Here is a 72,089-nt window from a genome sequence, read left to right as displayed (position 1 = left end):
CCTACTGAAACTACCCAGGAGTCTGAAACCACCCATTCAAGGACTTGGTAACCAACTGGATGAAGTCAGATCTGAGCTTATGAATGCTGAAATTATTGTTATTGATGAGATTTCGATGGTTTCAAAACCCCTTTTGCTTATGTGGATGCAAGACTGAAACAAATCAAAGGCACTCAGAGACCTTTTGGTGGAATGTCAGTTTTAGCTGTTGGAGATTTTTACCAGCTGCCACCAGTGCGACAGTCTAAGCCTCTCTGTGTTTATGATCCAGAACAGATTGACCTGTGGCAGGAACATTTTCAGATGATCACTCTAACCGAGAGATCATGCGTCAGAAAGATGATGTGGCCTTTGCAGAGATGTTGAACAGGATTAGAATCAAAGAAAAGACAGATGAGCTTTCTCAGTGCGACAGAGATTTGTTGTCACAGGCTGTGACTGCACCAGAAGAATGTCCAATCGAGGTCTTACACATTTATGCCACCAACAAGAATGTGGAATCCCACAACACAGATACGCTCAAGAAGCTTCATTCAAACATTATAATCATCAATGCAGACGATTTCCAGAAGGATAAATGTACAGGCAGAATGGCACGAAGAGACAGACCATTTACAGGTGGGCGAAATGATTTACCCGACACCCTGAATGTTGCTGAAGGAGCTCGAGTGATGCTGACCAGAAACTTGGACACACTAAACGGTTTGGTCAATGGTGCTTTTGGTATACTGATAAAGGTGGTGAGATCTGAAAATGATGGACAAATAATTAAACTGGGGCTCAGAATGGACAACCGGCAGTCTGTAAGAAACAACCGCAGTGCTAATGCAGCATCTGATGATCTGGTTTATATTGAGAGAGCAGAGGAGAGTCTGAAGTTTAAAGGAGCGGCACGCAGACAGTTTCCTGTAAAGCTAGCATTTGCCTGCACAATCCACAAAACCCAGGGTCTTACAACACAGACAGCTGTAGTTTCAATGAAGAACATTTTTGAACCAGGTATGGCTTATGTTGCTCTCAGCAGGGTGACGCCTCTCAGTGGACTCTATTTACAGGACTTGGATGAGAAAAAGATTTACGCCAATCCCGAGGTAACTGCAGCGCCCAAACCATGAGACAAGCCAGCGTTGAGGAAATGATGCCTCTTCTTCAGGTCAGAGAAACAGCCAGCAGACCTGACACTCTTACACTGATCCATCACAATACGGAGGGTTTGCCATCTCACATCAGTGACATCAAGAGTCATCATGAAATGTGTTTAGCAGATGTTTTGTGTCTCACTGAGTCTCACCTTCAAGGCTCCTTTGTTGCAGACAGTCTTCATTTGGACGGCTACACCATGTTCAAACGCAACAGACATGTGTCCTACACAAACTTTCTCACATGGCCAGCAGAAGTGGTGGTGGAGTTGTTGTGTATTTGAGGAATCATTTTCAGGTTCAGGTAAAACAGTATCTGCATAATGTCACTGATCTTGAGTTCTTAGTGTTAAAGGTTCAGGCTCCATTCCCTGCGCTCATTGCTGTTGTGTACAGACCTCCAGACTACAGTTTGACACCATTCATGCAAAACCTGGTAAGTCTTTTAGATTCACTTGAAATAATGGACTGTCACCCAATAATTGTGTGTGGAGATTTTAATGAGAACCAGTTACAGAGTGGAAGAAAACAGATTCTGGAGCAGTTTCAGTCGAGAGGGTATTCACAGCTGATCACTTCTGCCACTACAGACAAGAACACCCTGCTTGACCTCATTTTTATTTCTCAGCCACAGCACAGTCTCCATTCAGGTGTCCTGAGGACATATTACAGTTACCACAACCCTGTGTTTTGTGTCCTGTCCTCCAGCCAATCATGAAGTCGTCTGGTGAGTTTTGAAACAATTACAGATCATGTTTGTTACAGAGTTTACTGATTGTAGAGCATTAAAAGATTTTTCATTGAAAATCTTATTTCTTCATATTGTCTTCCTACTTTGTCTGTAAGAAGACCCTTTCTTATTGCAATGTTATTAATCATTTCACCAAATCATGGCTGTACTTCATGCAGAGCTGGGAGATCTGCTTTCTGTTATCATGCACCTCAGATCTGAAATATGCTGCAAAAAGTATTAAACAGACATAATTTATTTTTATTCTCATGTTTTAAATGACTAAATCTACTAATGCATTTTTTCATGGATGTTAATTGTCATCTCCTTTTTGATACTTTTTTACTCTGATGTATGTATCTCAACAAACGAGAGCTTCCCTCAAAGGGCTTTCAAATATGAAATAGTAAATAAATAAATCCCAGATAAATGCAGGTATTTATTATGGGTCACATGAATAATAACAGAAAATTATATTTTCTTGATTATAGTAGATTTTGTAGAATCAAACGTTTTGGGAATGAATGAGTTTTTGCTTATCATGTTTTACAGGTAAAAAATGTTAAAAGTTTTAAACTATCTTTAGGCTACTAGAGATGTCTATAATGATACATTATGTAGAGAAAACATTTTTACAGCTTACAGAATATATATTAAATCTGATTTAGAAGTACATGGAAAGTTTCTGCATCCATTTTTCTGACTTGGCCTTTATCCGGGTGGGTTTGGGTTTGGGTGGATAAAGGCCAAGTCAGAATTCTCTGAGCAGCTGGAAAAAGCTGCTAATAAACAAAGACATCAGAAAGCGGGGCTTTAGGTGTAGCCCCGCTTTCTGACGCACTAATTAGATTTAGTAACTGACACCCCATACCAGCATTACATAGACACTTGGGGGCTGAGATGGGTGGGTGGGGAGGGTGGGTGGTGTTAAAAGCACTTTATGTTTTGTAGATGTATTTTTTCAGACAGGGCACACACAGTCCTGTTTCCTTTGTGGGAAAACCTTCAAACTTCACCATCCTCAGCTGAAACAACAACATCTTAACACCATCTTCATGAACTGTTGAGCCAAACCTGATCCATCAGTGCTGGACTGCACAGATAACTACATGCCACAAGGAGACTGCTGTGTTATGAACTGCCATACCAGTGTGTCTTCAATGGAGAAGATGACACACCCATCACCTGACCTCCTGCCTGATCTGGAGACCATCATCATGCTGCCACACTACACACCTCTGAGACCCTCAATGATGACTGATACTGAGGAAACTGTATTTCCTGTCAGAGATGCTCAGTGATCCTCAGAGCAGAGAGAGGTATGATTCTTTATCTTTGATTAAAAAAAAATGTCATTGCTTTTAATTCATTTAATTAATTTAAATCCTGTTTATTGCATAAAGAATTCCACACTCAAATGATTATACTTGTTGACACTTTTTGAGTTTTAATTCACAATATGGATTACAAATCTATGCTTTTTCTACTCTGTCTCTCTGTGCAGGTACTGCTGTCTCCTGAGTTCTTCAGTGTCCCAACTGAGACATTCAAACCTCATTGCAGAGCTCATGCCTTTCCTCACCATCATGTGAGTGTGAGATTGCTCTGGATTCTGGTTATGTGGCCTGCAGCACCTATAAGGTATTTCAACATTGTCCATTTTATAACTTATTTCTAGTTTTTAGGCCTTAACACAAATAAAATGTTCCTTTTTCTGTATTTTTTAGAACAAGCTCGTACAGTGTGCCTGCATTCCAGCTTCTTAGACTCTACGTAAGTGGACAGTATCAGTGTTTGGCCGCTCTTACAGACACCGACTTCTGTCAACTCACTGCTACTGATCAGGCACCTCACTTCAGGAAGACAGAGGGCTGCAAGCCTGTCATCGCTTTCCAGTGTGGCTTTGAATTCTTGGGGTAGTATCAGATTTTTCCCACAAATATTCAAAGGTAACACTTATTTTAAGCTTAGTTATTAAATCAAAAGTCTTCCCTTGTGTTAATTTTTTTTATTATTTTATTTTATTTATTTATTTATTTTTCTTTTAGATTTATATGCAGTGATCGGATGTGGTGGAGCTTTGTTAACTGTGTGTAAAACATCTGTTTGTGATGATATTTACAATGAGGCTTTAAGGTGACAGTTTCCATGTAATTTCAGTCCTTTTACTAAGCAAAAACATGTTTGCAATTAACATATTTTTTTTCAGTTTTGTCTTTTGGATTTATGGTTAACATTCCTCTGTGACAGCAAATACTAAACTGGTCCAAGTAACCAGCATATCATTGGTTAAAGGCAAAAGGACCACATGTCACACTAGCAATGAATTTTTGACTGTGTTTGTGTCACCAGATTTAACAAACAATATCAGACATATGAAACTGAACTCTGGATTAATGTCTAGATGTTTTTGTGTTTTTTTTTTTTATTGTTGAATAATTATTTTGTAGGATTAAACCCAATCTATTTACCCAAACAATGTAACTTGTTTGGGTAAATAGTGGATTAATATATCTAAGTCTATAAGTATAGCAAGCTGAATTCATACAAACACACAGCTCTAAATCTTGAATTGTAGGATGTACAAAATGATCATGTCATTATTATGGACATTTAAATAACTATATCTATTGCACTATTAGACATATTCTTTATAGAAATTACACAATCTCAAAATGTGAAAAAGAAAATGTTTAAGAGAATAAATAATGTGTGTTTGTATGAATCCTGCCTTAGTATGGGGTGTCAGTAACTACATTAGTATAGACTAGGTCTAACAGTGGTTTTCGACATCTGCTCTAATATATATAGATAATGGGTCAGACATATAAAGTCATTTTGAAAAGTTCATAAAGGTCACATCAATTTATATGTGTTCCTCTTTTATATTTTATATCAGGTCACACAGCTGACTTGAGTTTTGATCAGAGTAGAACCATAACATTCATGCTAATGGTTCTACTGTTTACAGTTACTTTATGATGGATTTCATCCTGGTCACAGCACTATGTGAAAAGCTGTTAGAGGTAAAGTTAACCCAATTAATACCTCATCATAAGTCACTCTTTAACGCAAAGCAGTGATTATTTTCACTGTAATTTATTTCACAATAATGTTCTTTATTTGATCCCTGTTTCTTTAAATATGCACATCGATTGTTCAGCTGTGTGACTCTCTACACCTCAAATATATCAAAATGTGGACTTCATTTCGACAGTATTTTGTAGATTGGTACCATATTTATCATAAAATCAGGAAACTGTAAACTAACTGAAAAAATGAAGCTTATGAAAATTTTAACGTGGCATTGGAACATGTTGTTTATCCTTGCCAAATGGTATTTACACAAAGCTCCAAATCAGAGCATATATTTTTCTCTCACTTGCTGTTTATATATGTGTATATTTTTGCAGTTAATAGCCTATCATGTGTCTGCGCATCTTAGGGCCATAAACATAAACATGGCAAACAAGGATATGTTCACAATTCCAACAGATGCTTCAGTTGTTTGTATAGATGTTAGATTCATTTGATTTGCATTTTCTATTAATATTTTTCTGTTTGTCCCAAATGGGATTTTTATTTCTGTATGCCATTATTGTAATCATTGGAAACAACTGAGTAAATATTTTGTATCATATGTTTCTAAATATATTTGAATGTTCTACTTTTCTACTACTGGTTTTCTACTTTCTAAACTTTCTGTCACTCTTTGGCATTTCAATAACATTATTTTTGGGTGTTTTTATCTCTGACCGCAGCATCTTGTGCATTTATTACCTAAATGTTGTTTGTGTGGGTTTTGTTTTGTTTTGGGTTTTTTTTGTTTGTTTTGTTGTTTTTGTTTTTTTGCCATTTTTAGATTTCACCAGCTGTGTAAACTCTGTTATTTTCCCTTGGTTTTGTTCCACATCAGTTTATCTGCTGGCTGATTTTCTTCCTTTTCTAATGTTTCTGGTAATTTTAACAGATAAACAAGTAACTTTGAGGTTACTTTAGCCTTTTCAGCTGTTATCTGTTGACAGTTTTGCCTAATTATTACATTTCTGCAAAATTATAGCAGTTCTGGTAACTTGTAATATTTCTGCCAAGTTTTTAATTTTCTACTAAATTATATTATTTTTGCTAGGTTACACTACTTTTATTTATTATGTGATGTTATGTTAAGTTATGTTATTCTAAATTATTTCATTTCTGCTAAGTTGTAGCTTCTGGTAAACTACAAACATTTCTGCTGAATTGTTATGTTTCTTCTAAGTTATTGCATTTCTGCTAAGTTATTACATTTTTGTTAACTTGATGTTGTTCTGCAACGTAATTAAAATTCAACAACTTGTTAATCACTGACTTTGATTTCTTCAGCTATTTTCAACTATTTTCACCAGACAGCTTCAGCTTTAAAGCATCCACACTGCATTTTCGCAGGAAATGCAAATTTTTCTAGTTATTATTCTAGTTGCCACTTTTTTGCACTTTTTTTTTTTTTTCACTTTTCTACTTCCACAATTTTCAGCCGATTTTCACCGCTCAAATTTTAAACTATTCTGCTATTTCTGCTAATGATGGCTATGACTTTTGGTATTTTTAACTGTTATACTTTTTAAAATATTAAGCTTTTTCCTTTAATTTGTCCCATTGAAATGAATGGGAAACTTCCATAATTCTGCTAAAACTTGCTTGTTTTTGAAACTTAACTACTTTTTCCTACTTTCACCTAGAACAACCATTCAAACTTTAAAATGTTCACAAATTATTGGGCTATTCATGAATGATTCAGCTTTTTCATATCTGTTACAGTTTTATTTTATCCCTCTTAAAGTTTTGAGTTGCAAAATTGTGATTTTTCAGAAAATACATGCGTTGTTATGGTTGCTATGCACTTGGCTTCCAGTGTGCCACTGTAGGTTTCGCAGTCTTCTCTTCATGTCCGAACAACTTCTTGCTACTTGCTCAATTTTCACTCAACTTCCACAAATTATACATCAAAACGTAGGTATTTTTGCTGGCTTTCAGAAAATGTCACCATCATTGTTGTGGGATTTATAGAATTTTGGCAAATCTCCTCAGACCAACACAAAGTCTGAAAACTCTCAATAGAAAGTCAATGGAGAGTTTGTTCAAAATCACCGCTTGATTTCTGTAATGAGAGGCATATTCGAATCGTCATATCTCCTTAACGAAGCGAAGTTAAAACATGAGGCTTGTCCCAGTATATCTTCAGACACTCCTGACGCTCACAATTCAAGAATTTTTTTTCTCACCTATTACCATTTGGCCATGAGTTACACTTTGTTTGAGGGTAGGAAATTTGTCCTTTCGCTCAGATTTCTTCAGATTTCAAACTCTGGAAATGAGGCACTTTTTTCTCTCGTCATATCTTTTGATGGATTTCCACAGAGACCTGAAAATTTCCATGACTGTTCACCAAAGCCTGCTGTCTCTTACGGTCAAAGAATGATATCGATACTCCAAATAGATTTAGAGTTAGAAAGCGTTGTTTGAGGGCAAGTCAAGGCAGTTTTCGCTTGCCTCTACTCAGTTATGGTGCATTACAAGTCAAATATCTTTAATAATTCATATTTTAATGATAAATTGTAAACACACTTGAAGATTCCCCATCTCTTCTGAACAAAACGGTGTAAGAATGACCGTTCTAGCCCCTACGGTTAGGAAATTATGGCCATTTGTTTGAGAGGAATCCTCACTATGAGAAATACACTGCAGAAATCCTGTCTCTCTGCTGTGTGTGTGTAAAACGGCTGCACCTGTTTTGGCGGGAAAAAGTACACAGCCTCTCTGATTGGTGGATTCAAATTTAGCAGCTCCCAGGCTGCTTGACTGACCTAGAAACTTGCTTGTCTCTCCTGTGTGTGTGTGTGTGTGTGTGTGTGTGTGTGTGTGACAGAGAGAGAGAGAAAGGGAGGCGAGAGAGAGAGAGTTTTTATGGGAGCATCTTATTATATGATTTAAATTCAATATATTTAGACTGGTTGACTGAATTTGATCCTGTGTGTGTCTCTCTGTGCATGTGTGTTTCCATATGTGTCCATATTTGTGATTGTGTCACTGTTATACTTTTTTTTGCTGATTTTTTTCATTTAACAATTACATTTGAGGGACCCTTAGCATGTTCAGGATTCTTTCAGCTGTCCATTTTGCTTTTCCAATTTTTCTATTTAAGTTATTACTATTGTGTTGAGTCATAGCATTTCTGCTGCTTTTCAGTATTTGTGCTAAATACAGCATTTCTGCTAAATCATACTATGTCTGCTATTTTATCAGATTTGTGCTAAATACAGCATTTCTGCTAAATCATACTCTTTCTGCTATTTCATAAGATTTGTGCTAAATATAGTGTTTCTGCTATTTCTGCCAAATTTAGTATTTTTGATTAATTAGGGTTTTTCTACCAAATCATAGTACAGTTTTACTGCTTTTTATATAGGATTTTAGAGGATATTTATATTGCTTAATATAGTATTTCTGCTTTTATAGGATTTGTGCTTAATATAGTTTTTCTAAAAATGTAGTATTTATGCTTAATCATACTATTTCTATATATTTCTGCCAGGTCCCCAGGCAGCTAATCCTCTGTGAGGACTGATACATACAAATACATATCAGGGCCTGCACGGCTTCCCAGCCAGCCAATCATATCTGGGGTCTGCCCTTTCTTCTCTCGTCATATCTCAGCGACAGATGTACAAAGAGCAATGCAAATCACAGTCAAAGTACACCAAAGTCCGCTGATTCACCCAGTACAAGAATTATGCTTCTAGTCCACCTAGTTTTTGAGTTACACGACGTTTTGTAACTGCAAAAACGGCGTTTTTTTGCCTCTCACCGCAATCTGATTCTGACTGCTCATCACCCTGTTTTCCAGGCGCTCGCTCTCTTTCCCAGTGGCGCAGCTGGTAATGACACAGGTCTGCAACCCAAAGGTCGTGGGTTCAATTACACCTTGGGCAACATGTGTTTTTTCCTACAAATTAATACACTATCACACACCACTAATTCATATTCATTATTTATTACAATTCTGCAACCTTTTATGATTTTAGCAGCTTTTGTAATATGGACCTCAGATTCTTGTTAACACTCCATGGCACAAATACTGTTCCCTTTAGGCTCTGTGTGTGTGTGTGTGTGTGTGTGTGTGTGTGTGTGTGTGTGTGTGTGTGTGTGTGTGTGTGAGAGAGAGAGAGAGAGAGAGAGAGCCTTTTGATGGGAGCATCTTATTATATCACTTAAATTCAATATATTTAGACTGGTTGACTGAATTTGATCCTGTGTGTGTCTCTCTGTGCATGTGTGTTTCCATATGTGCCCATATTTGTGATTGTGTGACTGTTATACTTTTTTGCTGATTTTTTTTTTTTTTCAATTAACAATTAGATTTGAGGGACCCTTAGCATGTTCAGGATTTTTCCAGCTGTCCATTTTGCTTTTCCAATTTTTTTCTATAAGTTATTACTGTTGTGCTAAGTCATAGCATTTCTGCTGCTTTTCAGTAGTTGTGCTAAATACAGCATTTCTGCTAAATCATACTATTTCTGCTATTTTATGAGATTTGTGCCAAATACAGCATTTCTGCTAAATCATACTATTTCTGCTATTTCATAAGATTTGTACTAAATATAGTGTTTCTGCCAAATATAGTATTTCTGCTTAATTATAGTATTTCTGCCATTTTATAGTATTTGTGCTAAAACATAGTATTTCTACTAAATGTAGTATTTATGCTTAATCATACTATTTGTATATATTTCTGCCAGGTCCCCAGGCAGCTAATCCTCTGTGAGGACTGATACATATAAAATTTACATATCAGGGCCTGCACGGCTTCCCAGCCAGCCAATCATATCTGAGGTCTGCCCTTTCTTCTCTCGTCATATCTCAGCGACAGATGTACAAAGAGCAATGCAAATCACAGCCAAAGTACACACAAGTACGCGCTGTCACCCAGTACAAGTATTATGCTTCTAGTCCACCTAGTTTTTGAGTTACACGACGTTTTGTAACTCCAAAACAGCGTTTTTCGCCTCTCACCGCAATCTAATTCTGACTGCTCATCACCCTGTTTTCCAGGCGCTCGCTCTCTTTCCAGGTGGCGCAGTTGGTAATGACACAGGTCTGCAACCCAAAGGTCGTGGGTTCAATTACACCTTGGGCAACATGTGTTTTTTCCCTACAAATTAATACACTATCACAGACCACTAATTCATATTCATCATTTATTACAATTCTGCAAACTTTTATGATTTTAGCAGCTTTTCTAATATGGACCTCAGATTCTTCTTAACACTCCATGGCACAAATACTGTTCCCTTTAGGCTCTGTGTATGTGTGTGTGTGTATCAATATTTCTCCCATTTTAAAGTATTACTCCTCCATAATTGTATTTCTGTTAAATCAGAGTACTTTTACTACATCTTAGTACTTCTGCTCAATCATAGTATTTCTGCTAAATCATAGTATTTTGCCAAATTATGGTTTTGTGCCAAATCATAACATTTGTTTTATGTTATAGTATTACTACTAAGTGGAGGAATTTCTGTCATGTTACAGTATATGTGCTGATTACAGTATTTCTGCTAAATCATAGTATTTCTACTATATTATATTTTTTCTTTCTAAATATAGCATTTCTGCTATATAATTGTATTACTGCTATGTTATAATATTTGTGCTAAACCAGAGTATTTCTGCTGAAACATAGTATTTCTGCCGAATGATAGTATTTCTGTCAAATTACAGTATTTGTGCTAAAACATAGTATTTTTTTTTTAAATTTCAATATTAATAGTAAATTACAGTGTCTCTGGTAAATCGCAGCATTTCTGCTATGTTGTACTGTTTTTCTAAATCATAGTATTTCTGTAATGTTTAAGAATGTTTGGCTAAATATATTCTTTCTGTTATCTTATACTATTTCTCCTAAATTCTTGTATTTTTGAGAAGTTATCATGTTTCTGGTAAGTTACAATATTTCTGCTAAGTTCTGCTATGCTATTGTATTTCTGCCAAGTATTATGTTTCCTCTAAGATATTACAGTTCTGCTAAGTTACTACATTTTAGCAAAGTTCCTTTGCTTCTGCAAAGTTTTTACAATTTCTGCAACTTTTCAGCTTTTTCAGCTATTTTCAGCAGATAGGTTCAGCTTTAAGCATCCACACTGCATTTTCGCAGGAAATGCAAATTGTGTGGATGCCCTAAAGGGCTTCCACACTATTGAGTTCCTGTTTCTCTTTATTCTTTATTATTATTATTCTTCTAGTTGCTTCCGTACACTTTTTGGCACTTAACTACTTCCTCAGTTTTCAGCCGATTTTCTCAGTTCAAACTCTATACTGTTCTGCTCTTTCTGCTCTTTCCGGCAATGACTTTTGGTGTTTATTACTCTTATACTTTTTAAAATATTACACTTTTTTCCTTTAATTTGTCCCATTGAAATGAATGGAAAACTTCCACAATTCTGCTAAAACTTGCTTGTTTTTGAAACTTAACTACTTTGTCATACTTTCACCTAGAAACTCCATTCAAACTTTAAAATGTTCTCAGATTATTGGGCTATTCCTGTCTGATTCAGCTTTTTCAGATCTTCTACCGTTTTAATCTTATACCTCTTTAAGTTTTCAGTTGCAAAATTGTGATTTTTCAGAAAATACATGCGTTGTTATGGTTGCTATGCAATTAACTCAGAGTGGACACTCATCCATTCTGAATTTTCTCTTCATGTTCCAACAACTTCTTGCTACTCGCCCAATTTCCACTCAACCCCCACAAATTATACATCAAAACGTAGGTATTTTTGCTGGCTTTCAAAAAATGTCACTATCATTGTTGTGGGAGTTATAGATTTTTTGCAAATCTCCTCAGAGTAACACAAAGTCTGAAAATTGTCCATAGAAAGTCAATGGAGAGTTTGTTCAAAATCACCGCTGTATTTCTCTAATGAGAGGCAATTTTAAACCGTCATATCTCCTTAACGAAACAAAGTTGAGACATGAGGCTTGTGCCAATATATCTTCAGACACTCCTGATGCTGACAATTCAAAAGTTTTTATCACCTATTGCCGTTTGGCCATGAATTACACTTGTTTGAGAGTAGGAAATTCATGCCTTGCTCAGATCTCTTCAGATTTAAAACTCTGGAAATTAGCCACTTTTTTCACTCGTCATATCTTTTTGATGGATTTCCACAGAGACCTGAAAATTCCCATGACTGTTCACCAAAGCCTGCTGTTTCTTACGGTGAAAGAATGATTTTGATGCTCCATATAGATTTAGAGTTACAAAACATTGTTTGAGGGCAAGTCAAGGCAGTTTTGCTTCGCCTCTACTCAGTTACAGTGTATTACAAGTCATATATCTTCAATAATTTATATTTTATCTCTGAATTAAGAAGACCTGCAGATTCCCCCATCTCTTCTGAACAAAATGGTGTCAGAACGACCATTCTAGCCCCTACGGTTAGGAAATTATGGCCATTTGTTCGAGGGGAATCCTGAATGTCAGAAATACACTGAAGAAAACTCATAGCTGTCTCTGTGTCTGTGTGTGTAAGTGCTGATTACAGCAGGTGCAGCCAATTTAGCTGACCTAGATATACCAAGCACAGACTCTTAACAGCCCCTGTACACTTTGCTCTATGTGTATGTGTGTGTGTATATCAATATTTCTCCCATGTTAAAGTATTACTCCTCCATAATAGTATTTGTGCTAAATCAAAGTACTTCTACTACATCTTAGTACTTCTGCTCAATCATAGTATTTCTGCTAAATCATAGTATTTTTGAAAAATCATGGTATTTGTCCCAAATCATGGTTTTGGGGCAGAACCATAATATTTATTTTATGTTATGAGATTACTACTAAGTGGAGGAATGTCTGTTATGTTATAGTTTATGTGCTGAACATAGTATATCTGCCAAATCATAGTATTTATCCCAAATCATAGTATTTATGCAAAATTACAGTATTTCTGCTAAAAAGCAGAAATAGTACCTTTTAGCAGAAATTTCTGTGAAAAGATATTATTTATGTTAAAACATAGTATTTCTGCTAAATCATAGTATTTCTGCCAAATCATAGTATTTGTACTTATTCATAGTACTTGTGCCAAATCATAGTATTTGTACCCAATCATAGTATTTCTGCAATATGATCGTATTTGTGCCAAATCATGGTATCTTTTGCCAAATCATGGTATTTGTGCCAAATCATGTTATTTGTGGCCAGTTAAAATTTCTGTTATATTAGTGTTACTACTAAGTCATAGAATTTCTGTTATGTTATAGTATATCTGCTGATTATGGTATATGTGCCAAATAATAGTATTTATAGCAAATAATAGTATTACTGCCCAAACATAGTATTTCTTGTAGTATTTGTAGTAGTAGTTGTTGTAGTATTTGTGCAAAAACATAGAATTTCTGCAAAATCATAGTATATCTGTTATGTTATAGTATTACTACTAAGGCATAGTATTCCTACCAAATCATAGCATTCCAAATCATAGTATTACTGCAATTCCATAGTATTTGAGCGAAATCGTAGTATTTGTGCAAAACATACTATGCCTGCAAAATCACATTATATCTGCTATGTTATAGTATTACTACTAAGGCATAGTATTTCTACCAAATCATAGTATTCCTTCAAAATCATAGTATCACTGCAATTTCATAGTATTTGAGCGAAATTGTAGTATTTGTACTAAATCATGGTACTTGTACCAAATCATAGTATTTTTGCAAATCATATTATTTGAACCAAAACATTGTATTTGTAACGAAGTCATAGTATTTCTTCTAAATCATAGTATTTCACCCAAATCTCAGTAGTTGTGCTAAAACCCAGTATTATTGCCAAATCGTAGTATTTGTACTGAAACATAGTATTTGTGCCAATAAGAGTATTTGTACTAAATCATAGTACTTGTGCCAAATCATAGTATTTCTGCCATATTGTGCTAGTTGTGCAAAAACATAGACTGTCTGCAAAATCATAGTATATCTGTTATGTTATAGTATTACTACTAAGTCACAGTATTTCTGCCAATTCGTAGTATTTGTACTAAATCATACTACTCGTGCCAAATCATAGTATTGAAATCAAAATATAGTATTTGTACCAAAGCATTGTATTTGTACGAAGTACAGTATTTCTGCCAAATCATAGAATTACTGCAATTTCATAGTATTTTGAGGAATCCCTTTTGTTATAGTATTACTTCTAAGTCATAGTATTTCTGCTTTGTCATAGTATTTGTACTAAAACGTGGTATTTCTGCCAAATCATAGTATTACTGCTATCTCATAGTATTTGAGTGAAATTACAGTGTTTCTGCAAAAACATTGTATTTCTGCTAAATCATAGTATTTCTGTTATCTTAGAGTACTTGTACTCAATTATAGTATTTGTGCCAAAGTTTAGCATTTCTGCCAAATCATATTTATGTGAATTTGGACACTGTAATATTGCTGTATTATGTAGTGGCTAAGTAGGAGGCTGACTGTTACTAAGTGCATCAGTGTACATAGGTCATCTCTTGTGTTGGAGTGCCCTCTTGTGACGCCTTTTTTGGGTAGTGCCTTAGTAAATGTGAACACTGCAAGAAGTGGTATCAGACTGGTTTGTAGTGGAGGAATTTGTTGCCAGTTTCTTTAATCTTTAATCCGTATTCATGTTGTAATGTATACCCTGTTCTTAATCATAGAAACCACACCATATCACCCCTCCACATCCTCCTACTGTATGCCATATCTCCCTGTAACATCCATCTGACTGCCAATAAACTCCACCTGTGGTAATCTAATCCCTGGATGCCAGCCTCTCCTTCTGACCGAGGATAGCTACTATTGCAGCACCACCCAGCATTAAACTGACGTACACCATTCTGTACAGTGCTAAATCATAGTGTTTGTGCCAAACAATAGCATTCACCCAAATAATAGTATTTCTGCTATGTTATATTATTACTGCTCATAGTATTTGAGCCAAATCATAGTATATGTCCTAAAACATAGTATTTCTGCCAAATCATAGTATTTGTCCTAAAGCATAGTATTTCAACAAAATCACAGTATTTCTGCTATGTTATAGTATCTGTGCTTGTAGAAAAACCTGTGTTATTGTGAGCTACATTACCCAGCAGCCTCTGAGCAGTGAGGGAATTCATGGGACTTCTGAGCTAGATGGTCTTCCTTCGTTCCTGGGCTAACGATTGAGGAGAGAGCTGCTGGGAAGGGGAGCAAATAGCCCATCCTGTATTTGTTGGGGATGGTGTGTGTCACATAAACGTGAGTTAATGTTCCATGCTTAAGATGTTTACACTGCTACTTGTGTGTATTGGTTTTACTTACCTTTAGCGTATGTGCTAGTTAGTTAGCGATAGCTATGGCAGCACAGTTATTTGATTGTTTTGGGCTTGTTCCTGCTTTGTTTGTTCCCCTGCAAATTTATGTGAATTTGTACACTGTAATATCGCTGTATTACGTAGTGGCTAAGTAGGAGGCTGACTGTTACTAGGTGCATCAGTGTACATAGGTCATCTGTTGTGTTGGAGTGCCCTCTTGTGGCGCCTTTTGGGTAGTGCCTTAGTAAACGTGAACACTGCAAAGAAGCGGTATCAGACTGGTTTGTAGTGGAGGAATTTGTTGCCAGTTTCTTTCATCTTTAATCCGTATTCATGTTGTAATGTAGTAACTTTTGTGGCACAAGTACCACAATATGGCAGAAATACCATGTTTTGGCACAAACACTTTGATTTGGTATACTTTAGCTTCTTCACCCCTTGTCAGCAACATTTTCATTTTTTCACCACTTTTCAGCACAAATTCCAGCTTTTTGGCCGTTTTCAGAAAAAAAACTCTTTTCAGCAGAAACTCTGCTGATTCACCTCTTTTCAGCGCAACGTTCTGCTTCTTTGCCTCTTTTCTACAGAAATTCTGCTGATTCACCTCTTTTCTGCAAAATTTTCATCCTTTTGCCTCTTATCAGCACAGTTCTCAGCAGCTTCTGATAATTTCAGCCCAATTGTCAGTCTATCTACCTCTTCTTTGTGAGAATGAGTTTGGCTCAGTGAGATGAGTAGCTGCCTTGAGACCAGGAGGTTCGAGGGAATCCTGAATGTGAATGTGAGAAATACACTGCAGAAAACTTATACCTCTCTGTGTCTGTGTGTGTGTAAGGGCTGATTACAGCAGGTGCAGCTAATTTAACTGACCTAGATATACCAAGCCCAGACTCTTAACAGCCACTGTTCCCTTTAGGCTCTGTGTATGTGTATGTTTGTGTGTCTGTATCAATATTTCTCCCATGTTAAAGTATTACTCCTCCATAATAGTATTTCTGTTAAATCAAAGTACTTCTACTACATCTTAGTACTTCTGCTAAATCATAGTATTTCTGTTAAATCAGTGTTTTTGCCAAATCATGGTATTTGTGCCAAAGCATACTATTTCCACAAAATAACAGTATTTCTGCTATGTTATATTATTACTGCTCATAGTATTTCTGCCAAATCTTTGTACTTGTTCCAAAGCACAGCATTTCTGCCAAATCACAATATAACTGCAAAATAAAGGTTTTTTTTAGACAAATCATAGTGTTTGTGCTAAATCCTAGTAATTCTGCTCAATCATAGAATTTCTGCTATGCTGAAGTGCTTTTTGCTAGATTACAGAATTTCTGCTAAGTCAAAGTATTTCATGTAAATCATAGTATTTATACCAAGTCCCAGTGTTTCTGCCAAATCATAAATCATAAATAATGTGGCGTGTTGGTGGAACAGCTAGTTCTCTCCCATCATGCCTTGGGACATGTGCTGCTGTTTAGATGTTCTTGTTTCATTGTTTATGGTTACGTTACTTTTAACTGTTGTCTTGAATGTTGTGTTTATACTACGGTACAAAGTCACTGACAGTTATTGTTTTATAGGAAGAATGCAGTACCATAAGTGAGTTCTGTTATGCTGTTAATGAGCCTTGAAGCACATTGTAGCACAAGCAAGTGTTTAATAAAGAGCATCCCCTACCAGTTTGGGGTGGAAATACAAGCTCAGTCTCTCCCTCTGAGCTTCTTTGTAAGATTCATCTGCATGCTGCCAATTTATCTTCAGACACTACTGACAGTCATGGTGTGAGCAGTTTTTACTGTCATCTTACTGTTGAGCCATAAATTACGTTTCTTTGAGGGTGGAAATATGTCCTCGTCTCAGTTTTCAAACTCCGAAAATGAAGCCGTTTCTTCTCTCGTCATATCTCCGCGATGGAGGTAGAAAGAGCTATGAAAATCGCAGTCAAAGTACACCAATGTCCGCTGATTCACCCAGTACAAGAATTATGCTGCTAGCCCTCCTAGTTTTTGAGTTACACGACGTTTTGTAACTCCAAAAAACGGCGTTTTTCACCTCTCACCGCGATCTATTTCTGACTGGTTATCAATCTGGTTTTCAGGTACCGCCGCCCCTTTCCAGGTGGCGCAATTGGTAATGACACGGGTCTGCGGCCCAAAGGTCGTGGGTTCAAATCCACCTTGGTCAATATTTTTTTTTTTCACTTCAAATTTATACACTATCACAGACCTGTAATTTATATTGCTAATTTATTACAATTCTGCAAACTTTTATGATTTTAGCAGCTTTTCTAATATGGACCTCAGATTCTTGTCAACACCACATGGCAGAAATACATACAAGTAAACAGCCTGATGAAGCAGACAGAAGCAGTACCTCTGATTGGTGAATTTGAGCAGAACCAGGTTGTTCTGCCTCTTTTCAGCAGAAATTCTGCTCATTCACCTCTTTTCAGCGCAATGTTCTGCTTCTTTCCTCTTTTCTGCAGAAATTCTGTTGATTTACCTCTTTTCTGCAAAATTTTCAGCCCTTTTACCTCTTATGAGCAAAATTCTCAGCAGCTTCTGCTCATTTCACCATAATTGTCAGTCTCTCCATCTCCTTCCTTGTGAGAGTCAGTTTGGCACAGTGAGATGAGTAGCCGCCTTGAGCCCAGGAGGGGGGGCCAGGTTCGAAACATAGACTGTCTGCAACATAACAGTATATCTGTTATGTTATAGTATTACTACTAAGTCACAGTATTTCTGCCAATTCGTATTATTTGTACTAAATCATACTACTCGTGCCAAATCATAGTATTTGTTGCAAATCATAGTATTCAAACCAAAATATAGTATTTGTACCAAAGCATTGTATTTGTAATACCCGTATTTCTGCCAAATCATAGAATTACTGCAATTTCACAGTATTTTGAGGAATCCCTTTTGTGATAGTATTACTTCTAAGTCATAGTATTTCTGCTTTGTCATAGTATTTGTACTAAAACGTAGCATTTCTGCCAAATCATAGTATTACTGCTATCTCATAGTATTTGAGTGAAATTACAGTGTTTCTGCAAAAACATTGTATTTCTGCTAAATCATAGTATTTCTGTTATCTTAGAGTACTTGTACTCAATTATAGTATTTGTGCCAAAGTTTAGTATTTCTGCCAAATCATATTTATGTGAATTTGTACACTGTAATATCGCTGTATTACGTGTGTGTCTAAGTAGGAGGCTGACTGTTACTAAGTGCATCAGTGTACATAGGTCATCTCTTGTGTTGGAGTGCCCTCTTGTGACGCCTTTTTTGGTAGTGCCTTAGTAAATGTGAACACTGCAAAGAAGTGGTATCAGACTGGTTTGTAGTGGAGGAATTTGTTGCCAGTTTCTTTCATCTTTAATCCGTATTCATGTTGTAATGTAGTAACTTTTGTGGCACAAATACCACAATATGGCAGAAACACTATGTTTTGGCACAAATACTTTGATTTGGTATACTTTACCTTCTTCACCCCTTTTCAGCAAAATTTTCATTTTTTCACCCCTTTTCAGCACAAATTCCATTTTTGGGGCTGTTTTCAGAAAAAAAAAACTCTTTTCAGCAGAAATTCTGCTGATTTACCTCTTTTCAGTGCAATGTTCTTCTTCTTTCCATCTTTTCTGCAGAAATTCTGCTGATTCACCTCTTTTCTGCAAATTTTTCAGCTTTTCACATCTTCTCAGCACAAAACTCAGCAGCTTCTGCTCATTTAGCAAAATTGTCAGTTTCTCCATCTCTTGTGTTTGTCGGAACAAGTTTAGTTCAGTGAGATGAGTAGCTTCCTTGAGACCAGAAGGGCCAGGTTTAAATCCTGGTCATGGGATTTGAACACCTGTTTTCAGCACAAATCTCAACTTATTAGCTGTTTTAAGCAGAAACCTGTTTTACGCAGAGAAACTTTTTAACTCAATTTCAGCTTTTCACCCCTTTTCAGCAAAATTTTCAGTTTCCCAGCTTTTTCAGCTATTTTCAGCAAAAACATCTTTTCAGCAGAATTCTGAAAAGAGTTCTGCAGAACACTTTTCAGCAGAACTTCTGCTGACTGAACTGTTTTCAGCAGAATTTTCACCTCTTTTCAGCCCAAATTCTGCTTGTTCACCTCTTCTGCAAAATTTTCAGCCTTTTCACCTCTTATTAGCACAAATCTCAGCTGTTTTCAGGAAAAACTCTTTTAAGCAGAAATTCTGCTGATTCACCTCTTTTCTGCAAAATTTTCAGCCTTTTCTCCTCTTACCAGCACAATTCTCAGCAGCTTCTGCTCATTTCAGCAAAATTGTCAGTCTCTCCACCTCTTCTTTGTGAAAATGAGTTTGCGTAATTGAGAGTGACTTTGGCACAGTGAGATGAGTTACCGCCTTGAGACTAAGAGGGCCAGGTTGAAATCCTGCTCAAGGCAACATTTTTTTTTCACCACCATACAACTTTTTGCAACTTTTCATCTTTTTCAGTTTTTGAACAGACAGCTTCAGCATTAAGGCATCCACACAGCATTTTCGCAGGAAATGCAAATTTTTCTAGTTTTTCTAGTTATTCTAGTTGCCACTTTTGCACTTTTTTTGGCACTTAACTACTTCCACAATTTTCAGCCGATTTTCACCGTTCAAATTTTAAACTATTCTGCTATTTCTGCTAATGATGGCAATGACTTTTGGTATTTTTTGCTGTTATACTTTTTAAAATATTACGCTTTTTTCCTTTAATTTGTCCCATTGAAATGAATGGGAAACTTCCACAATTCTGCTAAAACTTGCTTGTTTTTGAAACTTAACTACTTTCTCATACTTTCGCCTAGAACAACCATTCAAATTTTAAAATATTCACAAATTATTGGGCTATTCATGAATGATTCAGCTTTTTCATATCTGTTACCGTTTTCATCTTATCCCTCTTTAAGTTTTGAGTTGCAAAATTGTGATTTTTCACAAAATACATGCGTTGTTATGGTTGCTATGCACTTGGCTTTCAGTGTGCCACTGAAAGTTTTGCAGTCTTCTCTTCATGTCCGAACAACTTCTTGCTACTTGCTCAATCTTCACTACACTTCCACAATTTATACATCAAAACGTAGGTATTTTTGCTGGCTTTCAGAAAATGTTACTATCATTGTTGTGGGACTTATAGAATTTTGGCAAATCTCCTCAGACCAACACAAAGTCTGGAAACTCTCCATAGAAAGTCAATGGAGAGTTTGTTCAAAATCACCGCTGGATTTCTGTAATGAGAGGCATATTCGAATCGTCATATCTCCCTAACAAAGCGACGTTAAGACATGAGGCTTGTGCCAATATATCTTCAGACACTCCTGACGCTCACAGTGTACGATTTTTTTTCACACCTATTACCATTTGGCCATGAATTGGGTTTGTTTGAGGGTAGGAAATTTGTCCCTCGCTCAGATTTCTTCAGCTTTCAAACTCTGGAAATGAACCACTTGTTTCTCTCGTCATATCTTTTTGATAGATTTCCACAAAGACCTGAAAATTACCATGACTGTTCACCAAAGCCTGCTGTCTCTTACGGTGAAAGAATTATATCGATACTCCAAATAGATTTAGAGTTAGAAAGCGTTGTTTGAGGGCAGGTCAAGGCAGTTTTTGCTTCGCCTCTACTCAGTTATGGTGCATTACAAGTCAAATATCTTTAATAATTCATATTTTAATGATAAATTGTTAACACCTGAAGATTCCCCCATCTCTTCTGAACAAAACGGTGTAAGAATGACCGTTCTAGCCCCTACGGTTAGGAAATTATGGCCATTTGTTTGAGAGGAATCCTCACTATGAGAAATACACTGCAGAAATCCTGTCTCTGTGCTCTGTGTGTGTAAAAACGGCTGCACCTGTTTTGGCGGGAAAAAGTGCACAGGCTCTCTGATTGGTGGATTCAAATTCAGCAGCTCCCAGGCTGCTTGACTGAGCTAGAAACTTGCTTCTCTCTCCCTGTGTGTGTGTGTGTGTGTGTGTGTGTGTGTGTGTGTGTGTGACAGAGAGAGAGAGAGGGAGAGAGAGAAAGCCTTTTTATGGGATGATCTCATTGTAAGATTCAAATTCAATATATTTAGACTGGTTGACTGAATTGGATCTTGTGTGTGTGTGTGTGTGTGTGTGTGTGTGTGTGTGTGTGACAGAGAGAGAGAGAGAGAGAGAAAGCCTTTTTATGGGATGATCTCATTGTAAGATTCAAATTCAATATATTTAGACTGGTTGACTGAATTGGATCTTGTGTGTGTGTGTGTGTGTGTGTGTGTGTGACAGAGGGAGAGAGAGAGAGAGAGAGAGAAAGCCTTTTCATGGGATGATCTCATTGTAACATTTAAATTCAATATATTTACACTGGTTGACTGAATTGGATCTTGTGTGTGTGTGTGTGACAGAGAGAGAGAGAGAGAGAGAGAGAGAGAAAGCCTTTTTATGGGATGATCTCATTGAAAGATTCAAATTCAATATATTTAGACTGGTTGACTGAATTGGATCTTGTGTGTGTGTGTGTGTGTGTGTGTGTGTGTGTGTATGTGTGACAGAGAGAGAGAGAGAGAGCGAGCCTTTTTATGGGATGATCTCATTGTAAGATTTAAATTCAATATATTTAGACTGGTTGACTGAATTGGATCTTGTGTGTGTGTGTGTGTGTGTGTGTGAGACAGAGAGAGAGAGAGCCTTTTTATGGGATGATCTCATTGTAAGATTCAAACTCAATATATTTAGACTGGTTGACTGAATTGGATCATGTGTGTGTGTGTGTGTGTGTGTGTGTGTGTGTGTGTGAGACAGAGAGAGGGAGAGAGAGAGAGAGAGAGCGCCTTTTTTTGGGATGATCTCATTGTAAGAGTTAAATTCAATATATTTAGACTGGTTGACTGAATTGGATCTTGTGTGTGTGTGTGTGTGTGTGTGTGTGTGTGTGTGTGTGTGTGATTTAAATTCAATATAGTTAGACTGGTTGACTGAATTTGGTCCTGTGTGTGTCTCTCTGTGCATGTGTGTTTCCATATGTGCCCATATTTGTGATTGTGTGACTGTTATACTTTTTTTTTTTGCTGATTTTTTTTTTCAATTAACAATTAGATTTGAGGGACCCTTAGCATGTTCAGGATTTTTCCAGCTGTCCATTTTGCTTTTCCAATTTTTCTATAAGTTATTACTGTTGTGCTAAGTCATAGCATTTCTGCTGCTTTTCAGTATTTGTGCTAAATACAGCATTTCTGCTAAATCATACTATTTCTGCTATTTTATGAGATTTGTGCCAAATACAGCATTTCTGCTAAATCATACTATTTCTGCTATTTCATAAGATTTGTACTAAATATAGTGTTTCTGCCAAATATAGTATTTCTGCTTAATTATAGTATTTCTGCCATTTTATAGTATTTGTGCTAAAACATAGTATTCCTACTAAATGTAGTATTTATGCTTAATCATACTATTTGTATATATTTCTGCCAGGTCCCCAGGCAGCTAATCCTCTGTGAGGACTGATACATATAAAATTTACATATCAGGGCCTGCACGGCTTCCCAGCCAGCCAATCATATCTGAGGTCTGCCCTTTCTTCTCTCGTCATATCTCAGCGACAGATGTACAAAGAGCAATGCAAATCACAGTCAAAGTACACGAAAGTACGCTGATTCACCCAGTACAAGAATTATGCTTCTAGTCCACCTAGTTTTTGAGTTACACGGCGTTTTGTAACTGCAAAAAACAGCGTTTTTCGCCTCTCACCGCAATCTGATTCTGACTGCTCATCACCCTGTTTTCCAGGCGCTCGCTCTCTTTCCCAGTGGCGCAGTTGGTAATGACACAGGTCTGCAACCCAAAGGTCGTGGGTTCAATTACACCTTGGGCGACATGTTTTTTTTACCTACAAATTAATACACTATCACAGACCACTAATTCATATTCATCATTTATTACAATTCTGCAAACTTTTATGATTTTAGCAGCTTTTCTAATATGGACCTCAGATTCTTGTTAACACTCCATGGCACAAATACTGTTCCCTTTAGGCTCTGTGTATGTGTGTGTGTATCAATATTTCTCCCATTTTAAAGTATTACTCCTCCATAATTGTATTTCTGTTAAATCAAAGTACTTTTACTACATCTTAGTACTTCTGCTCAATCATAGTATTTCTGCTAAATCATAGTATTTTGCCAAATTATGGTTTTGTGCCAAATCATAACATTTGTTTTATGTTATAGTATTACTACTAAGTGGAGGAATTTCTGTCATGTTACAGTATATGTGCTGATTACAGTATTTCTGCTAAATCATAGTATTTCTACTATATTATATTTTTCTTTCTAAATATAGCATTTCTGCTATATAATTGTATTACTGCTATGATATAATATTTGTGCTAAACCAGAGTATTTCTGCTGAAACATAGTATTTCTGCCGAATGATAGTATTTCTGTCAAATTACAGTATTTGTGCTAAAACATAGAATTTTTTTTAAAAAAATTCAATGTTAATAGTAAATTACAGTGTCTCTGGTAAATCGCAGCATTTCTGCTATGTTGTACTGTTTTTCTAAATCATAGTATTTCTGTAATGTTTAAGAATGTTTGGCTAAATATATTCTTTCTGTTATCTTATACTATTTCTCCTAAATTCTTGTATTTTTGAGAAGTTATCGTGTTTCTGCTAAGTTACAATATTTCTGCTAAGTTCTGCTATGCTATTGTATTTCTGCCAAGTATTATGTTTCCTCTAAGATATTGCAGTTCTGCTAAGTTACTACATTTTAGCAAAGTTCCTTTGCTTCTGCAAAGTTTTTACAAATTCTGCAACTTTTCAGCTTTTTCTGCTAGTTTCAGCAGACAGCTTCAGCATTACAGCATCCACACTGCATTTTCGCAGGAAATGCAAATTTTTCTAGTTCTTTATACTTTATTCTAGTTGCCACTTTTTGTACGTTTTTTGGCACTTAACTACTTTAACAATTTTCAGCCGATTTTCACCGTTCAAATTTTAAACTATTCTGCTATTTCTGCTAATGATGGCTATGACTTTTGGTATTTTATGCTATTATACTTTTTAAAATATTAAGCTTTTTTCCTTTAATTTGTCCCATTGAAATGAATGGGAAACTTCCGCAATTCTGCTAAAACTTGCTTGTTTTTGAAACTTAACTACTTTTTCCTACTTTCACGTAGAACAACCATTCAAACTTTAAAATGTTCACAAATTATTGGGCTATTCATGAATGATTCAGCTTTTTCATATCTGTTACCGTTTTCATCTTATCCCTCTTTAAGTTTTGAGTTTCGTCTTTGTGATTTTTCACAAAATACATGCGTTGTTATGGTTGCTATGCAGTTGGTTCTAAGTGAGCCACTGTACCTTTGGCAATTTTCTCTTCATGTCCGAACAAGTTCTTGCTACTCACTCAATTTTCACTCAACCCACACAAATTATACATCAAAACGTAGGCATTTTTGCTGGCTTTCAGAAAATGTCACCATCATTGTTGTGAGATTTATAGAATTTTGGCAAATCTCCTCAGACCAACACAAAGTCGCAAAACTCTCCATAGAAAGTCAATGGAGAGTTTGCTCAAAATCACCGCTTGATTTCTGTAATGAGAGGCATATTCGAATCGTCACATCTCCTTAATGAAGCGAAGTTAAAACATGAGGCTTGTCCCAGTATATCTTCAGACACTCCTGACGCTCACAATTCAAGAATTATTTTCTCATCTATTACCGTTCTGAAATGAGTTAGACTTGTTTGAGGGTAGGAAACTCGTCCTTCGCTCAGATTTCTTCAGATTTCAAACTCTGGAAATGAACCACTTTTTTCTCTCGTCATAACTTTTTTTTTGGATTCCCACAGAGACCTGAAAAGTTCCAAGACTGTTCACCAAAGCCTGCTGTCTCTTACAGTGAAAGAATGATGTCGATACTCCAAATAGATTTAGAGTTACAAAGCTTTGTTCGAGGGCAAGTCAAGGCAGTTTTCCCTTCGCCTCTACTAAGTTATGGTGCATTAGAAGTCAAATATCTACAATAGTTCATATTTTAATGATAAATTGTCAAAACTTGAAGATTCCCCCATCTCTTCTGAACAAAACGGTGTAAGAATTACAATTCTAGGCCCTACGGTTAGGAAATTATGGCCATTTGTTTGAGGGGAGTCCTCAATACGAAAAGTTACGGAGCCCCGCAGGGGACATGGGAGAAAAAAAAAATTAAGACGGACTTTTGCGGGATCTCGCAAAACATTGCGAGATCTCGCAAAACTTTTGCGAGATCTCGCAAAACAAACTCGGGATCTCGCAAAACTTTTGCGAGATCTCGCAAAACAAACTCGGGATCTCGCAAAACTTTTGCGAGATCTCGCAAAACTAACTCGGGATCTCGCAAAACTTTTGCGAGATCTCGCAAAACTAACTCGGGATCTCGCAAAAGTTTTGCGAGATCTCGCAAAAGATCCCGCTCCTTTTTGATAGCAGTTCAGCTGAAGGGTGCTCCGTAGTGCGGACATGGAGGAGGATTTAGAAAATTTTTTGCGGTCAAGAGAGGTCCCACACGACGACATCGTGCACATGCAACAAGACAAAGTACGTATAAACAACAAAGCATTAAACACCGTGGTTCAAGAGGCGAGTAACTTGTTGAAAAACCGAGGTCGTATATGCATGCCTTTAATGTTAACTCTTGTAAATATGTTCAGGTTCATTAAACATAACTCGTTAAGTCCACATATGTTTTGAAATTTCAAATCGTGTCCAAATTCATTGGCTGCATCCTACTGAGGACCCGGGCTTCGTTGTGTACGTGGGCCGGGTCCTCAGAAGGTCGGGTATGCCGGAAGTTGGACGGTCTAGCCTTTTGATTAGCGTCACCGCTGTCTCGGTGGAGTTTAAGAAACTCGGCCGTCTGCTCCTTGCTATCTAAAATATAACAGGACACTGGAGTAAATTCTCGACCATCTCACGCTTCTGTTTAATCAGTTTTCTGTTTGACGTTTATTCAGCGGTGTAAAAACCAAGGAGGAACCCACCCGGGGATTAATAAAGTTTTATTTGATCTAATTTAATCTAATAACTTTAATCTCAGCCAAACCGTTTACTCACGAACAAATAAAACGCTGAAAAATGCCAAACAATAACATTTTTAGGTTGTCTAAATGTTTTATATATTACGTTTAACCTGAGTAGCAAAAGTCCGTGGTGATCTGAAAATGATGTGCCGGGAGTTGTGCCGTTCTCGGCGGCTTCAGTGACCCTCGAGCTCTCGGATAGCTATCGAGCTGGTGGGTAACAGACGTCAACGAAAACGTCGAAGCACCTGCAAATATGCGATACCTTGATAAACCAAGCACATATTTCAAGTGTACACACCCACGTTCTCGCCTGAAAATATGTGAAAAGTTTATTTTGTGACCCAGAAAGATTAATAACAGTAATTTTAAAACTTATTAGCGGCCGCCATTACCGGAAACTGGAGTTTGGCTGGGCCGCGCTATGAATTCTGGGATATGGTGGGCCACGAAGCACACACCCGACCCATCCTTCAAATTTGAATTCGGTGAAAAGGAGGACGCATTTGTCCGCTGCATTCGGACTGCCATCGGCGCATCGCTGTGACGTAATCGGTCTACAAAAGCGTCCTCAGGAGGATGCAGCCCATGAATTTGGACACAGCTTGTATGTCTAAAATGTGATAAATAAATAAAAAAAAATAAAAGGTTGCAGCCCATGAATTTGGATGTTGTGTGGATTAAGAACTCTATTTGTAATACAGTTAGGATTCCATGTGTGCTAGTGTGGCATTAATAGCATTTCTCTAATGTTTTATGTCTGCAGGTGGATAAGGCAGTGCTGTCCGTCATGACTGATGGAGAAATGGCGAAATACATAAGGACATATGGTGACAGAGTAGCTGTCAAGTCTTTCTGTCAACAAACTAAGTACAGCACAGATAAAGAGACTCTTCTGCAGAACCTAAGAGATAAAATTGCGGCACGGAAAGTAAGATCAAAAACCAAAGGAGTGCTGTGTGGTTCATCAGGCGTGTTCCACAAGCAAGGTGAAGGGATGGCAAGACAGAGAAATACTGCAGGAGAGAAGACCTGCAGAAAAATAGAAATCGGATGGCTTCATTTTAGCAGTAATGAATACCGTCAAGTGAGAACCAGAAATGGTGGAGGAACAAGACATGCAACTGTGGAAAAAACTACAACTGTAGCTAAGATTTTGGAAATGGGAAAGGACCTGTTTTTTCCAGATGGGAACTCGCCAAAAGGGAGAGTTGAAGACTTTAACATAGATGTCTGTGATTTTAAAAGAAATTCGATTCCTTTAGATGACACCGTTGGCAAACTTTATGAACAAACCAAATTGAAGATCCTGAGATTTTACATTTGCACGAAAGATGAAACACCGTCAACAGTTCAGTCCTCATCTGTAGAGGATTTTTCTGTCAGCATAACTGAAGAAGATTCACCGGTGACATTACTTGGATCTGACAGTGAGACAGATGATTTTGTCCCAGATCTACTTGACCATGGGGATTCATCTGACAGTGACACTGGCAAACAGGTTTGTTAAAATAAGAAAGTTATTATTAAAAATAATGATCACTTTAAAGTTACTGTATTTTGTTGTGTTTAGTAGTGCTTGTTGGTAACGTGTGACATTTTCTAATTTCGTTGTACTATTGTACTAGGTATGACTGTGCAACGGCAATAAAGAGTTGTCTTATTCAAGTGCTCTATGTACATCTACGAATACTTTCACTTCTGTTGGATGAAATTATTCCAGGAATTTTTTGTTGACTTGTGTGGTAAGGTACATTTAATACATCTGTGAAAGAATTACAGCTTTGTATTCATTAAGATGTAGTAAATGATTGGCTGCTGAAAAAATAATTGAATTATGTTCGTTTGTTTCTTGTGTTTGTTTTCTGGTTCACAGATTCACAATTTCCAGATGGAACCCAATCCAAAAAAACTGAAATCACTCTGTGAGGCAGTCACAACACAAAGACAAGGAAAATCACATCATATGCATTCAACCCCAACAGACATTAAAAACACTGTCGTGGGACAGCGGCAGAAGAATGACTCAAGTGATCATGATTTCCCTGACCACTGCTCTGAAATTATTGATCTGACCAGTATAGTTCCTTATAAATCCTTCAAACTAGAGTCCCGGGACAAACTTCCAGAAGATTTGGAATTTCGTTTTCCAGACATAGACGAAGCGGATACGGTTCTATGGAATCCTGAAGAGGATCTTGTCAGAGCAGATGGTGATGACACAGTTGTGATAACCCTGAATTGTGTCAACAGTGACGATCTCACACAGGTAAGACCATGGAAAGTTGTGTTTGATGTGGTTTATGTAAGTGTTACAAAATATGGAAATTTATTTATACTCAAATTCAATGACTTGCATACTTCTGATTTTAAAAAAGCTGATCATGCATTTCTGCTTGGACAAAATTTAAGCATGTATGTTATTTTCTGTAATATTATTCTTTTGGATCTTAAAAGAAATAACCTACACTACTGTGAAACACTTGCTCGATTTCTATTAATCAGAATTCATCTCTTGTTTGTTTAAAACTTGATTTTGTTGCAGCAATAATACAACATTTTAAGTAGTAAGAAGTACATCAAGATCTGATAAAAACCTGTGGAATTCCACTGTAATATGTCTTTTTACTCTTGTAAGTGAAACATGTAGGCTGAAAATAAAGAGGTGTATCTTTTTCTTAAGACCTATTGACATATTTTGCAGACTTTTTAAGAACATTAATGATTTAGAATAGGCCAAGGTAGAAGATTGAAGAAGAGTCTTATAATCTTGAAGGGTTTAGGTGTCTGTTGTCAGTTAATGCAATACTTCCTTCTCAGAATGCCGACACAAATGGATTACCTATGGATGGTTTCCTGCTCCCATTGTCTTCAGCTAATGGCTTGCCCACATCCCATATGCAGTCAATACAGGGGGAAGCAACCCAGATTGCACAGGTAAGATGGATCAATTCAGGCAACCATAAACACCTATCTTTACATAATGTAGAGATGGCAAAATTGCATGCTATTTTCCGAGGATATAGCAGTTTGTGGGTCCATTTGAATTAAAAGGATATTGTCAGTTGAGAGACAATTCCAGTGATTCACATTAAGATAAGATTAAACAGGAAATTTAGTCTTGAAATCAAATTATTTACATAACACAGGAGCAACACATTGTTTTGGTGTCACTATTGTGATCTCTACCTTCTTTGCACAGAAGTGAGTCTTCTCATACATGTATGAGCATGTATAGAACACTTGTATAATTTTCTGAGGCATACGAGGAGATCCATCAGGCCGAAATGTTAATGTTATATATAAATTATCAGTGCAAACATGGTTTGGGAATGTACAGCCCACTAAAATTAGACAAAGAAATTTCAAACTTTATCAGAAGATTGATATTGTGTAATCTGTACAATTTATTTACATTTCTTATGGACTGTGCATATTTTGTCTTTTACTCAGGACCATGGACTGAATTTCATCGCACAAGGTTTGCCTTTAGATTCAAGCAGCCAACTTTCCCCATCAAATTCAGGAGACCCACAGAGCCCCCTACATGTATCAGTCCGCAGGATAAAAGTTGTTGATGATCTTTTGGCTGTATTTATGGACAGTAGCATTATGAATGAGACTTTAAAGATGAACTTTGTAAATGAAAATGCTGTTGATGATGCTGGGGTGTCAAGGGAGGTTTACACTGCATTTTGGGAGCAATTTTTGGAACAGTGTGAAGGTGAAACTGAACGAGTTCCAAGGCTGAGGCCAGACTTTAGTGAGGCTGAATGGCAAGCAGTTGGGCAGATATGGGTGAAAGGCTTACTAGACCATGGTGTCTTTCCAGTGAGGCTGTCAAAGGCTTTCATTTTAGCCTGCATCCACGGAATGGACTCAGTTGATGTCGACATTCTGATTGCATCGTTTCTCAACTATCTCCCTCCTGTTGAGAGATCTGCTGTCAACAAGGCTCTCCAAGGCACAATGGATGAAAATGATGAAGAGGACCTGCTTGATCTTTTTACAAGGATGGGTTCCCACTTCCTACCACCTAAGAACAACATGCAGCCTGCCATTGAAACAATGGCTCATAAGGCCATTCTCCAAGAGCCAAAGTATATAATGGATTGCTTCTCCACACCCATGGCGGCACGTCTGCAGCTGAAACTGTCAGGCAAGGAAAGTGTGTTGTCTCTGTATGAGACAAAGAAGGCCACAGGCAAAAGACTAGTGCAGCTGTTTGAAACAACAAAATTGATGCTGTCTCACGGAGAACAGACAACCTTTAACCATCTTCAGCGTTATGTTAAAAACGCTGATGAAACCAAAGCTGAGAAAATCCTGCGCTTCTGCACAGGATCTTCTGTGATATGTGTTGACAAAATTTTGGTGTGCTTTAATGCTGAAACTGGGCTCAACAGAAGGCCTGTTGCTCACACCTGTGGAGCTACCCTTGAAGTGCCATGCACTTACAGTTCTTATCCTGAATTTCGCACCGAGTTCGACAATATCCTTTTCAGCAATTACTTTGAAATGGACATCATTTGAATCTGATGAGTGTACTAATGGTTACAGCTGTAATTGTTATATGTATGATTATCCTTGAGTTCATGAATTCTGTCTTTTCTCATTTGTCATTGAAGCATTTGATATATTCAGCCGTATAGTAAGCTGTCACACGTTTAACTTTCTGATGGCTTAGTTGTATGTTAGCTCCGATTTCACAAGGACTCTTTATTGTTTAAAATTCTTTGAAAATGACTGGATCTTTAACTTCTGTTGAAAACAAGGTTTGAGTTTATTGTTAGAGGGACAGATCACATCAAAATGTGCTGTACACATTATCATTGTTTTCATTTACTCCTGCCATCAGCCAGAATAAAGGCTCGCTTTTGTTTTAAGTTCAGTGTCCTCTCTCTCTCTCATTGTCTGCTTTTGGGTACGTTCTGTCAACACACCTGCATAGCCCGCAGTGACACACATTGGCCTGCTGTTTATCCATCTAGAATATTTTGTTGTGAGTTGCCTAGTTTTGTGAGATATTAGCTGTAGAGATCTCTTCCTTGTTGAAAAACTACATGAAGCTACATAAAGTCTACATAAAGACATTGCTACTAAGCATTAGGTACCATGTGAAACAAGAGAAAGGTAGGCTTGTACAGTCAATATCTCTAAAATTGGGTAACTCACACTACAGCTAGCAAACAGAAAAATGTGTAAATTTGATTTTAGGGTGAAAGGTCCATTAATATTAGCAAATAATGTCACTATGGTTGCAAAAAAGTTATTGAAAGTTAATGATAAGATCCTGTTTACAAATTCTTAAAGCTGATGTAGCCTATAAACATCATCTTGTAACAATAAGTCCTATTCCCCTTGATTAGCTTCCAAAATGTTTACTAGTTGTTTTGTTAAAAAGCATATTGCCATCACAAGTTCTTTTTTGAAAGGAGTTTGCCCATAATGTGACATACAGATGATCCACAATTCTTTATACTGTCTTATATAAATACAAATTAACAAGTAATGATTATCAGATTTAACATTTTCTTGGATAAACAAGTTTGTATGCCAGGATTTCAAATTAGATTAAATAGTATATATGGTTAATTATAAAATATTGCTACATTTTTGACAGATTATGCACTTCTGTCTACCCTTCTCTGAAATTTAAGTGCCTGGGAACACAGGCAGTCACTACACAGATGTTGTCGATATGCTTTTGTCATTTGCAGTTTTTTAGTTGTCAGTACTACATGGTCCCCCCCAAAAAATTAGAAATTGATTAGATTTCAGTTTATTTGTCCGATAGTTCAACAACACATATCATCCTTTCAGAAGTGGCGAGTTTTTCAAAAATAGCATTCGAATGAAATTGCTGTTCATCAACAGTATAGGTGGGTGCAGAGAATTTATTATTCAGCTGATAAAATAAGCTTAAGATTAAATTCAGTAGCCAAAAAAGAATGTTTATATCTATTTGAAATTCTAAGAGTTCAAAATGTCTTGATTTAGTTCTTTATTTTTTCAGTTTTGTTTAACCAACATTAAAAAACTAAAGCTCGTCTGGAATCACAGTAAATAGTTTAAAAAAAATAGCAAAAATTACATCAAATAATTATATTTTTAGACAGAGAAACTTGAGTTCAGAAAAATGCTAAAGGTGTCCCCCCTCAGATTATAATGCCCCTTAGTACCATTTCATGTAGCCTGCCAGTGTGACAGTGGGCGTTATAATATATATAGAGCAACAAGGCATAATAGAATATCTCTTCGATTTTAAACTGTATTCTAGCCAACATCAACAAGTAAACATTCCCGTCATTAACAAATAGAGATGGTGTAAATACCAACTCACCATTTAAAAATTATTACAAAATACTCAACATAAACCACCATTATCCTAGTAAACACTGTACATTAAAACTCCTAACACATTAAATTAATACTTCTCTTATGTTTTGATCCATGTATCAAGCCAAATAGACAGGTAAAGTAATCCGAAGTAATACACATAGACATAGAACTTGATAACATTTGACAGAAAATTACAATGTTTTTGTGCTAAAGAACACTCAGAATATCATTAACAGGCAGAGACTTCCCTTTATACTTTAGTTCACTGACCCTCCTGGAACACAATTATAAATATTTCTATATAAGATATTCTCATAAATGACTGTGTACTAGAAAGCTTACAGTTTAAAGTCTGTTAAATATCCAGAAGTTAGCTTTCTCACATATAGCACAGGTCAATTTTGAGAAACGTTCTCAGCTGCAGTGTATGGAATTTACACTAATGCCACGATGTTCTCTCTTAGATGCATGTACAAGTTCACAGCCTGATATGGGTCTGTTGGTGGAGTCAGATGGGACTCGGTCATGAGGATATTGCATAGTTCATACACATCGGGGTCACATGGTTTGGTCAGTCGGAAAAAACACTCAGTTTTACACATTTCAACATGTTCTTCTTCAGTGGGGCAAAGGAAGTCTCTTGTCCCGTAGAGCTCAGGTAATGTATACATTACATTAGGTCGCCCACTGGGGATATTGATGTTTGTTGATGGCCTGATGGAGTGTGCATTCCAAACCTGTGCAGTGTCATCCAGCTCATCCTGTTGACAAGAATACAGAAATTAAAGAAATGCGATCGCATGTATGTATATACATATATACATATACGCAGATCACGATGAACTCACTCACTTAGAGGAAGGTTTCTTATATTTATGCAATTTATTATTTTTAAACAATCATGTGAATTTTTGTAATCATGTACTTTACCTAATGTCATCTGTACAAGTGTTTCACACACTAACTCCTGTTACTGTTATGCTGTGATATTTTACATTAGTACTATTGGTCTTATTACTACCTGCTTGGCTCATCTACTCCCCTTATAATAATCAATTTGTTTTATGTCACTGATCATTGTATTTTGTATTTGAAAGTTATTTGGATATTCCAATCAAAATAATTCCAAATTGTAAATAGTTAATATTATAGATGAGAAATTTTCATATGCCATGTCAACATCTTCAACATAGATGTTACTGTAGTCTTGGTTGTTGAGCTCTGCCTTAAGGTGGCCAATTGCTTAAGCCTAAATTATAGTATTTACACAATTTTCATTTACTCCTGCTCCTGTCAACCTCTTCTCCCTGTCTTGTCTCTTTCTTCCTGCAAGTCTCTCCATTCCCTAAACCTGGCACAGATCTCATCTCTCACAATACTTCGTATTACCTCTCTATCACTTCTTCGGTTTCCTTTATCTCTCACTCACACACGCATGCATCCATACACGCAACAAAACATATTTTATTAACTCACCTGGATGAGTCCCATGCAACAAAACTGAAGGAGGTTTTTGTCCAGAAACCCACCATCAAAGTACCCGTTGTCTCTGATGTCTGCAAATAAGGATAACCAGAACTCCAGACACTGGCTGCGAAGAAAACGCCACCAGTATTCAATCCTTTGATTGGCGGTACTTGCTCCCTCCAAGTAACTCTGAAGGGTGTCGTTAGGAGCCACGGACACAAGGAAACGCTGAAAGCCTCTAACATGGCCATTTTCAGTTCCAAGATCGCCTCTCACAACTCTAGGGCAGCCCTTTAAACGCTGCACCGCTTCTATGTAATACCCCCCGATCACTTTCGGATTACTATTTGTTGTGTATGCATTAAGCCAGATTATTTTTCTCGAGAAACCGTCAATACTACCATTGATACAGATGCCATATGGCTTCAGTTTGTCGTATGAGTCCATGTGCCAGATGAAGTTCGGCCCTTTTGAAAAATAGTTCCTTCGCCTGAAACGTCTTGCTTGCCTCAGTGCGACGCCTCGGGGATCCAGCTCCTTCAACACCAAGCGCACATCCTCTTTCCTCACGCGTAGTCCATGTTCCCTGCATTTAGTGTACATCCATCGGTATCCGTGAAGCTGCCCAGAGTACTGCAGTTGGTTGTCAATAAATTCAACCAAGACGGCCAGGTCAGAGTACGCTTTGTGACGAGTGTGTCCCCTTGTGCTAAGAACTCTCTTCAGATGTCTTTCGCTTATATGAAAACTGTGTCTACTGCAAAGCACAGTTTTAATGTCTTTATAGTTTTCCAAGCTCAAAGTAAAAATCTATGAATCGCTCAAATGGGTGTGTGTCCTCCATCGCTGTGGTTGTTTCTGAGGTTTCAGTGCTGATTTGGAGGTGTATGGTACAGACTTTTGCGAGATCTCGCAAAAGTTTTGCGAGATCCCGAGTTAGTTTTGCGAGATCTCGCAAAAGTTTTGCGAGATCCCGAAGTTTGTTTATGCGAGATCTCGCAAAAGTTTTGCGAGATCCCGAAGTTTGTTTTGCGAGATCTCGCAAAGTTTTGCGAGATCCCGAGTTTGTTTTATGAGATCTCGCAAAGTTTTGCGAGATCTCGCAAAAGTTTTGCGAGATCCCGAGTTTGTTTTGCGAGATCCCGAGTTAGTTTTGCGAGATCTCGCAATGTTTTGCGAGATCCCGCAAAAGTCCGTCTTAATTTTTTTTTTCTCCCATGTCCCCTGCGGGGCTCCGTAAAAAGTAGACAGCACAGATCCTGTCTCTGTGCTGCGTGTGTGTAAAAACAGGTGCACCTGTTTTGGCGGGAAAAAGCACAGAGCCTCTCTGATTGGTGGATTCAAATTTAGCAGCTCCCAGGCTGCTTGACTGACCTAGAAACTTGATTTTCTCTCCCTGAGTGTGTGTGTGTGTGTGTGTGTGTGTGTGTGTGTGTGTGTGTGTGTGTGTGTGACACACACACACAGAGAGAGAGAGAGAGAGAGAGAGAGAGAGCCTTTTTATGGGAGGATCTTATTGTATGATTTAAATTCAATATATTTAGACTGGTTGACTGAATTTGATCCTGTGTGTGTCTCTCTGTGCTTGTGTGTTTCCATATGTGTACATATTTGTGATTGTGTGACTGTTATACTTCTTTTTTTTGCTGATTTTTTTTCATTTAACAATTACATTTGAGAGACCCTTAGCATGTTCAGGATTTTTTCAGCTGTCCATTTTGCTTTTCCAATTTTTGTATTTAACTTATTAGTATTGTGCTAAGTCATAGCATTTCTGCTGATTTACAGTATTTGTGCTAAATACAGCATTTGTGCTAAATCATACTATTTCTGCTATTTTACAGGATTTGTACTTAATATAGTATTTCTGCTTGATCATAGTATTTCTGCCATTTTATAGTATTTGTGCTAAAACATAGTATTTCTACTAAATGCAGTATTTCTGGGTCATCATTGTATTTCTATATATTTCTGCCAGGTCCCCAGGGAGTCAGTCCTCTGTAAGGACTGTAATATTCAAACTTACCTATCAGGACCTGGACGGCTTCCCAGCCAGCCAATCATATCTGAGCCCTGGCACATTCAAATTTGCATATTGGGGCCTTCATGGCTTCTAAGACAACCAATCATATCTGAGCCCTGGCACATTCAAATTTGCATATTGGGTCATTCATGGCTTCTAAGCCAACCAATCATCTATGTCATATATCTTTAATATTTCATATTTGTATTTTAAATGGTCAACATTTCAAGATTCCCCCATGTCTTCTGAGCAAAACGGTCTAAGAATGACTGTTTTAGCCCCTACGGTTAGGAATTTATGGCTGTTTGTTTGAGGGGAGTCCTGACTATGAGAAATAGACTGCAAAAATCCTTTCTCTCTCTGTGCTGCATGTGTAAAAGCCTGCACTTGGTGCACCAATTTTGGCGGAAAAAAGCACACAGCCTCTCTGATTGGTGGATTCAAATTGAGAAGCTCACAGCTGTTTGACTGACCTAGAAACACACTGTTCACTTGCTGCTGCTGCTGCTGTGTGTGTGTGTGTGTGTGTGTGTGTGTGTGTGTGTGTGTGTGTGTGTGAGAGAGACAGGGAGGGAGGGAGAGAGAGAGAGACAGAGAGAGAGAGAGAGAGAGAGAAAGAAAGACACACACAAAGACCTTTTTTAGGGCAGCATCTCATTGGTGGATAGAAATTTAATATATTCAGACTGGTTGACTGACATAGACCCTGTGTGTTTGGCTCTCTCTATGCTGCGTATGTGTAAGCAGTTGCACCTGTTTTGGCGGGAAAAAGTACACAGCCTCTCTGATTGGTGGATTCAAATTTAGCAGCTCCCAGGCTGCTTGAATGACCTACAAACTTGCTGTTCTCTCCCTGTGTGTGTGTGTGTGTGTGTGTGTGTGTGTGTGTGTGTGTGTGTGACAAAGAGAGAGAGATAGAGAGGGCGAGAGAGAATTTCTATTGAAGCATCTTATTGTATGATTTTAATTTAATATATTTAGACTTGTTGACTGAATTTGATCCTGTGTGTCTCTCTGTGCTTGTGTGTTTCCATATGTGTACATATTTGTGATTGTGTGACTGTTATACTTTTTTTGCTGATTATTTTACGTTTCACAATTACATTTGAGGGACCCTTAGCATGTTCAGCATTTGTTCAGCTGTCCATTTTGCTTTTCCAATTTTTCTATTTAAGTTATTACTATTGTGCTAAGTCATAGGATTTCTGCTGCTTTTCAGTATTTGTGCAAAATACAGCATTTCTGCTAAATCATACTATTTCCGCTATTTTATAGGATTTATACTTAATGTAATATTTCTACTTAATTATAGTATTTCTCTCATTTTTCATATTTCTGCTAAGTTCTGCTATGCTATTTTATTTCTGCCAAGTATTATGTTTCCTCTAAGATATTAGAGTTCTGCTAAGTTACTACATTTTAGCAAAGTTCCTTTGCTTCTGCAAAGTTTTTACAATTTCTGCAACTTTTCAGCTAGTTTCAGCAGACAGCTTCAGCGTTCCAGCATCCACACTGCATTTTCGCAGGAAATGCAAATTTTTCTAGTACTTTATTATTGTGTGGATGCTTTTTGCATCCACACTATTGAGTTCCTGTTTCTCTTTATTCTTTATACTTTATTATTATGTGTGCCTATGACAAGAGGCACACATATTACTATTCGTCGGATTTATTATTCTTATTATTATGTGTGCCTATGCCAAGAGGCACACATATTACTATTCGTCGGATTTATTATTATTATTATTATTATTATTATTATTATTCTCCAGTTTCCGCCTGAAATTTTGCAGCGAATCTCGCCCGCAGTTTTGAGACAAGCTTCATATATGTTACCTCATTTTGTGCGGCTGGATCAGGAATGGTGTGCTATGACTTTTGGTGTTTATAACTATTATAGTTTTTAAATATTAATATTTTAGTGAAAATTTTCCCGCGCCTCTCTGCCTAACAGTTTTGACAATAGGGTTACATATGTTAGATCATTTTGTGCGGCTGGAGCTGGACTAGTATGGTATACACTTTTGGTGTTCATGACTTTTATAGTTTTTGAAATATTTAGATTTTAGTGCAAATTTAGGCCAATTTCCATAGAAACAGACTTTATTTGTGGTGGGTTGGCTCTCTCTAGTGGTATACCGGGAGTAGTACGGCCGAAATCTGTATGCTTGTTTTTAAACTCAATATCCCATAATGCATAGCACGCCTCTGCCGAGTTCAACAATGGCGGACACCTCTTCCTTTTAAACGTCTTTTATTCGTGTTTCTAGGTCACAAAATGAACTTTTAAGATATTTTCAGGCGAGAATGTAGGTGTGTAAACTTCAAATATCTGCTCGTTTTGTCAAAACATCCCATATTATATCTGACGATGTTGCCGGCTAACTAGCTAGCGTGGCTAGCGCCACTAGCTAGCGCGCCGCTTCGATGTGGAAATAATAACTGAGTTGTTTGGTCTTGGCTAACGCAAGCAGCTACAACAGAGAGCAGCTATCTACCGTGTGTGTCAGAAAAACATGCGGGAACGAGACATAGGAGGCGGCGAGGGGACCGCCGATCGACCGGTGGTAGATCGTGGATCAGGCAAACCTAAGGCAGGAGCGTGAGGTGAACTGAATTTCAGGTAAGAAGTTATGAATTGCACAGGAGTTTCTATAGAGCTGTGTGCGCGCTAAGTTACTGACGTTGAACTTTATTTTATTCATAACGGTTAGTCCGTAGAGTTGCCGTACAAACGGAATCGTCCCACATTCAGAGAAAATATTACGATTTATTCTGTCGTTATGAAGCCTCCCTGTCATTCTCTGGCCTGTTGCAACTTCAATCGTGAAACTGATCAACGATCGGCTTTTAAGCTCTTGTTTATCGCGCTAAACAACAGCAGCACGTTTAAGCTTGATCAGCTGTTGTTAGAATTCATTTGATTTTAATTTTGCGGCTGGTCCAAACCAGGAGATGTCCTTACTGAATCATCAGAGCTGAACTGGTGATGGAGAAACAGGTTTACCCTTTACAGGGCTCGCAAAATCGCTAGCCCGACGTCCCGGGGCTAGCGATTTTTCCAATCGGGCTACCAAAATCCATCTCAGCCCTGCCCGTCGGGCTATCATGGGAGGAAAGATATGTCAATGCTTTTGCATTCTTTCGCAAATGTAGCTGAGTAATTATGTCATCGGCATCGATGAGCCACTGTCAATATGTGACACATTGAAATCGCGTTTGAATTTGCGCTTGTTTTTGCTTTCACTTTCACTTTGCGCTAACTGTGTGTAGAGAGCGACAGCACTAATTGGTAAGTCACAGATTAATTGCACACCAATTCCTCTGACATCGTCTTATCAATCGTTAGCTTACTATCAAACATGACAAGTAAAATCTCCTGCAGCAAGCTTAAACGTGATAGAGGCTGATTACGCAGAGAATTGCTGATCGTTATGTAAGTATGCATGTAAGAGCAGATGGATTTAAGCAGGTATTTTAGTTCTGCAGAGCCAAACAAGAGAGGTCAGGGTGAAGAAGGGCAGCCAAAGAAAAGCCAACCACAAAACGGAAAAGTTATGACAAATCAGACTATGAGGGAAAAAGAAAGCGCAGCTTTATGGTTTCATGGACTAAAGAATTTATGTGGCTGGAATACGACGAGCTAAATAACCCCATGTTCTGCCGGGTGTGTTGTGAGTTTCCCTCGATTTCTGAGTCGACAAGCGCCTTTGTTACTGGAACCAGTCATTTTAAGAAAGACCCCATCAGAACCCATGACAAATGCAAGAAATGCATTATTGCCCAGTCTGCAATATCTTTCCCAGAACAAACACCAATTGCAAAAGCATACTAAAAATAAACCAAGCATAACAAGAAGTCCTGAAAAATCTGTTTAGAACAGCCTACTATGTTGCAAAGAGTGAACTACCATTGGCAAAATTTAGCAGTCTTTGCAAACTTCAAAAAGCAAATGGCCTAGATCTTGGTTGCACTTGCCTCTTACCTGTGATTTCAGTGGAAATGTCAAAAATAAGGATCTGACACAGACTGATTCCTGTTGTACAGTTCTTACAAGTTCATAGAAATTTGTTCAATTAGAACCAAATATTTGAGTTGATGATTGAAATTGTTGTTGTAATTTGTGTTTTAAATATTTTTAGATTGATGTTTTGTTTTTCCTTACAATATTATACTTTAATGTATAATATTGTAAAGGAAACAAAACATCAATCAAAAAATTGTCCTCTTTTTTATTCGGGCTACTTAAATTTATTACCAAAAACTGAAGAGTGCCTCCCGAAGGGCTACCAGGGATTTTGAAATTTTGCGAGCCCTGCTTTAGGTGACATGAATGAGTTGAAGGGAAGTTATGAACTGTTTCTCAGAGACAAATAAACACCCAGCTCCTGTTTTTGTGTAGCTGACAGCTGGTAACTCTGCAGGGGCGGATCTAGCAAAGCTTTGCCAGGGGCCAGGTAGGGCATTAACAGGGAAAGGGGACACAAAGATATACTTTTCTTTCTTACTCTCGTATAAAATATTTAGCTTTTTATTAAATAGTTATCTGCATCTTACAACCAAAGTTTGTATAATAATACACAAGATTGGCTGTAGACCATTGTTAATCATTTACTGTGTAAAAATAACAAAAACAAAAAGTAAATGCAAAAGTGCATAAATATTTATTTTACGTGTTTGATGTGTGTGGCGGGCGTGGTCTGCAGTGCCGCTGCAGGGGAGGTGGACCCACGGGCGTAAAGTCTGTGCTCTTCGGCTGTTTTTGGGTGTGTGTCGGGCTGTCAGTTGAAAAGCTACAGCCGGCTGTGTGGGTACACCAAGCATGTGTGAAAAGTGGTCCATAACGTAATGCTTCAAAGAGTGTTCATGCAAACATTGTCGGGTCTGCCGTGGTACAGAGGGACTTCTGCTCATGAACCTGTGTGCACAGCATCTGCAAATCGGGGCTGTGCAAAGTCACTTCATCTTTACCCAAAACTGTAAGCTGTCATCTGTGAGGCGCGAGCGGTGTTTGTTTTTACCATAGTTCACGGTGGAGAATGGCTGCTCTTCTGAGTTTTGCTCTCTGTAGCCGTATGAATGTCAAACTACACTGATTCGCAGCGGCATAGGCACACATAAAATTTCTTCTGAAATTTTCGCTTTCTAGTTATTATTATTATTTTCCTTTTTCCGCCTGAAATTTTGCAGTGTATCTCGACCCGCAGTTTTTGGACAAGCTTCATATATGTTACCTCATTTTGTGCGGCTGGATCTGGAATGGTGTGCTATGACTTTTGGTGTTTATGAATATTATAGTTTTTTAAATATTAATATTTTAGTGAAAATTTTCCAGCTCCTCTGCCAAACAGTTTTGACAATAGGGGTACATATGTTACATCATTTTGTGCGGCTGGCGCTGGGCTAGTATGGTGTGACTTTTGGTGTTTATAACTTTTATAGTTTTTGAAATATTTAGATTTTAGTGCAAATTTAGGCCAATTTCTAGGCTCCTGAGAAAGATTCTGCTTTTGGCACCATAGAAACAGACTTCATTTGTGGTGTCTTGGCTCTCTCTAGTGGTATACCGGGAGTAGTACAGCCGAAAAGATTTTATCCTTGTGTTGAAAACTCCATATCCCACAATTCATAGCACGCCTCTACAGAGTGAACAATGGCGGCCACCACTTCGTTTTATATGTCTTTTATTCGTGTTTCTAGGTCACAAAATAAACTTTTAAGATATTTTCAGGCGAGAATGTAGGTGTGTAAACTTCAAATATCTGCTTGTTTTATCAAGACATCCCATATTTAGCGACAGTGCTCTGACGACGTCGGTCCTGCCTGACAGCTAGCCGGCTACCTAGCTAGCTGCCGCACTTGGCTGCAAATGGATAGCGAGGGACTCTCTCTGTCGTTTCACCTCCCGGTCTCTCGCAAATGCTCGCACAGAATCGGAGTTACAGCTGGATGTGGAAAAAATAACTGAGTTGTTTGGTGGTGCTATAACGCTGGAGCTACAACAGTGGGCAGCTATCCACGGTGTATGACAGAAAGGACATGCAGCGACCGCCGATCGACCGTGTTTGCTAACGCGGAGGTCAATCGTGGATCAGGGAAAGCGAAGGCAGGAGCGTGAGGTGAACTGAATTTCAGGTAAGAAGTTATGACCTGCACTCTATTTGGGTCAGATATAAACCGAGTTTAGGTGTAGTTTATTTAGCAGCAGTTCTCTTATGTGTTGCTGATAGTCGGCTAGCTAGCTAGCGCCGCTAGCATAGTTAGCTAGCACCGCTAGCGACCCTTCGTGAAAAAGCACCCAGGCTTGGCTTATATTGAGGCGGGTGAAACTTCGTGTCAGCACCGGTCGCTCGCCGACAGTATGTGTTTTAGCTGGACTTATTTTTCGTTTATATGGACCGATGATTTATTTATTTATTCATTTTAGTAACGGTATAAACAGTGAAAGGTGGTGGATTGGCCAGATGTAAACTTCAAATATCTGCTCGTGTTACCAAGACATCCCATATTAGCTCTGATGTTTTCGGTGCCTGCAAAGAGCTAGACAGGTAGCTAGCTAACCCGAGCTGGCTGTCTTTTGACTCAGGGTCATAGCTGGACTTATTTTTCGTTTTATGAGCCGATGAGGGTTTTTTTTTTTAGTAACGGTACAAACAGTGAAAGGCGGTGGATTGTCCAGATGCTGGTCGATGTGGAAAAAATAACTGAGTTGTTTGGTAAGTCGCTGACGCGAGCTACAACCGAGGGCAGCTATCCACGGTGTGTGTCAGAAAGAACATGCGGGGAACGAGGCGGCGAGGCGACCGCCGATCGACCGGTGGTAGATCGTGGATCAGGAAACCCGAGGCAGGAGAAGCAGGCGGCTGCCGGTCGGAGCGTGAGGTGAACTGAATTTCAGGTAAGAAGTTATGACCTGCACTCTATTTGGGTCAGATATAAACCGAGTTTAGGTGTAGTTTATTTTCGTTGTGCTGACTTTTTACAATCAGTTATAATAACTCGTACTGCGTGGTAGCTAGCACGATGGAGTTTCTATACAGCTGTGTGCGCGCTAAGTTACTGATGTTGAACTTTATGACAGCCTCCCTGTCATTCTCTCGCCTGTTCAAACTTCAGTCATGAAACTGATCAATGATCGGCTTTTCTCTCTTGTTTGTTTATCGCGCTAAACAACAGCAGCACGTTTAAGCTTGATCAGCTGTTGTTAGAATTCATTTGATTTTAATTTCTAGTATCAGCTGATGTTTGCTGGAGCCACAGCTGTAGAAGCGGCTGGTCGAAACCAGGAGATGACCTTACTGAATCATCAGAGCTGAACTGGTGATGGAGAAACAGGTTTACCTTTTTTTAGGTGACATGAATGAGTTGAAGGAAGTTATGAACTGTTTCTGAGAGAAATAAACACCAAGCTCCTTTTTTATTTAGCTGACAGCTGGTAACTGTGCAGGGGCGGATCTAGCAAAGCTTTTGCCAGGGGCCAGGTAGGGCATTAACAGAGAAAGGTGGACACAAAGATATACTTTTCTTTCTTACTCTCATACAGGGAGTGCAGAATTATTAGGCAAGTTGTATTTTTGAGGAATAATTTTATTATTGAACAACAACCATGTTCTCAATGAACCCAAAAACACATTAATATCAAAGCTGAATGTTTTCGAAGTAGTTTTTAGTTTGTGTTTAGTTTTAGCTATTTTAGGGGATATCTGTGTGTGCAGGTGACTATTACTGTGCATAATTATTAGGCAACTTAACAAAAACAAATATATACCCATTTCAATTATTTATTTTACCAGTGAAACCAATATAACATCTCCACATTCACAAATATACATTTCTGACATTCAAAACAAAACAAAAACAAATCAGCGACCAATATAGCCACCTTTCTTTGCAAGGACGCTCAAAAGCCTGCCATCCATGGATTCTGTCAGTGTTTTGATCTGTTCACCATCAACATTGCATGCAGCAGCAACCACAGCCTCCCAGACACTGTTCAGAGAGGTGTACTGTTTTCCTCCTTGTAAATCTCACATTTGATGATGGACCACAGGTTCTCAATGGGGTTCAGATCAGGTGAACAAGGAGGCCATGTCATTAGTTTTTCCTTCTTTTATACCCTTTCTTGTCAGCCACGCTGTGGAGTACTTGGACGCGTGTGATGGAGCATTGTCCTGCATGAAAATCATGTTTTTCTTGAAGGATGCAGACTTCTTCCTGTACCACTGCTTGAAGAAGGTGTCTTCCAGAAACTGGCAGTAGGACTGGGAGTTGAGCTTGACTCCATCCTCAACCCGAAAAGGCCCCACAAGCTCATCTTTGATGATACCAGCCCAAACCAGTACTCCACCTCCACCTTGCTGGCGTCTGAGTCGGACTGGAGCTCTCTGCCCTTTACCAATCCAGCCACGGGCCCATCCATCTGGCCCATCAAGACTCACTCTCATTTCATCAGTCCATAAAACCTTAGAAAAATCAGTCTTGAGATATTTCTTGGCCCAGTCTTGACGTTTCAGCTTGTGTGTCTTGTTCAGTGGTGGTCGCCTTTTCAGCCTTTCTTACCTTGGCCGTGTCTCTGAGTATTGCACACCTTGTGCTTTTGGGCACTCCAGTGATGTTGCAGCTCTGAAATATGGCCAAACTGGTGGCAAGTGGCATCTTGGCAGCTGCACGCTTGACTTTTCTCAGTTCATGGGCAGTTATTTTGCGCCTTGGTTTTCCACACGCTTCTTGCGACCCTGTTGACTATTTTGAATGAAACGCTTGATTGTTCGATGATCACGCTTCAGAAGCTTTGCAATTTTAAGACTGCTGCATCCCTCTGCAAGATATCTCACTATTTTTGACTTTTCTGAGCCTGTCAAGTCCTTCTTTTGACCCATTTTGCCAAAGGAAAGGAAGTTGCCTAATAATTATGCACACCTGATATAGGGTGTTGATGTCATTAGACCACACCCCTTCTCATTACAGAGATGCACATCACCTAATATGCTTAATTGGTAGTAGGCTTTCGAGCCTATACAGCTTGGAGTAAGACAACATGCATGAAGAGGATGATGTGGACAAAATACTGATTTGCCTAATAATTCTGCACTCCCTGTAAACACCAAGCTCCTTTTTTGTGTAGCTGACAGCTGGTAACTGTGCAGGGGCGGATCTAGCAAAGCTTTTGCCAGGGGCCAGGTAGGGCATTAACAGAGAAAGGTGGACATAAAGATATACTTTTCTTTCTTACTCTCATATAAAATATTTAGCTTTTATTAAATAGTTATCTGAATCTCACAACCAAAGTTTGTATAATAATACACAAGATTGGCTGTAGACCATTGTTCATAATTCAGAACACTGTGTAGAAATAACAAAAACAAAAAGTGAATGCATGTGTGAAAAGTGGTCTATAATGTAATGCTTCAAAGCGTGTTCATGCAAACATTGTCGGGTCTGCCGTGGTACAATGGGACTTCTCATGAACCTGTGTGCACAGCGTCTGCAAATCGGCGCTGTACGAAGTAACTTCATCTTTACACAAAACTGTAAGCTGTCATCTGTGAAGCGTGAGCGGTGTTTGTTTTTACCATAGTTCATGGTGGAGAATGGCTGCTCTTCTGAGTTTTTCTGTCTGTAGCCGTATGAATGGCAACTACAGTGATTAGCAGCGGCATAGGCACACATAAAATTTCTTCTGAAATTTTCGCTTTCTAGTTCTAGTTATTATTATTCTCCATCTTCCGCCTAAATTTTGGCACGTATCACGCCCCGCAGTTTTGAGAAAAGCTTCATATATGTTACCTCATTTTGTGCGGCTGGATCTGGAATGGTGTGCTATGACTTTTGGTGTTTATGACTATTATAGTTTTTTAAATATTAATATTTTAGTGAAAATTTTCCCACGCTCCTCTGCCAAACAGTTTTGACAATAGGGGTACATATGTTACATCATTTTGTGCGGCTGGAGCTGGGCTAGTATGGTGTGACTTTTGGTGTTTATAACTTTTATAGTTTTTGAAATATTTAGATTTTAGTGCAAATTTAGGCCAATTTCTAGGCTCCTGAGAAAGATTCTGCTTTTGGCACCATAGAAACAGACTTCATTTGTGGTGTGTTGGCTCTCTCTAGTGGTATACCGGGAGTAGTACGGCCTAAAGGGTGCCATGCTTGGTGAAAACTACATATCCCACAATTCATAGCATGCCTCTACCGAGTCAAACAATGGCGGACACCACTTCGTTTTATATGTCTTTTATTCGTGTTTCTAGGTCACAAAATACACTTTTAAGATATTTTCAGGCGAGAATGTAGGTGTGTAAACTTCAAATATCTGCTCGTTTTATCAAGACATCCCATATTAGCGACAATTCTCTTAAGTGTTGCTAAAATTTGTTTAATCGCCCCATCGCTCGGCAAGGGTCTGTGTCTTAGCTGGACTTATTTTTCGTTTATATGGGCCGATGATGCTGGTCGATGTGGAAAAAATAACTGAGTTGTTTGGTGGTGGAGCTACAACAGAGGGCAGCTATCCACCGGTGTGTGACAGAAAGGACATGCCGCGAATGAGACATACAAGGCGGTGAGGCTACCGCCGATCGACCGGTGTTTGCTAACGCGTGGATCAGGGAAAGCGAAGGCAGGAGCGTGAGGTGAACTGAATTTCAGGTAAGAAGTTATGACCTGCACTCTATTTGGGTCAGATATAAACCGAGTTTAGGTGTAGTTTATTTTCGTTGTGCTGACTTTTTCAATCACTTACAATAACTCGTAGTGCGTGCTAGCTAGCACTACGGAGTTTGTATACAGCTGTGTCGGCGCTAAGTTACCGATGTTACCGATGTTGAACTTTATGACAACCTCCCTGTCATTCTCTCGCCTGTTGAAACTTCAGTCATGAAACTGATCAATGATCGGCTTTTCTCTCTTGTTTGTTTATCGCGCTAAACAACAGCAGCACGTTTAAGCTTGATCAGCTGTTGTTAGAATTCTTTTGATTTTAATTTTTAGTATCAGCTGATGTTTGCTGGAGCATGAAGATGAAATCAGGAGATGTCCTTACTGAATCATCAGAGCTGAACTGGTGATGGAGAAACAGGTTTACCCTTAGGTGACATGAATGAGTTGAAGGAAGTTATGAACTGTTTCTGACAGACAAATATACACCAAGCTCCTTTTTGTGTAGCTGACAGCTGGTAACTGTGCAGGGGCGGATCTAGCAAAGCTTTTGCCAGGGGCCAGGTAGGGCATTAACAGAGAAAGGTGGACACAAAGATATACTTTTCTTTCTTACTCTCATATAAAATATTTAGCTTTTATTAAATAGTTATCTGAATCTTACAACCAAAGTTTGTATAATAATACACAAGATTGGCTGTAGACCATTGTTCATCATTCAGAACACTGTGTAAAAATAACAAAAACAAAAAGTGATTGCAAAAGTGCATAAATATTTATTTTACGTGTTTGATGTGTGTGGCGGGCGTGGTCTGCAGTGCCGCTGCAGGGGAGGTGGACCCACCTGAGCGGCACCTGCAATCACGCCTCGGGCGTAGTCTGTGCTCTCTCGGCTGTTTTTGGGTGTGTGTCGGGCTGTGAGTTGAAAAGCTACAGCCAGCTGTTTGGGTACACCAACCATGTGTGAAAAGTGGTCCATAACGTAATGCTTCAAAGCGTGTTCATGCAAACATTGTCGGATCTGCCGTGGTACAATGGGACTTCTGCTCATGAACCTGTGTGCACGTCTGCAAATCGGCGCTGTACGAAGTAACTTCATCTTTACACAAAACTGTAAGCTGTCATCTGTGAAGCGTGAGCGGTGTTTGTTTTTACCATAGTTCATGGTGGAGAATGGGTGCTCTTCTGAGTTTTGCTCTCTGTAGCTGTATGAATGGCAAACTACACTGAATAGCAGCGGCATAGGCACACATAAAATTTCTTCTGAAATTTTCGCTTTCTAGTTGACATTTAATATTTGGTATCACCCACATGCAGATTTTTTTTTTTAAACAAAGGTCTGTCAAAGTAACTGCCTCTTACTTTCACAGGTGACAGGAACGAGAGAATGAGATCAGAAGTCTTGATTTTACAGTCATTCACCCTGCCTCACACACAGACCCACTCTTCCTCTGTTCACACCGCGCACACTGACAGTCACAGTCACATGGTGACACACTGCCTTTGTAGTGTGATAGTACACCTGCCTTTGATGTTGTTGTTAGTCCTGGTATTGTCCTGTAATTCATTCCAGAATTCCATGTTTATTTCACTGAAGCGGAACAGTTAAAAGGGTTTTTATTTTCACAGAAGATTGATTAGGTGTGTTTGAAATTCATTATAAGCCCACCCTCACTCACTGAGGCACCACTGGTTTAGCCTGCTTTCTGCAGTCTTTACACCACACAAATTTTCATCATTAGTTGAAATATAAAAGCAAAATATACAGCTCCTCACCTTCAAAAGAACATCTACTTCAGTAGAGGTTGAACAGCTTCCCCTTTTTACAGTTCATTACAGTTCCCAAAACGACCCGTGGGTTTCCCAGCATAACATCGCCCAAAGCACTTCCCATGGGTTTCCCATGAGTGGTACACACACACACACGCACGCACGCACGCACGCACGCACGCACGCACACACACACACACACACACACACACACACACACACACAAAAACGTGATTCATCAACTCCACTCAACCACTCTCCATTGCTCTGTGGTCCAGTTATGATGCCTATGTGGCCATTGTTGGTGCTTTTAGCAGTGGACGGGGTCAGCATGGGCACCCTGACAGGTCTGTGGATATTCAGCCCCATACACAACAAACTGTCTACAGTAGCTTGTCTGTTGAATCAGAGCATATAAGCTTTTGCTCCCAACAGGGGTGAACCACCCCTGTTACACTTTTGATAGATACTGACCACTGCAAACCAGCAACACTCCACAAGGGCAGCAGTTTGAGAGATCCTCTGACCCTGTCTTCTAGCCATCACAGTCTGGGCATCATTAAAATTGCTCACTTGCTCATCCATTTGTCATGAGATGATATCTGTTTTCAAAGAAAATCATTTGCTGCATCACTTTGATGTTCAGTTCAATTCAATTCAATTCAATTCAATTTTATTTATATAGCGCCAAATCACAACAAAAGTCACCTCAAGGCGCTTTATATTGTACAGTAGATAGCACAATAATAAATACGTTAGAGTCCACATACAGAGATATTGAGTCACAGAATAGAACCAGAGGCTTTAGAAAGTCACTGAAAAAGAGACACGCCGCTACAGCGCAATATGTTTCATCCATCCATCAGGAAGTTGTAAAAACAAATGTAATTTTAAGTGCAGTCAGTTCCATGGCTGTAGGTTAGGCTGTAAGGTCCAAGTGAAGTACATGAGCGAACAGTGGGGATTTGTAAATGAAGTTTTGCCTCAGCCTTTGAGTTGTCCAGGCCTGTGGAACAGGGTTGATAAGATTTGTAGAAATTTCAGCAAGAAGAAAATGAAAGATTTAGTATTCTCTTTTATATTAGGAGTTATTTGGTTTCATTAACAGCCTTGTAGCTGTCATATTCAGGCTTGCCAAGTTGCCAAGATGGCGTATTGTTGTTAACTGGCAGTATAGCCTTTTCTGAACTGCAAAAAACAATATATGCATTTCCCCATATAGTACACATATCGTATATGCAAAAGTACAGCAGAAATGGCTGGTAAGTGGCCAAGTACTTTGATATGCATGAGCTGTTTCATTGTTTTCGTCACAGTCAGAGCAGCATATATGCTGTTCACCTCCACTACCCCTCCAGTACTCTAATATGTGGACCATTATGACCACTAAACTTGCAAAATCATAACATTCTATACATGGACATGAATAAAAAAATCTTGTTTATTAATCTAAAAACATCAGGAAAACTCATGTCCTTGAACTCGGTGTATGCAGTAGTTTGAGCTTGTCCACGCAGGAAAGGTTGTGTTAAAGAAATCCCTGTTATCCTCTGGATGAATAATCCTGTCCTCTGTAAGCAGATTATCCACTGTTTTGTTCAGTTTTCTTGGTTATATTCACACAGATGTGCACATACATGTGAACATGTGCTCACATGCACACATACAAATACACAGTCAAGTCAAATGGGCCTTCAGAGTCCTTACAGGAACAAACATATAAAGATACACCTGAGCGCACTGGGCGATATATCTGGAAGAGGTATAGTGCAGGTGCGCTCACATACTGTGCACACAGTCACATGCATACAGTTAGGTACGTAAATATTTGGACAGAGACAACTTTTTTTCTCATTTTTGTTCTGTACATTACCACAGTGAATATTAAATAAAACAACTCAGATGCAGTTGAAGTGCAGCTTTAATTCAGTGGACTGAACAAAAAGATTGCATAAAAATGTAATTAAAGTATTTTTAACAGTATTAATTTCAGGTGCTCAGAGGTAATTGGACAAATTATATGACTGAAAATAAAATGTTCATTTTTAATATTCGATTGAAAACCCTTTGCCGGTGATGGCAGCCTGAAGTCTTGAACTCACGGACATCACCAGATGCTTTGTCCTTCTTTGTAATGCTCTCCATGCTTTTACTGCAGCGGCTTTCGGTTGCTGTTTGTTTGCAGGTCTTTCTGTCCAAAGTTTAGTGCTCAACAAGTGAAACGCAAGCTCAATAGGTTTAAGATCACATGGCCTATTTGGCCATTCATAAACTTCTGGGTTGCTTTGGCTATGTGTTTTGGGTCACTGTCCATCTGTATTATGAGACACCACCCAATCAGTTTGACTGTATTTAGTTGGATTTGAGCAGACTGTATATCTCTGAACACCTCAGATTTCATTTGGCTGCTTCTGTCCTGTGTCACATCATCAGTAAACACTAATGTGTCCCAGTGCCACTGGCAGCCATGCATGGCCAAACCATCACACTGCCTCTGCCGTGTTTTACAGATGATGTGGTAGTGGTATGCTTTGGATCATGAGCTGTTCCACACCTTCTCCATACCTTTTTCTTGACATCATTCTGGTAGAGGTTGATCTTGGTTACATCTGTACAAAGAATGTTTTTCCAGAACTGTGCTGGCTTTTTTAGATTTTTTATTTTTTTTAAAAATGTTTTTAATCAATCTAGCCTTTAATTCTTGAGGCTTATGAGTGGCTTGCACCTCATGCAGTGTTCTCTTTATGGAAGACTTTGGCATCGATATGTCTGCCTCCTGGAGAGTCGTGTTCACTTAGTTGGCTGTTGTAAAGGGGTTTCTCTTCACCATGGAAATGATTCTGCGATCATTCCCCACTGTTGTCTTTCATGGACATACAGGTCTTTTTGTACCAGTGCTTTCCTTCTTCCTCAAAATGTACATTTACATCACATCTTATCTGGGGAAGAATTTTTTTGTGTCACAGAGTTGTGTGAGGGTGTTAGGTGTAGGCTGTGTGCAGGCAGGAATGGTGGACCCATAGTGCAGACGCTCGGAGGCAAAAAGGTGAACTCAAAACAGCTTTAATGCTGAACTCAAAAAAGGTAACAAAACTGAGACTCCAAATAAACTCAGGCAAGCAGACAGAACACACAGCATAGTAAACGGTAGATCGCGACAATGACAAACTGAAACACAGGGCTTAAATACATAGAGGGAGCAATCAGGGAATGGGCAACAGGAGGGAAACACAGCTGGGGCAAATCAGGACTAACGAGACAAGGAAAGCAAAACCAGATACACTAACATGAAACACGGACTTTCAAAGTAAAACAGGAAACATAACACAGAGACGCGAACTTAACAAGGGGATACAGCCGACAGGGGAGACAGAGCAACTATAGAACACAGAGACATAAACCATAAGACGGAACTCTAAGAAAGAAACCAAAGACTAGAAATGATAAATAATATAATAAACTCAAAAGCCCTGGGTCAACGACCCAGGCATCCTAACAGAGGGGAAGCCAAGTGGCACAGCACACATAGACGGATGCAGACAATGATAAGCCTTTATGTGTCTTAGCAAAAAAGTAAACAACATAAAAACAAATCCTTGAAGTAGGAGCACAGAACACATGCCTAAAAACAACATTAGGACCTCATAAAGATATACATGCCAGAAAAAAGGCACAAATCTGCCTTCAGAGTTTAATTAACTGACAATGGCATGCTGGAGGATTTTTTTTTTTTTAGAACCATTCCTTTAGTAAAAGTACCACGCTATCAAAAAACTCACTACACAGAGAACTGTAGTACTGAAAAAAATGGACATGAATGATTAATAGTAAAAATATTTAAAAGTTGTAGATGCTGATCTGAAAGTGCTGATGCCATCTGCTTCTATTCAACTTGCGTATTTCATTAGACTGGACAAGACATTTTTATGTCTCCGCTTCATCGTCAAGGCTTTCCTTGCTAATGCATTAAAGCAGAGCTAAAAAATTCATATACATGTTGGCCAAGGTAGTAGGCAGACATGAGTGCCTTTTCTTTTTAGTAGCTGTTCTGTTGCTGGAGTGCTTGACAGATCATTGTCTTCTTGCATGACCAAATTTCAGTCAAGATTTAATGGTCAGACAGATGACCTGACATTTAATTCCAGAATACTTTGGTATACAGAGGAGTTCATGGTCAATTCAGTGACTGCAAGGTGCCCAGGTCCCTTGGCTGTAAAACAAGCCCAAATCATTAACCCTCGACTGTTTGACAGTTTGTATGAGATGTTTGTGTTGATAAGCTGCTGTGGTTTGTTCCGGTGCATCTATGAAAATCTAACCTGTGCTTTCTCTTGGCAACTCTACCAAACAAGCCTTATCTGTTTAGTCTATTACTAATTGTACTGCCATGTACTTTAACATGACAGTACAATTAGTAACCCCTTCACAACAGCCAACCTGTTGAGTCTATGTAGCTCTTTTCAGTTTCTCTGAGCATTCTTCAATCTGACTTTGGGGTAAATTTGCTGGGATGTCCACTCCTGGTAGGATTCTGGCCTTTTGTCCACATCTGAATCCTCCAGACAAGCAAAGTGCCAAAATGCCTGCTTTTCCACACGTGGTCACACTTGCTGATGCATTTGGTTAACAGCACATGGCTGCTACTTAACCTCTTAATTCCCACAGAAGCAGAAAGGGTATATAGATACACTTTTTTCACAGGATGGCATTGAGTCCTGTGAAAATCTTCTTTTTCAAATGACTGTAGAATGGCTAAAGTAAGTTAGGAACTAAAGTAGGCCTAAGGGACAGCAAAAAGGATGCATGATAAATACAGTCAAAGCAAGCAAAGCAAAGGAAAAAAGAGATGCAAACTGGCTCCAAAGGGACAAAGAATAAGCACAGGGGCCTAATATGAGGCAGATGTGGAACCACAAAGGCACACAAAACCAAACACAAACAACAACAAAGAGACGCATTACCCCATACCTTTATTCCAAATAAAAATAATAAAAACAGGAGCAATATCATCATTATTACAGAAGCTTTCCACTTCTGTAGAGTGCTTTTGGAGAGTATGTTTGCTAGCATAGTTTTTTTTTATGTGTTTAGGCAAAAGGCAACTGCTGAATGTAATTATCTAAGGCTACGGCCACACTAATGCGTTTTCGTTTGAAATTGTCTATTCCGTGGCCTTCCGTCCACACTGAGATGGCGTTTTCCTCAAGGAAAAACACAGTGGCCGTTTATCAATGCCCAAGTACGCGAGTTCGTACTCGCGTTCTCGGTGAGTACGTACTCGCCGAGAACGCACGGGAGTACGTACCCGCCGAGAACGCGAGCACGGACTCGCGATATGTACAATTGGAACACCTGTGTATGTGATGATGTCACAGGTCCGGAGTTTTTACTGCCGTCCCCTCTTAATTTAACTGTGAGTAACATGTTATGAAGCTTAACTTTAATCACAGCCAAACCGGTTTACTCAGGAACAAATAAAACACTGAAATAAACCAAACATTAACATTTAGAAGTGATCTAAGTGACTTATATATCATTTTTAACCTCAGTAGTGAAACCTCTATTAATAAAAATAGTGTACATGTACATACGTGTACATACCTTAATAAAAACAAGCAGGTGAGATGTTAGAACGCTTTTATTTCTATTCTAGTGGACAGTGGCGGTCCTAGCCTGTTTGGCGCCCTGGGCGAACACCCCCTCCGGCGACCATCAGACTGTTTGTAATTCATAAGTTTCTCGTTTCTTTTTATAAAGGAATACAGATAAGCTGAGAGCTCTCTCATATTCCTATATCTGTTTTTCTGTTCTGGTGCCATCAACCCAAACTATGTAACAACCTGTTTGTTTTCATAAGAGCAGTTTTGTAATTACTTTAGGTCACTGAAGCCTTTGTTGTTCACCAGCAGAATATTAAATGTGAGTGTTCAAGTCCAGAAGACACAATATTGCTTGTTTTATGCTGACATAGCTTCTTTCTCTTTCAAGGGTTTTAATATCCTTAAAACCCTTATTTAATGATTAATAACTTCACATTCTGAATGTCACAGAACAAACAGAAAAACAGATGCAACAGAAGTCACTTTCACAATTAAGTGTTTCTCCTCATGAGAAAAGGATATGATGACTCAGAATTGCATTTGAAAAACAAAACAATACAAAAACAATTATATTTGGATAAAATGACTCTCTTTTTTTTAAATAATGAAAATGTTTCAAATATTCAGGTGAGTCTATGTACAAGAAATTATTATGAGCCAACAATTTAACTATGTTACCTTTAAAATCAAGTATCATTTATTCAGTTTGGCATTACATTGAAATAGTCTCTTTGAAGCCAGGGACCTGGTCTGTGACCACTTGTAGTCAGCTGCCATCTTCAAAGCAACTTTGGTGCATCAAGAAGGCTATAAAATGGAAGCAAGATCTATATAAACATAATAATATAATACAAATATTAGTGCAGAAAAAGGAGACACATGCAAATTTAAGAAACAGAAAGTAGGTCTTGTATAATTATTAGTTATTACTGGAGTGGAAGTGGGAGTGAAATCAGTGGTGACATTGATACAGATGAGGCTAATCACACAGTTGATAGAAATTAATGACAAACGGATAAGAGGGAAGTAAAACTAAAGGTAAAACAAAAGAGACAAAGAACTACTAAAGTAAAAGAAGTAAAAACCAACTGAAACGAGGTACAGACATGCTCGAACTTAACAGAAGGGAAAATACAGAATAAACTCTATAAATGCAAAAACGGTAGAACTAAAATAGAAAAAGAAAAGGTTCATACTATAAGCAGGCGATGAGATAAAAATCCAAATTTCTATCTTTGTTGTAAAATTTTAAGTAAATATGGTTCTTAAATTTGGAAAACAGGATTAAATACGCAGATATTTTAATTGAGTATAATATTCTTTATGCTATGCCCCCTGCTCCTCTCTAGTTCATTAAACAAACCTAAAATACATTTGCAAGAGCACTTTCCAGAGGGGACTGTAAAATGTCCCTCAGGAAAAGTGCTTTTGGGCAGTCAGTCAAGTTTGTTGCACATGACATGGTTGTTGTGAAGTCACAGCTTTCCTGAAATGAGTTTGGTGAGTTCAAAGTTCAGTCATGATAGAGACAAGTAATATTTACAGCTTAGGATACTATAAATTGGAGTTATCCTTCAGCTTTGGACCAATTTTAAAATGTTTTGCGTGTGTGTGTGTGTGTGTGCGCGTGTGTGCGTGTGTGTGTGTGTGTGTGTGCGTGCGTGCCTGCGTTCGCGTGCGTGCGTGTGTGCGTGGGTTTGTGTGTGTGTGTGTGTTTGGGACAGCAATCTGAGCTCCTCCATCTGGAGGGGACACCTGGATGAGAGGATGCAGTCCAAACAAAAGCGGGAGGATGAGGGTGCTTGTTTGAATAAAGGAGCTTATTTACTGACCCTCATCTTCTCCACATCACACTGTGACACTGACAGTATGCAAAATCGATTGCAACAAAGCAAGCCAAAATGCAGCACGAGGACAAGCTATAAGTAGAACACTTTCTCAAACACACTCTCTTTCACACTTTCCAGAATTGTTTTAGATTTTTGAGTTTTAGTTCAGTATAATTCAGTTCAAGTCAAATACTCCCTTTTAAGAGGAAGGAACCTCCAGCAGAACCAGGATCATGTCATCTGCCCCAACAGGTAGGGGGTGATGGGAGGAATATGAGATAAAACTGAGGTTATTGTATTCGGCCCTGATAATCTTAGAAATATGGTAACCAGATTCTTACTCTGGATGGCATTACCTTGGCCTCCAGTAACACTGTGAGGAAACTTGGAGTCATTTTTGACCAGGATATGTCCTTTAACGCACATATTAAACAAATGTGTAGGACTGCTTTCTTCCATTAGCACAACATCTCTCAAATTAGTAATATCCTGTCTCACAGTGATGCTGAAAAACTAGTTCATGCATTTATTACTTCTAGGCTGGACTGTAATTCTTTATTATCAGGATGTTCTAAAAACTCCCTGAAATGCCTTCTGTTAATCCAAAATGCTGGAGCAAGAGTACTGACAGGGACTAGAAAGAGAGAGCATATTTCTCCTGTTTTGGCTTCCCTTCATTGGCTTCCTGTTAAATCCAGAATTGAATTCAAAATCCTGCTCCTCACATACAAGGTCTTAAATAATCAGGCCTCATCTCATCTTAATGACCTTGTAGTACCATATCACCCTATTAGAGCACTTCGCTCTCGCACTGCAGGCTTACTTGTTGTTCCTAGAGTATTTAAAAGTAGAATGGGAGGGAGAGGCTTCAGTTTTCAGGCCCCTCTTCTGTGGAACCAGCTTCCAGTTTGGATTCGGGAGACAGACACTATCTCTACTTTTAAGATTAGGCTTAAAACTTTCCTTTTTGCTAAGGCATATAGTTAGGGCTGGATCAGGTGACCCTGAATCCTCCCTTAGTTATGCTGCAATAGGTATAGACTGCTGGTGGATTCCCATGATGCATTTACTATTTCCTTTTCAGTCACCATTCTCACTCAACATGTGTTAACTTAATAGACCTCTCTGCTGAATCACACTTGTTATTAATCTCTGGCTCTCTTCCACAGCATGTCTTTTTTCCTGTCTTCCTCCCCTCACCCCAACCGGTCACGTCCGATTGTCGCCCCTCCCTGATCGTGCTGGAGGTTTCTTCCTGTTAAAAGGGAGTTTTTCCTTCCCACTGTTGCCAAAGTGCTTGGTCATAGGGGGTCATATGATTGTTGTTTTTTTCTCTCTGTATGTATTATTGTAGGGTCTACCTTACAATATAAAGCGCCTTGAGGCGACTGTTGTTGTGATTTGGCACTATATAAATAAAATTGAATTGAACTGAAAAAGACATAAACTGATTGTCATCAAGATCTTCACTGTGTCTCGCAGTTGTTTAGATGATGGTCTGGCTTCTTTTGTGACCTCCTGGATGAGTCGTTCATGTGTTCTTGCAGTAATTTGGATTAGCACTTCTGGGAAGGCTCTCACTTGGTTTGTTGGAGTCCCAAAGCTTTAGAAATGCCTTTGTAATCCATGACATTTTTCTTCTGTTCTTGAGTTTTCTTAAATTAGATTAGATTACTTTTTCACATAGGTCTGTTGGGTTTGGATAGCTTTTTACCCTTTATAAATAAAACAATCATTTCAAAATGCCATTTTTCTATTTATTTCAGTTATCTTTGGCTAAAATTAATTTTTTTGATGATCTACAACTTGTGAGTGTGACAAATATATTTAGAAAAATGAAGGGGGTAAATGCTTTTTCACAGGAGTGAAAAAGTATATTAGTATTGGGTCTTGTTCAAATGAGTCCAGATGCTTGGCTGCCTTTCAGGATGTAGTACAAGACAGGGTGCTGCAGGTGGTATGACGTGAATCAAAAATGAACACAGTGATGCATACTATAGTTTTCTCTCCATCCATTATGTATTTTCAGCAGAAGCACCCCAAGTGTATTACTAGATGTTTTCAATTGACATACGAAAAACTGTATTTACATGTGTATAAATATAGAAATGTCACGGTTCTGGGTCAGTTTGACCCAGTATTTTGAGTTGTTATGTTTTGGTTTATTTTTGCATTATGGATTATTTTCTGATGTTCTGGTGCTTTGTTTATTATTATTATTATTATTATTATTATTATTATTATTATTATCATTATAGATCTGTTTCAGTTATTCTTGGTGAGGGATCAGTTCTTAGGTTTTGGGTTCTCATGTGTATTGCAGTTTCTGTTCAGTGTCTAGTCTGTCTCTCAGTGTCGTGTCTGCCTCTTTGTTTAGTGGGTTCTTGTTTCCCGTTTTATTGTGAAGGTCTGTGGCTCATGTGAGTGTGTTCAGTTCTACTGCGCCCCTGTCTCGTTAGTCCAATTTCTCCCAGCTATGTCTCCCTCCTGTTTCTCATTCCCCAATTACCTCCCTGTGTATATAAGCCCTGTGTGTTCCCGTGCTCTCTGTCGTGTCATACCCTCAGATTATGCCTGTGTGTTTTTGGTTTCAGTATTCACTTCATGTTTTGTTTACATGCCAGCAATAAAGCTGAGGTTTTGAGTTACAATTCTGTGTTCGAGTCCTGCATTTGGATCCTCATCTCCACCTGCCTGCAGACAGAGCCCTGACAAGAAATGTAACTATAGCACAACTGTACACACATATACAATTGTTTCACTGTTGTGAGACTGGTTCATTAAATGGTAATCAGTGGAGTATTTTGCTACTAACTGAGTTAAAAAACGGTTATTTTTAATTTACAGGTATACATACTGTGCCAGCATGCTGAGGTTTTACCATATTACTCAAAAATTACAGTTCATTGGGAGGTGAGTGTCTTGGCATAATGCCAACATTCAGCTTTATATTAGTTAGCAATTGCTAAGTTAGATTTTCTGTTGCCTAAAATCTATACACTTTGTATAACTAAATATCTAATAAATAAATAATCAATGAATATTCAATATTCATTAATTGTTTTACTAGTTATTTATCTTTCTAACTTTACTACAGCATGCAACTAGCCTACCTATCAGATGCATTTTGCTGCATGTCTTGCATTGTCTTAAGTGACTTCATCTTCCAGCAGAGAAGAGTTATTCATTCATTATTCAAATGTTCTTCCTGCAGCTGCTGCTCAGAATCTCATTGAATCAGCAGGATTATAAGCCCAAACACAGCTCAAAGCTCTGATGAAGAGAAGAAGTTTCCAAATGAGCCACTGTGTTCATCTGGTTTGAATTCCAGGAGCTCTTAGGACATAAGACACCTTTGTTCTTGCAGCTATTTTTCAGGCTGTTGAGAGCTGCAGGCAGTAACTGAATTATCTATTGTAGCATTGTCTAGTGACACATTTGTCCAAAAAAACAATCCAGAAACATCAATGCACTGTATTCACAATTCCATCATGCAGGTGCTGTAAAAGACCTCACTATGACCAGGAATTTGGACCATGTCAATCTCTCACATCTTTACACTGGTTTTCATTGTATCAGAAAATCCCTGGCTTTATTAACTTCACCTTAAGTAACTCATCTGATTATCTACTAATTACTAACCATAACCTGAACCCTATGTTGTTCTTCTTTGTTCTCTTTTGGAGTTATTGACAGCTGATCATCTGCCTCCATTTCACCTGCTTGCTTTCTTTTCTGTCACACCAACCCTAACCCAGTTCTTGACCGATCCTCTATGGAAATTTCATTCATAATGATCTGCACGTTCGATTTGACAAAGATTTGACACCACATGCCCTTACTGACACAACTCTTCCTGGACTTTGCTGCAGCACTGGGAGTACATTGACCTGGTCCAAGGCAAATTTTTGTTGGGGCTTCATATTGTCCTTGGATCATCCTACTCTCACTAAAAATGAATTTAAATTATGTCATAATTGAATATACATTGTTTTAATTGAATGAAAATGCATTAGATATGACTAAATTTATTCATTTTTGCTTCCCTTTAAAATTGCAACAGATGCTGACCTGAAGTTTAGAAAAATACTCGCTGAGAAATGGATTATCGTCATCCCACTGGTGAAGGAGATGTGGTTAAAAATAGACGGGGAACAGAAGACATGGTGGGATGATGCAAAAGGCTATAAATAGAGATGTGAGTTGATCTGTGGCCATGATTTTTAGAATCATAATCTGTTATTTTTGGAAGATTGGGTGACTTGACGGCAGATTATCAAACAGAAGGCTGTCAGATTAGAGGAGACACATTGTGCAACACTATGATACACCTCCAGCTCATACACAAGCTGGATGGGAAAAAAATGCCTCAAAAGCACATCAATACACAGTGTGACTCAGTGAACTGAAATAGATTGTACGTATTACCCAAAATTGTCAGACAAATTAGCAGATTAGGCAAAGACTGTCTAACTGTTGTCAGGCAAGGTGTAATCCTGACAGTACTTTCCTTTGATTGTAGGGTCTACCTTACATTATAAAGCGCTTTGAGGCAACTGTTGTTGTGATTTGTCGCTGTATAAATAAAATTGAATTGAATAAAATATTTAGATCACATTGTCATCAGATGAAAAGTAACATTATATACGATCTATATTTCTTATAGGCAGCTTGGAACTTAAATGTTCCTGACATTTCAACTTTAATACATGTACAGTGTGAGACCTGGGGATGTCCTAAAATTTACACCGTATACATGTCCAAATGTATGCATTCCAAATTCCTGAAGTAGCAGACCTTGGGACATCACTCAATGTGGCAATGTAAACCAAGCAAACAAAATGTCTCTTATGCAAAAAAGTCGGTTCTGTCTCCTCTATTTTGTGTACGTGGTCCATTACTGACATCTGTACTAATTTCTGCACTGTACCCCAGGGCATTTAAAGGAGACAATTACAGCAATGCCATTCAACCTTGGTTCCAATGTTCCCCAGTAGCTTTAAAGTACAAATGTGGAGCCAGTGTTGCAATGCTTTAACCCTTTAGCGTTCTGCTCAACCAATTGGCATAGTACATTTTCAGGCCCTATATCTAACTGAGGCTTTCACTGAAATTGACCTACCTTGTTGAGTCTTTTCTACCAATTGGTTTACATCTGTAATGCCAAAAAAAATCCACAAGAAGGCACTGTGAATGGAAACTATTGGCTCTTCTTATACCTCTCCCAACCAGGAAGTCAGATACCAAAAACCATCCAACAATTTTTAAGTGTTTTTGATGAAACTAAGGTAGGAATATATCATTTTCTGATATATGATAGTGTTAGAGGACTTACTAAACAAATGTATGTCACTTGACAGTATTAAAAAAGTGAAATTAAATGTTTAATAATTTTTTTTAAAAAGTGGTCAACCAAACGGTTGATTTGTCCCTTTATGGTGCTAATGCTAACATAACCTAAATGTTATTAAAATTGATTATTTGCCATAAAATCAGACCACTAGACCCATTTTGTTTATCCATTGCTATTGATAAATCACATTAAGTGTTAGCACAGCAAGAATATGCTGAAATAATTTCCTCAGTAAGTCATTTTTGTAACTTTCTGAGTTAATATTAGTAAATATTTTAAAAATCAAGAATGACACGTGGAAATGACAAATATCACAACTGATTACCTTTTAACCAAATTACAGCAGCTGGTAAATTAATATTACTAAGTTGTCAAAATTATAATTTCATGTTGAACAAGTACTATATGGACGCTAAACAATTATATGGCTAAAAATCACATGGTACTGTGGCATGATACTCATGATACCATCCATCTTCAACCACAGTGTGTTTGAGGTCATGGTTTCATATGAAGCCACAAGGGGTTGGCACTCTGCACCAATATATTGCCAACAAACCAGATGAGTGGGGCTTTAAATTGTTCTGCCAAACAAGTTCATCTGGCATCATCCACGACTTGCTGCTGTATCAAGGGGGGTCTACATTCTTCAATGCTCCCCTGAGTGAAAAGGAACAGAAGCTACCTCTAAGGGGCCAAAGTTGTAAAAAACACTATGCAAACCCATAAAAGAACCTCAGCTCTTCACAAGTTTCAGCTTGGTCCAGAACTTGCACACCTCCTTGGGTGTCAGGTGCATTGGTACTATATGACCAAACTGCACCGGTGGAGCTCCCCTGATGGCAGACAAAGACCTGATGAAGAAGGGCCATGGAGCCTGTTATTACAGGTCTGATGAAGGTCTGATTGCAATAAAATGGTTTGACAAGAAATGTGTCAACCTTCTAAACAATGCCTGTGGGTTCATGCCTCTTTCATCGGTCAAACGGTGGAGCAAAGAGTCCAATGCAAAGATCCCCATTCCATGCCCATCACTCATCCCTGTATATAATTAGCATATGGGAGGAATTAAGCTTTCTGATATGCTATTACACCTGTATAAGACAAGTTATAAGTTACAAGTTAAGGAGAGGGCATATTCCACTGTTCAGATACATCCTTGACTTGAATACCTGGTCTACAAGAGGGACTGTGCCCTACTGGACCAGAAACCGATGGCTCTCAAAAGGTTTCCACCTGGCTGTGTCTGAACCAAATTAACAAGCCAGCATCTAGAGTTGGACAACCATGATTCAGCTCTCCAAGACCACAGAATAAATGCTACACCCTAAGACCCCAACGACCAAAACCACAAGCAGATGTGCTTGATTTGCATTGTTTCTATTTTATTTTTTAAAAAACAAAAATGATTTTGCACAGTAGCATTCAATCAGGAGTGGCCTGAATGTGAGTATTTTGTGCTGTAGCACATTTTTCACATTTGCAGATGAAAAAACTATGTATTTTGTTGTTTGATATAATACTTTCCTGTGATGGAATGAAAACAGCAATGTTCACTGGCATGCTACTAGAAATAAACTGTATCCAATGCTCTGGATAGTTTTTGTTATTAATTTCATTATAATTTGGCCCTTTATTTGATTTTTTCAACTGTATTATCTAATGTACTTGTATTTGCATGACATTTCATACTTTTACCATTAAGGGACATCTCAACCGTTTGGTAGAGATCAATATTTTTAAAACTACAGGGTCTACTGAAAAAAAATTTATTGATTGTGGTTACTACTCACCCAAATCAATAAGAAATGGTGTGGACCTCAAAGGGTTAAGACGCCATTCTTTTTAATGACCAGCAGGGGGTGACTCCTGTGGTTCCAAAAAGATTTGGATTTTATAGAAAACAGCCCTCACCTCCTTTTCTCTGTAAAGACAGGGAGTTTTCCTGACTTTGTTGGATTTTTTTTTTAACTTTAAATTGTGATTTGGTACAAAATTAAGTTCATTCTGCAAACTATGGTGCAATTAATTTGCAGTACTCTTCAACCACTTCTAGAGTTTACTGAGATCGGCCAAAAAAAGGATATATGCAGTGGGCAGCAGAGGTCAACGGAAAATGACCAGATTGATTTGGGCTGTTAGGAAGTCAACAGTAACCCAAATAAAAACAACTTATTCCCTTGGAGTTCTTTTTGAACAGGATATGTCCTTCATTGCACATATCTAACAAATATGTAGGGCTGCTTTCTTTCATTTGCACAGTATCTCTAAAATTAGAAACATCCTGTCTCAGAGTGACACTGAAAAAGTATTTCATGCATTTAATACTTCTAGACTGGAATACTATAATCTGTTATTATTAGTATGTCCTAAAACTCCCTGAAAAGCCTTCAGTTGATCCAAAATGCTGGAGCAAGAGGACTGACAGGGACTAGAAAGAAGGGCATATTTCTCCTATATTGGCTTCCCTTCACTGGCCACTCCCCAGATTCTCTATTGGATTGAGGTCTGGAGACTGGCTAGGCCACTCCAGGACCCTGAAATGCTTTTCATGTAGCCACTCCTTCGTTGCCCGTGTGGTGTGTTTGGGATCATTGTCATGCTGGAAGATCCAGCCAGTGATGGAAGGAGGCCCAAAATTTCACGATACATGGCCCCATTCCTCCTTTCCTTAATATGGATCAGTCGTCCTGTCCCCTTTGCAGAAAAGCAGCCCTAAAGCATAATGTTTCCACCCCCATGCTTCACAGTGGGTATGGTGTTCTTAGGATGCAACTCAGGATTCTTCCCCCTCCAAACAAACGACAAACGATAATAAGTCAGAGTAGCTTTATAGGTTTTGGAAATGAATCAACTTCTTGACAAGTTGCTACACCGTGGTGTTACAGTAATGTGTATGTGGATAAAGAACATTTTTTGATCTGACTGTTAGACAAGAGGAATGGCACATTGCCTTTGTTTACATAAAGTTATAGGAGTACCGTGCAATGCTTCAGTTGGAACATGATTATCTAGCTTACAGCTAACTTCTGATTCTGGTAAACTTTGAAATTATTTTCATTGTGGATGCCTGTGTGTTATTACACATTATTACAACATCTGGGAGAACAGCCACACTGATCATGTTGTTTGAGCTGAAAGTAATCTCTGTGCACGTCTCAACTGATTCTTGTAGATAGCTCTCTGTGCTCTCTTCTTCCCCAAGTTGCTAAGTGCTTGTTTAACAGGTGATCACTGGCTCCCTCTCTATTTCACAAAAAAGCACCTTTAGATGACTGTTGTTGTGAAGTAGTGCAATATTAATAAAAGGAGATGTTAATTACACTGAACTTTTTGTTGTAGTGAATGAACCAATAAAAGCCCAAACAGGTGGTGGAGTTAATTTACTTCTCATTTATGTAGAATGCAAACATAAAAGACCTGTGGGTGCTTCGTAGTGGATAGGGAAAAAAAGCGCCTCAGACAGAGCTTTATAAGAGATTGCCAGTTTGATGGACCATTAAGAGCTGTGCACATTTATGCCCTCCACCCCCACCTCTAACCACACAGAAAGCTGAATACATCAACATTGCATTCTTAGAGCACTCTCCTCCACAGAGCAAACTCTATTAGCAGGCATCTCCCCTCAGGGGTGACATTGACTTCTCCTATCAGACTCCACTGTTCTCAAGAGGACACACACACACCACACACACGGACACGTGGTGAAACAGGCCTGCATGTGCATCAGAGGAAGAAAGAGAGGAAAAAAAGACAACTTATTAGGCAAGAACAGTGACAAAGAGGGAGGAAAAATGTCAGAAGATCCTTCTTTTCAAGCCATAGTGCAGATTTTTTTGTTCTCATACGTTTCATATAATGAAGTCAGTGGAGGCATTTCTGACAGTTCATGTTCTTTGATTGAGATGCCAGTCTCAGTGTGATGCTCTGAAATGAGCATGTCACTTGTGATTTCCCCTCCTTCACATACAACCACCTGCAACTTGTGTAATTATGTGTGTGTGTGTGTGTGAGAGAGCAAATGAGAGAGAAAGCCCAGTTTAAAGCAGTTAAAGCATGCAATGTCATCATTGGTACTTTTTTTTGTTGCAAGAATAAATTCCCCTTTTTGTCCGACACAAACTCATAGTGTTGGACAAAAATTCATAGTGTTGTCCAACACAAAACTGTCTCTCTTCCACAGCATGTCTTTATCCTGTTTTCCTTCTTTCACGCACAGGGACCATTGATATCAGCTATGTAGTTCCTTTATCTTGCGGCTTTAATAAGTACACCGCTAACATGGACTCCAGAGGTTTCTTCCTGTTAAAAGGGAGTTTTTCCTCCCCCTTGTCGCCAAAGTGCTTGCTCATGGGGGGGTCATATGATTGTAGGGTTTTTCTCTGTATCTATTATTGTAGGATCTACAGTACTGTACAATATAAAGCGCCTTGAGGAGACTGTTGCTGTGATTTGGCGCTATATAAATAAAATTGAATTGAATCAAATAGATTACCAGTGAATTGTAGCCTGATGGGTCATGATCCTCAATGCAGAATGAGGACTGCATTCTCTCAGCAGTAATGGTGTTTACTGTCCATCCATCGGACAATTTGGATTATCCAATTAACCTATCCCCACAAGCTGCATGTCTTTGGACGGTGGGAGGAAGCCGGAGTACCCAGAGGGAACCCACGCAAACACGGGGAGAACATGCAAACTCTACACAGAAAGACCCCAGCCTAATGGTGGAATTGAACTCAGGATCTTCTTGCTGTGCGGCAACAGTGCTAACCACCATGCCACCGTGCTGCCTGACCATGTTGTTTACTGATGTTAATTAAACCTCTCAAATTATTTGTTGATCATAACAATTTTCTTAAATTTACTTTAATTGAATGATAATCAATAAAAATGCAGTACAATGTACTCTATAAATGTAAAGGAATTTTCCATTAGTTATCTTCAGCCGTTTTTCCTTATTTCCTTATTTCTAATGCAATGCATTGTGGGAGCAAGAATCCCAAAAGGAGGGAAAAGTAATAGTGATAAATTTCATGTGGATTTTGGACTCAGGAGCTGGGGAAACTGCCTTCACATTTCTGTGGAAATTATTAAAGCTTTGATTAAAAGAATGTGTTTATTCTGAACACATTAGACTCGTTGTTTTTATTTACAAACACTCTCTGGTGTCTGCTGTAACCAGATAAGTCATGAAAATTTTGCTTACTCATTTTGAAAATAAAATGATTGATTTACGTTTAATGTGACTTAAGCTTTCCATTTTAGTGAATACTAAAATTATTTTTTGCTGTGATACCACCAGTTTTGGCCTACTAATACTATAGTTAGCTGTCATCTTCTCTCTGGGTTTCATACAGCTGTGACTGCTAGCTAGCTAATGAGCTAAAGTCAGTAAGTCAGTATAGACAAGAAGGGATGATCTTATGACTCTAAGTTCTATATGTTTCACAGTTGCATCCACTTTAGACTTCAAAGGGTTTCAGGCAAAGTTGCACTAATCCCAGTTTTAGCCCCTGGCGTTCCTGCTAATGTTAGCTACTGATTTGAGTTGCTAAAGTAAAGACTGCTAGCTGGCTGACCTGCATAGACTAATTTCTTGGTTAACAGACTACAGTGGTACAGATTATTGGAAGTTCAGTTTCACATCACCACATTTATTATTATGTCAATGTTGTAGCACATAAAATATTTATATTAACATTCCCCTCTTGCCCCTGTGGGTGGTCTATCCTTCAAGCTTGGGTCCTCTACCAGAGCCCTGAGAGCTTGAGGGTCCTGTGCAGTATCTTAGCTGTTCCTAGGCGTGCGCTTTTCTGGATAGAGATCTCGGATGTTGTTCCTGGGACTGCTGGAGCCACTCGCCTAGCTTGGAAGTCACTGCACCTAGTGCTTCGATTACCATTGTTACCACTGTTACCTTCACCTTCCACATCTTTTCGAGCTCTTCTCTGAGCCCTTGGTACTTCTGCAGCTTCTCATGTTCTTTCTTCCTGATGTTCCTGTCATTTGGTATCGTTACGTCTATCACTATGGCCGTCTTCCTCAGCTTGTCTACCACTACTATGTCCCGCTGGTTAGCCATCACCATTTTGTCCATCTGTATCTGGAAGTCCCACAGGATCTCAGCTCTGTCTTTCTCAACCACTCTAGGCGTTCCATGTATGCCCTGCCTGCTAGCATCTTGCGCCCTGCTGTTATGTACTGGATTGACTGAGCTTGCGGTAGGTTGGGGGCATCTCCCTGTACTCGTGGATGTTCGTTATCTCATCCTGGACTGTGGTACTAACACTGTAGTGATGTGTCGGTCGCGAACGAAATGGCTCTTAGAGCCAACTCTTTGAAGTGAACGACGGGAGCCGTGTTTTTTTTTTTCTTTCTCTCATCCTCTCTCTCGCATTTTTTTCCCACTTCACTCCGCACGCGAACCTTGTGCTTGACAAAACTGGCACTTCTGACTGGTGTCATGGCAGAGTGTATGTCAACCAGATGTGCGCCAGGTCTGGCAATGACGCCACTGTTTATGCGATGGCATGCCATATCTGCCCCGATTATGGTTTGGTTTATGTGGCCCAGGCCCATAGAAAACAGCTCTGGCCGGGATCCGGCATCAAGCTGGCACTTCTGACTGACCGGTGTTATGGCAGGGTGTATGTCAACCAGATGTGGGCCAAGTCTGGCAATGTTGCACTATTTATGTTCCTATTTTTCTATTTTAGTTAGAAGACCCAAATGCCATGTTGCAATACTATACTGCTATGGTAGCCAACGTTTCAAATGCAGGTTTGACAGGTTTGTGAGTGTGCACTTTATCCAAAACCTAGTGAGGGTTTACTCATCTTTGCCAGTGGGTGGCTGTAGCTCAGGTGGTAGAGCAGGTCACCTATTGATCGCAAGGTTAGTGGTGTGGCAGCAATTTTTCACACCAGTCTATTAATTAACGAAAGACCAAGACAGACTTTTAATTCATTTCAAAGCCTGATGCTTAGCCTTGTCCACCCCAGCTGTAAAACTCAGAAACCAGTCTTACTTGTTATCATCTATCGTCCACCTGGGCCTTACACAGAGTTTCTCTCTGATTTCTCAGACTTTTTATCTGATTTAGTGCTCAGCTCAGATAAAATAATTATTGTGGGTGATTTTAACATCCATGTAGATGCTAAAAATGACAGCCTCAACATCGCATTTAATCTGTTATTAGACTCAATTGGCTTCTCTCAAAATGTAAAAGAACCCACCCACCACTTTAATCACACTCTAGATCTTCTTTTAACATATGGCATAGAAACTGAACATTTAACAGTGTTTCCTGAAAACCCTCTGCTGTCTGATCATTTCCTGATAACATTTACATTTACAATAATTGATTACACAGCAGCGAAGAGTAGACTTTATCAAAGTAGATGTCTTTCTGAAAGTGCTGTAACTAAGTTTAAGAATATAATCCACCCACTGTTATCATCTTCAATGCCCTGTACCAACATAGAGCAGAGCAGCTATCTGAACGCTACTCCAACAGAGGTCGATTATCTTGTTAATAATTTTACCTCCTCACTACGTACGACTCTGGATACTGTAGCTCCTGTGAAAACTAAGGCCTCAAATCTGAAGTACCTGACTCCGTGGTATAATTCTCAAGCACGTAGCCTAAAGCAGATAACTCGTAAGCTGGAGAGGAAATGGCGTGTCACAAATTTAGAGGATCATCATTTAGCCTGGAGAAATAGTTTGCTACGCAAAGCCAGAACATCTTACTATTCGTCACTGATTGAAGAAAATAAGAACAACCCCAGGTTTCTCTTCAGCACTGTAGCCAGGCTGACAAAAAGTCAGAGCTCTACTGAGCCAACAATCCCTTTAACGTTAACTAGTAATGACTTCATGAACTTCTTCACAAATAAAATTTTTATCATTAGAGAAAAAATTACCAATAATCATCCCACAGATGTAGTATTATCTACAGCTACTTTTAGTACCATCGATGTTAAGTTAAACTCTTTTTCTCCAATTGATCTTTCTGAGTTAACTTCAATAATTAATTCCTCCAAACCATCAATGTGTCTTTTAGACCCCATTCCTACAAAACTGCTCAAAGAAGTCCTGCCATTAATTAATTCTTCGATCTTAAATATGATCAACCTATCTCTAATAATCGGCTATGTACCACAGGCCTTCAAGGTGGCTGTAGTTAAACCTTTACTTAAAAAGCCATCTCTAGACCCAGCTGTCTTAGCTAATTATAGGCCAATCTCCAACCTTCCTTTCATATCAAAAATCCTTGAAAGAGTAGTTGTCAAACAGCTAACAGATCATCTGCAGAGGAATGGCTTATTTGAAGCGTTTCAGTCAGGTTTTAGAGCTCATCACAGCACAGAAACAGCTTTAGTGAAGGTTACAAATGATCTTCTTATGGCCTCTGACAGTGGACTCATCTCTGTGCTTGTCCTGCTAGACCTCAGTGCTGCGTTCGATACTGTTGACCATAATATCCTATTAGAGCTATTAGAACATGCTGTAGGTATTACAGGTACTGCACTGCAGTGGTTTGTATCATATCTATCTAATAGACTCCAATTTGTTCAAGTAAATGGAGAGTCCTCTTCACACACTAAGGTCAATTATGGTGTTCCACAGGGTTCAGTGCTAGGACCAATTCTATTTACATTGTACATGCTTCCTTTAGGCAGCATCATTAGAAGACATAGCATAAATTTTCACTGCTATGCAGATGACACGCAGCTCTATCTATCCATGAAGCCAGGTAACACACACCAATTAGTTAAACTGCAGGAATGTCTTAAAGACATAAAGACCTGGATGGCCGCTAACTTTCTGCTTCTTAATTCAGATAAAACTGAGGTTATTGTACTCGGCCCTGAAAATCTTAGAAATATGGTATCTAAGCAGATTCTTACTCTGGATGGCATTACCTTGGCCTCCAGTAATGCTGTGAGGAACCTTGGAGTCATTTTTGACCAGGACATGTCCTTCAACGCACATATTAAACAAATATGTAAGACTGCTTTCTTCCATTTGCGCAACATCTCTAAAATTAGAAATATCCTGTCTCAGAGTGATGCTGAAAAACTAGTTCATGCATTTATTACTTCCAGGCTGGACTACTGTAATTCTTTATTATCAGGATGTCCTAAAACTCACTGAAAAGCCTTCAGATGATCCAAAATGCTGCAGCAAGGGTACTGACAGGGACTAGAAAGAGAGAGCATATTTCTCCTGTTTTGGCTTCCTTCATTGGCTTCCTGTTAAATCCAGAATTGAATTCAAAATCCTGCTCCTCACATACAAGGTCTTAAATAATCAGGCCCCATCTTATCTTAATGACCTTGTAGTACCATATCACCCCATTAGAGCACTTCGCTCTCGCTCTGCAGGCTTACTTGTTGTTCCTAGAGTATTTAAAAGTAGAATGGGAGGCAGAGCCTTCAGTTTTCAGGCCCCTCTTCTGTGGAACCAGCTTCCAGTTTGGATTCGGGAGACAGACACTATCTCTACTTTCAAGATTAGGCTTAAAACTTTCCTTTTGCTAAAGCATATAGTTAGGGCTGGACCAGGTGACCCTGAATCCTCCCTTAGTTATGCTGCAATAGAGACGTGGCTGCCGGGATTCCCATGATGCATTGAGTTTTTCCTTCCAGTCACCTTTCTCACTCACTATGTGTTAAAAGACCTCTCTGCATCGAATCATATCTGTTATTAATCTCTGTCTCTCTTCCACAGCATGTCTTTATCCTGTTTTTCTTCTTTCACCCCAACCGGTCGCAGCAGATGGCCGCCTCCCTGAGCCTGGTTCTGCCGGAGGTTTCTTCCTGTTAAAGGGAGTTTTTCCTTCCCACTGTCGCCAAAGTGCTTGCTCATAGGGGGTCATATGATTGTTGGGTTTTTCTCTGTATTTATTATTGTGCTATCTACTGTACAATATAAAGCGCCTTGAGGCGACTTTTGTTGTGATTTGGCGCTATATAAATAAAATTGAATTGAATTGAATTGAATTGAATTGGTTCGATCCCTGGCTCCTCTAGTCAGCATGTCGTGTGTATGAATGTAGTTAGGAAGCACTCAGTTAAGAAAAAGTGTATGGTTGGGTGAGTGTGGCATGTTGTATGGAGCACTTTGAGTAATCTGCGAGAGTTGAAAAATGTTATATAAGAATCAGTCCATTCACTGTCTGAACAGAGTTTTGTCATGTTACTTTTGCACTATTATACACATGCTGTTATTACATGGCTTAATTAAGGTACACATTAGGCTGACATCTGGTGCCAGAGCTGAGACTGTTCTGGACCAGAACTGAAACAGTTCTGGGCCAGCACAGAGCCAGCAGTGTGTCTGCAACTGGCCCGTGGGTGCACACAACTTACACATGGCCCACATACCGCAAAGAATGACGGCCATTTGGTGGCCCAGACCAGGTTTGCCAGAGGTAATCCACACATGGGCCAGCAAAGGGCCACCAGTGTGTCTGCAACTGGCCTTGTGCTGGCCTGTGTGTGGGCCACCTTTGGCAAACCAGATCTGGGCCCCCAAAGGGCCATCATTCTTTGCAGTATGTGGGCCATGCGTAAGCACATTGTGTGGGCCAGATCCGGACCAATCGAAAAATGTTATGGCAACATGAGATTTGGTTGTTTAGGAAGAGGGGGACATTTTAGGAGTGACAGGGAGGGAGAGAGAGAGAGAGAGAGAGAGAGAGAGCAGAAAGAGTTTTAAGATGTGAGAGATTTGTGACGTTT

General features: G+C 38.7%; 3 protein-coding genes and 1 long non-coding RNA gene across 6 annotated transcripts; 3 read left to right on the top strand and 1 right to left on the bottom strand.

The window, feature by feature from the left end:
• The first annotated feature begins 25,726 nt into the window (after positions 1-25,726).
• LOC116311231 lies at positions 25,727-27,982 on the top strand. Of its 2 annotated transcripts, XM_039621488.1 has the most exons (3): positions 25,727-25,813; positions 27,062-27,796; positions 27,924-27,982. In XM_039621488.1, the coding sequence occupies exons 1-3, from the start codon at positions 25,736-25,738 to the stop codon at positions 27,927-27,929; spliced, it is 819 nt and encodes a 272-aa protein (XP_039477422.1). In that variant the 5' UTR covers positions 25,727-25,735; the 3' UTR covers positions 27,930-27,982. The 2 variants fall into 2 exon arrangements, with proteins under 2 accessions (XP_039477422.1, XP_039477421.1); XM_039621487.1 differs by lacking the exon at positions 27,924-27,982 and having other exon boundaries at positions 27,062-27,858.
• A 29-nt stretch (positions 27,983-28,011) lies between these two features.
• LOC120443263 lies at positions 28,012-31,207 on the top strand. Its single transcript, XM_039621486.1, has 4 exons — positions 28,012-28,040; positions 28,172-28,564; positions 29,116-29,232; positions 29,749-31,207. The coding sequence occupies exons 2-4, from the start codon at positions 28,187-28,189 to the stop codon at positions 30,826-30,828; spliced, it is 1,575 nt and encodes a 524-aa protein (XP_039477420.1). The 5' UTR covers positions 28,012-28,040; positions 28,172-28,186; the 3' UTR covers positions 30,829-31,207.
• A 789-nt stretch (positions 31,208-31,996) lies between these two features.
• On the bottom strand, positions 31,997-34,885 carry LOC120443270. Its single transcript, XM_039621545.1, has 2 exons — positions 34,114-34,885; positions 31,997-33,398 (listed from the first exon to the last, which is right to left on the bottom strand). The coding sequence occupies exons 1-2, from the start codon at positions 34,705-34,707 to the stop codon at positions 33,072-33,074; spliced, it is 921 nt and encodes a 306-aa protein (XP_039477479.1). The 5' UTR covers positions 34,708-34,885; the 3' UTR covers positions 31,997-33,071.
• Positions 34,886-58,452: 23,567 nt separating this feature from the next.
• On the top strand, positions 58,453-61,060 carry LOC120443435. Of its 2 annotated transcripts, XR_005615430.1 has the most exons (4): positions 58,453-58,705; positions 58,833-58,898; positions 59,200-60,183; positions 60,652-61,060. It is a non-coding gene; the product is annotated as an uncharacterized LOC120443435 (long non-coding RNA). The 2 variants fall into 2 exon arrangements; XR_005615429.1 differs by lacking the exon at positions 60,652-61,060 and having other exon boundaries at positions 59,200-60,487.
• The last annotated feature ends 11,029 nt before the right edge of the window (positions 61,061-72,089 follow it).

Source organism: Oreochromis aureus, linkage group 13 (assembly GCF_013358895.1).
Source record: "Oreochromis aureus strain Israel breed Guangdong linkage group 13, ZZ_aureus, whole genome shotgun sequence".
NCBI lineage: Eukaryota > Metazoa > Chordata > Actinopteri > Cichliformes > Cichlidae > Oreochromis > Oreochromis aureus.
This window is presented reverse-complemented; position numbering and strand designations above follow the sequence as displayed.

Bases quoted from the DNA above. Each gene is read 5' to 3' on its own strand.
- LOC120443263 (XM_039621486.1), top strand. From the start codon at position 28,187: ATGGAACCCAATCCAAAAAAACTGAAATCACTCTGTGAGGCAGTCACA. The intron at 28,565-29,115 runs GTAAGACCATGG...CTTCCTTCTCAG, and splicing joins ACAGTGACGATCTCACACAG to AATGCCGACACAAATGGATT. The intron at 29,233-29,748 runs GTAAGATGGATC...TCTTTTACTCAG, and splicing joins AAGCAACCCAGATTGCACAG to GACCATGGACTGAATTTCAT.
- LOC120443270 (XM_039621545.1), bottom strand. From the start codon at position 34,707: ATGTACACTAAATGCAGGGAACATGGACTACGCGTGAGGAAAGAGGAT. The intron at 33,399-34,113 runs GTGAGTTAATAA...TCTTGTCAACAG, and splicing joins GTTGCATGGGACTCATCCAG to GATGAGCTGGATGACACTGC.
- LOC116311231 (XM_039621487.1), top strand. From the start codon at position 25,736: ATGGAGGAGGATTTAGAAAATTTTTTGCGGTCAAGAGAGGTCCCACAC. The intron at 25,814-27,061 runs GTACGTATAAAC...TTATGTCTGCAG, and splicing joins TGCACATGCAACAAGACAAA to GTGGATAAGGCAGTGCTGTC.